The sequence below is a fragment of the Schistocerca nitens genome, chromosome 9, assembly GCF_023898315.1.
Source record: "Schistocerca nitens isolate TAMUIC-IGC-003100 chromosome 9, iqSchNite1.1, whole genome shotgun sequence".
Taxonomy (NCBI): domain Eukaryota; kingdom Metazoa; phylum Arthropoda; class Insecta; order Orthoptera; family Acrididae; genus Schistocerca; species Schistocerca nitens.
In genome coordinates, this window is record NC_064622.1 from 326,485,167 (window position 1) to 326,557,255 (window position 72,089).

The 72,089-nt window shown below is 39.5% G+C and overlaps 1 protein-coding gene across 1 annotated transcript; it reads left to right on the forward strand.

Annotated features, from left to right (window-relative positions):
- The first annotated feature begins 10,238 nt into the window (after nt 1-10,238).
- LOC126204217 (methylcytosine dioxygenase TET2) lies at nt 10,239-36,656 on the forward strand. The gene is made up of 12 exons (XM_049938615.1): nt 10,239-10,405; nt 11,803-11,907; nt 12,059-12,301; nt 13,703-13,887; nt 15,904-18,619; nt 19,750-19,925; nt 20,893-21,246; nt 23,450-23,677; nt 25,729-25,883; nt 27,678-27,927; nt 30,601-30,829; nt 31,724-36,656. The coding sequence occupies exons 1-12, from the start codon at nt 10,315-10,317 to the stop codon at nt 32,848-32,850; spliced, it is 5,859 nt and encodes a 1,952-aa protein (XP_049794572.1). The 5' UTR covers nt 10,239-10,314; the 3' UTR covers nt 32,851-36,656.
- The last annotated feature ends 35,433 nt before the right edge of the window (nt 36,657-72,089 follow it).

Sequence of the window (72,089 nt, forward strand, 5' to 3'; positions counted from 1 at the left end):
TCTTTTTTCTGTTCAAATCAGTGTTCCATGAAATGAATGACAACATTTACTTCAGATAACGCCAGTCAGAGACCCAGAAACCGACTGGCGATGCAATTGTTCCTAGGAGACCTATTATCAGAAAATTGATGCGAAATACAGAAAGGCCTACAAATAATCAGTGGATACTACTGCGACTATCAGCTGACGCTTAACATTAGCAAAATATAATTTCGTGTTCGTAAGAAGGCGAAAAACAGTTCTTTAGTTTAAACATCTCCAATCAATCTCTATAATCACAGAAGTATATTTCTAGTATTGTTTAAGAGATAACAGTGATAGAAAATTCTTCGTTCTCGCGGATCCTCACAAATGCAGAATAACAGACGAACTTCGCCGCTTGTTTTCTTCGATTTCACAAGAGTTCTAAATATTCAATAGCAGTCGCTACAGGACAGATATGGAAATTTTTACCAAGGAAAATCGCCAAACAACCCTACATTTGGAAAAATTATTTTATAAAACAAAGAATTTAGGCATTGCAAATAGACATATCGGCAAAACGCTCTTCCTGCGCATCAGTTCACGGGCGGAGGTAGAGGCTGACACTGGTAGACTATGACCCGTGCTGTGAGTTGTGGTGGTGGTGGTGGAGGAGGAGGAGGAGGAGGAGGAGAGGGTTGTATGGAAGCACGACGGCAAGGTCTTCAGCGCCCCATAGTAACAGATTGAGACGGGTGTCAAGTTAAGACTCAGAACAGTAAGATAAAACACAACGTAAAACACGGGTAACAAGCTTGGAAAAATATGTGCCTACCCACACCGAAGCGTGGGACGAATCATGCCGCCAGCAGCAAAACATGGACAACACAGGAAGAATGTGGCTTTCTTCACCATTATATTCGTTTTACAAGCAGACAATTCATCTTTTCTCGTAAACAGTGCGAAGATAAATTTCAAATGGTTCAAATGGCTCTGAGCACTATGGGACTTAACATCTGAGGTCATCAGTTCCCTAGAACTTAGAACTACTTAAACCTAACTAACGTAAGGACATCACACACATCCATGCCGGAGGCAGGATTCGAACCTGCGACCGTAGTGGTCGCGCGGTTCCAGACTGAAGCGCCTAGAACCGCTCGGCCACTCTGGCCGGCGGTAGAGGGAGCTAAAACAATATAGCAGATGGAAGTGGCTGGCAGACCGCAAGGAAAGAAGGGAGGAGCCAGCCACTTTGCAATTCACTAAAACCTCCAGCCTAAAAGTGTAGGCCAGAGTCCAGACACATAACAAAACTTTAAAACCCTAGATACACACGTCTCATAATTAGCTAAAACACAGGGCAGATCCTCATCAACTTGTGCTTCTGCCCTTGCATCACAGTATAAAATGCAGTCTGTTAAAATGTGGCGGACAGAGATGTGCACACCACAAACATCACAAAACGGGGGATCCTCCCGCCGTAATAGAAAGCTATGTGTGAGAGGACAGTGCCCAATCCGAAGACGCGTGAGGGTCACTTCTTCCCGGCCAATAAACTGCGGTTAGTGATGTCAACAACTCGTCCGTGACGTTCCTCCTGCCGGTTGTGGACTACAAAGCTGTCTTTCTTATTTACACATTTGTAGATAAAGATGGACGGGGCACTATTTATAAGATTCAGTGCCTTAAGTCTCTCTTTCCTTGTGCGCAGGTTCATACTGGACGTAACTATAGGAGATGCGTCCGATGCTCTTTACGCAAATGTAAATCTCGAACTTTGAAGGGGTAAACAAACAGTGCACTCATCAAGCGTGTCTGAGTTAAGATTTCATAAATGATTCGAATATCGAAACAAGATTATAAAGAAAGGTAAATCGTAAAGGAGATAATATATCGATGTGAGGTTGATAGTCGTGTTTAGTCTTATAGGTTTGACAGCAAATATTATTTTTTGCGAAGAAATTCGTTTTAAACACAGCAAATATGGTACCTATTTTTCAGTCTGGGAACGCAAACTACGGTGGTATCAATGAATTCCTATTTTCCAGAGCTCTGTAATACTGCGACGAAAAGTACTTTGTTACTTTAAAAATATAATTACTTGAAAGTCTCGTTACTTAATAAAGTTTATGAAATGTCATTCATGCTCACAAAGAGAAAGAGAGAGAGAGAGAGAGAGAGAGAGATAATTCGATGTTCGGACTTCCTGACAGCCATACAACACTTCCTCGTGTACCAACCAAGCGTTGGGAAAACTGTTCTTTTAAACACGTTTCGAACTTGCAAGCTGGAATGCAGTTTGTACCATCATCCTGGAAATTAGTGTGCTCATATTCTTTCGAAATGTCTGCGAAAGAAATGAGCTGCACTGCGTCTATATAGCATTGTTTAAGAGTTTTATCGCTGAAGAAAGAAGGAAAAAAAAAGGTTCCTCCTACAACGTTTGTGTGACTTCGTCCATAGCACGCTTTGATTTGTTCGTAATTTTAGTTGGGCCGATCTCCAAACGGGAAAACTGCTCAGTCCCGCAACATTGACCTGAAATTCTGCGTCACACACGTTTCCCCGACCATAATTTGCGTTTCATGGCGTATTTTAATTCTGTTTCCCTTCTAATCACAACCTAAGCCGGCCGGAGTGGCCGTGCGGTTCTGGGCGCTACAGTCTGGAGCCGAGCGACCGCTACGGTCGCAGGTTCGAATCCTGCCTCGGGCATGGATGTGTGTGATGTCCTTAGGTTAGTTAGGTTTAATTAGTTCTAAGTTCTAGGCGACTGATGACCTAAGAAGTTAAGTCGCATAGTGCTCAGAGCCATTTGAACCATTTCACAACCTAATGAACAGTTAATTTCGAAATACGAAGCTACGAACTTCAAATCCTTAGACCTCCAAAGCAAATGGCGGCGACCTGGGGAGAGGTCTCATCTTCCAATGTTCTGGAAAGCCACAGCTGTATTACTCCTGGTCTTATGGTGTGAGGAGCCTTCGGCTATGAGTTCAGGTTCCGGCTGTTAGTGACTTAGGGAACCCTGACGGTACAACTGTACGGTGCGTCATGGACCTCCTGCGTCCTCACGTGTTACCTCTCATGCGAGTGTCGTAGTGCCATTTTTCAACGGGAGGGGGGGGGGGGGGGGGTTCCGCTGGGGGCCGAACGGCACAATAACCCTGGGTTCGGTGTGGGGCGGCGGCGGTGGGGTGAGTGGACTGCTGTAGCCTGTTGTGAACCACTGAGGGTTACGGCGGCGACGAAGCCTCTCCGTCGCTTCTTGGTCCCCAGTTCCGTACAATACAATCCCAAGAGCAGTAACGCCCACTTTACTCTTTGCCCTCAAGCTCGCATTCAGTACTGCTCGGGTTCGTTTTTACGTCAGTGTCAGTTAACAGCTATACAGTGTGGATAGGTTTACTAATGGAGAGCTGGCCGATATGCACCTTGCATATTGGTTTACTGAATGCTTTGGAAGAGCGACATAACTACACTATGCTGAACTGTTCCCTCAGCGACGACAACTATGTCACAGTATTTTTACATCTAAGAGTTGTTGCATTACCGTATGTTTCACAATTGGTGACTGCATATCAAATCTTTTTCACTGTAGGGATTTTCCAAAAAGCAAGGTAATTACGGTAACAAATCAAATGAATCATAAGTACATTATTATTGTGCAACGAGCCACTAGAGGCCACAGTTAATTTAAACTCAGAAAATATCCCTGGAAAACGTCTGACGCTATGCATACGTTGACCTGGGCGCATACCAGTTACTATATGATGAAAAATATTTCGTACTTTGTCTTCGTATCTCCGGATGACTCTCTCTAGAATTCGAGATTTCCATTGATGGGGTAGACTATTCGTTAACAGGGGTCAAAAGAAATTATGAAATCGACGTTCATGTCTTGGTAGCACAAATTTTCTAACCCCCAGATATCTACTGAAAGTCAGGCAGTTATCTTCTCCGAGATAGCTTCATCTTTAGTGGAGAATGTTAAGTTCTCGCTATTACTGTCGAATTCGCTCAATATTCCATTCAGTGCTGTGTCAGCCTTCGGTAACAAAATGGTTCAAATGGCTCTGAGCACTATGGGACTTAACTTCTAAGGTCATCAGTCCCCTAGAACTTAGAACTACTTATACCTAACTAACTTAAGGACATCACACACGTCCATGCCCGAGGCAGGATTCGAACCTGCGACCGTAGCGGTCGCGCAGTTCCAGACTGTACCGCCTAGAACCGCTCGGCCGCCCCGGCCGGCCCTTCGGTAACAACGGGAACAGGCCGCTGTGTGTATCCACATAAGACATTCGCAACTTAGATACCGAGAACCACTGTTTCATCGTTTTAAACTGATGAATGTAAGCGCAAAAGCACTGTAGACTGTGATTTAGTCAGCGACGTATGTTTAATACGTTACTTCTTTTGGTACAGCACTGTGCTCATGAATTCAACGGAAAACTGGGGTCCAGTAACACTGCTACGAAGATTCCACGGTTACAGATTATGGGAAGAATCTTGAAGATCTGGTCCGTGGAGAAGAATATGCGTTAAGGAATTTTGAGAATTAACTTACGCTTGAGGCCTTCCCGAAGGGCCGGCCGTGGTGGCCAAGCGGTTAAAGGCGCTACAGTCTGGAACCGCGCGGCCGCTACGGTCGCAGGTTCGAATCCTGCCTCGGGCATGGATGTGTGTGATGTCCTTAGGTTAGTTAGGTTTAAGTAATTCTAAGTTCTAGGGGACTGATGACCTTAGAAGTTAAGTCCCATAGTGCTCAGAGCCTTCCAGAAGAGAATAGTTGGTGCGTCTCGTACGTATTTGGATGCGAATAACAAAAGCGAAAGTAAGGCGCATACTTTTTCGTATAAGAGCTACAAAATATATTTTCGTTCCTCAATATTCATTAAATTCGACAAGAAAGAAACTTGGGCACTCGTTTGAGTCTGGAACGGTCGAGAACAATCACATTTGTGTACGCTTGCAGATGTTAAGTAATACATACTCGCGTCCTCCCTCGAAGATATACACTTCCCAACATTTCAGTTATTGCACTGTGTCGTGATATTCAAATCTGAATACCTCGACAACCATTAGAAGTCCATGTTGGTTTGCTTATAGTTGATATAAGTCAGTATCCTTTCTATTTGCTTGCGCTGGAGAGTGACGCTGGAAAATCTTATCACTTGAAAAGTATATCGCAAAGAAGCAAACCAGCGATATCTTAGAAACCAGCTGCCGATAAAGATCTGAGCTTCAGCTGTATCACCCAAGGCTTCAAATACAGAACGCTGTACGGGCGTAAACACGCTTCGAAGTTCCATGAAAACATTACACATTGATTCAGGAAGGTTAGATGTTTGTAGTTACTCATAGTTTGGTTCATCTCACGTATATTCACTACCATTCGACTTTTGATGCTGGATACGGTTCTAGTTTCTATTATGAAGATTGTCTCCCAGGTAAATTTTCAATCTATTCCATGCAAGTGGAAATACAGAAAGATGACATTTACGAAAAGACAATTTTTGTAACGCAGGTTTTTCTTTATTGTATTAATTCTTAAGTAACACTCTATTTCTGCACAGTACCTGGAATCTGTTTTCTGACTCCGTAAATTTAAAACCAGTGCTCTTTGTAGCTGAGGATCGTAACCGAAAACAAAACTGTATTAACCAGAATCGTCTGTCGAAACATTTGAACGAAGTTGAGGTATTCTGACGAACCCAGTCCATGGAGTAAACAGGACCAAAATTCATAAGTCGCGGAGTACTGCAACTACCATAATTCAGTTAGCGCGAAAATGGAAGTGTACGAGAAGATTTTATGCCTCTTTGTCCGATACGAAATGCTTTATTTGTACAGTAAAGAGAGGAACTATGACCTCATACAGGTCAGCTTCCGAAAGTCGGCAACTGAGGAGATATGGGCTGTTTTTTTCCTCACGCTGTAATTCACCTGCGTCTCTGAAATATGCACGGAAGTTACAGCTCCTGCGAACAGTTCGCGAGGGTGGCCGGCTGGTGCGGCAGTTAAAGACGGGAGCCATCGTATATCTTGGCTGGCTTGGCAAATGGCAGCTGAGCGATGGTTCGCCCTGCGTGCAGCTGTCGGCTCGCTAGATTGCTTTCAAATGAAAAATGAGCCGTCTCCAGGTGCCGGCGATGTCTTGGTCGATACGTCCGAATTTTAAAGTAGCGACAGAGATAACGGCTTTTTCCTGTTTGGTCGCAGTACTATTCTTACACTTTGAGAGGAAAGTGTTAGGGGAACGGGGTTGTGAACAGTGATGAACCCAAGTATAGTGGTATACAGGCTGTTTCTAATTTTTGTGGCAAACTGGACGAGTCAGTTGTGTACAGCGTAAACACAAACTCCAGCGACGATAATTCGTAGGTCGTTCAGAAATATTTTCCGATTATTTTGGCATAAGGGGCCCGTGGTCTTCGATTGCTCGGTACAGAGTAATTGCATTTCGTCTGATTTCTTCCCCCTCTCCCCATTTATTTTGTATCTGCATTGCATTGAAAATACCCGAGCGACAGTGCAAATGTCGACAGCGTGTGCCGTGCTGCGTTTTGTTTGGAAACAACCGTCTTTCATTCACTCACGGTACTTGCTGTTGACAACAAGAGCCTAATGAACACCGTGAGCCATTGGTAGATTCTGTGACGTGTAGCGTCATACGTCTGTGTTTTGTAAGTGGCACCTGGAAAGATTTAGTTTGTCTATTTCAGTTATAGACCTTGGCCTTGTGTTCTATTTATAATAAGTCTTTAGTTCTCGTGGGTGGCGGATTAGATCATGTTGTTTATTAGACCTCCATAATTTGGTTGAGAGTTGGCGAAAACGACGACTGTGTCATTATTACTCTTTTAAAAAATACACATTATGCAGTAAACGCCGTCGGTGAGTCTGTGAATGATTAGAGTTGAGGTGGAATAGCCACCAGAGTCCTTTAGTGTTGCTGTGTTCAGTGCTACTATCAGGCCTAATAGTGTATAAAAGGGGCATGAACAGCGTCAGATGGTGAGGGATCACTCCGAAGAACACAAAAATGGTTCAAATGGCTCTGAGCACTATGGGACTTAACTTCTGAGTCCCCTAGAACTTAGAACTACTTAAACCTAACTAACCTAAGGACATCACACACATCCATGCCCGAGGCAGGATTCGATCCTGCGACCGTAGCGGTCGCGCTGTTCCAGGCTATAGCGCCTAGAACCGCTCGGCCACCCCGGCCGGCGAAGAACACAGAGATGCCGCGTACTCGTATGAATCACTATTATCAGCACCTGACACAGTTTGAATGGCGCATCGTGATTCTCCATTTGTTCAGCTGGTCGAATCGTTCAGTGTACAGGCTTGTGGGGCATTCAGATGTGACAGTTGCCCGATGTTGGACTGCATGGGAAAGTGAGAACAGGAATTACTCGTCGCCAAGGTTCCGGTCGATCGCGTCTCACAACCGCAATCGGCGAATCGCTGTATCGTGCGCCGACCACACCGTAACCCTTTCACATCTGCTCTTGTCACCCGAAAACATTCTGTGTCACCTTACACCATCGGCCAGAGACTAGCAACTGCCAGTCTACGGAATAGTGTTCCACGTGTAGGCTGCCGTTAACACAAGAACACAACTGCCTGCGGTGGGATGCTGCCGTGACAGACGTGGACTGCTGATGAAAGTAGTTGAATTGTCATCGTCAATGAATTGCGGTTCTGCATTACTCGAAATGACCATTGCTGGCGAGTATGGCGGCGACATGGGGAAGGTCACTTTCCTCCAATGCTTTGGAGAGGCACAGCGACGCGTTATTGTTGATGTCACGGTGGGGGGGATCCATCGGGTATGATTTCCGGTCCCGGCTGGTAGTGTCAGCACAACGGCATGTCACGGACATCCTGTGTCCTCACGTGTTACCTCTCGTGCGACAGTATTGTGGTGCCATTTTTCAACAGGACACTGCTCAGCCACACGTAGTACATGTTCCTGTGAACTGTCTCCTCGATTTTGAGGTACTCCTGTACCCAGCGAGATACCTTGATCGACAGAACATACGGGTGACCTTAAACTTTCATTTTGTGTCCTCCTCCCCTTCTGGATACTTCAATTCTTTTCTCAGACAGTAAATTTTTCTAATGTTTAACTGTTTTTGGTAAAGTTATCGACTGACCATTTCTTGAGGATCATATCTCTGCCACATGTACGATTATATATAGTTTATCGCTTTATTAAGTAATCCCGAGAATAGTAATGCCCACTTTACCCTTTGCCCACTACTGCTTAGGTTTGTTTTTACATCAGCATTAGTTGCATGTTGTTAAACACACAGTAAGGATAAGTTTACTAATGACAAGGTGGCCAACAGGCACTTTGTATACGGATTCACCGAATCCTTTGGAAGAATAGCACAACTACACTATGGTGATCTGTTCCCTCAATGACAGCAACCACATTACAGCATTTTTGCAGCTAAGGGTTGTTGCATTACTCTGTGTTTTATGTTTCACTATTGGTGATTGCATATTACATCCTTTTTCAATGTTATGAAGGCATAAATCAAGGTAATTATGGTAACAAACCAAATGAGTCACAAGTACAATATTACTTTGTAATGAGCCCCTAGAGCGCACAGTTCCCTTAAACTCAGAAATCTCTGGAAAACCTCTGACATTATGCATATGTTGCCTGGGCACATACCAGTTACTGTTTATGGTGAATAATATTTTGAAACTTGTCTTCTTACCTCCAGTTACTTCTCTCCAAGATTGGAGATTTCCATTGATGGGGTGGCCTATACGTTAATGCAGCTCAAAAGAAATTAGGAAATCAAGGTTTAAGGCTTGGTAGCCCAAATTTTCCAACTCCCATATATTAATTGAAAGGTCAGCCTTGCTCATTGGTTTTCTTTTAGATCTTTTCATTATTGTGTTAGTGGAGAATATGCCAGTTCTCAATTTACATATATTCTCAATATTTGCACAATAAGCATTTCACACCATTGCCCAGGGGCTGCTCTTGTTGAGCAAAATGAGGAGCACATCAGCTCTACCCATGGTACTTTACAGTGATTGCACTCTGATACGCTCCCATAAGAATGCTTAGTGTGAGAGCTACTGGGGATGATAATGAAAGAGAAAATACTGTATTGTAATATTTGTTGTTTACAGGCATCAGGCAAACAACAATATGCAGCTGTTGTAGTTAAGGCACTAGACTTACATCAGGAAGGTTGGAGTTCTAGTTCCTCTTTGGCTATCCATATTTAGCTTCTCCATTGTCACTCTAAAGTACTTAAGGTAAATACTATGATGTTCTCTCATTATTGTTCAGTCTGAACCCCATCTCTAGTGGGCTCATTTTCAGTGGGATGTTAAACCCCAGTTTTTATTTCTATTCTTTCTTCAAAAGGTGGAATTTTCTTGGTGTAAAAGTTATGATAATCACAACTTGCAGATCATTTTCTTTGTCAGTATTATGGTGTGCTTGTATTGATAGACTGATCAGTAGTACAAGTAGACAAAGTAATATTCTCCTCATTTTAGTGGTGCACACGAGTTAAGTTGCAATTTAACGGCTTCTCATTCCGTGGTTATGTATTGGAGAACATAGAAGCTGATAGTCTAAAATTGTCACACATTTTTACAAGCAATTTTGTGTGTAAAAATATGATTAAAAATTTGATTAATTGCTGGAGGGGTTATTGCCTGGAAATTTTCTTGGGCTGTCATCTGCATATACAGGTTCTGTAAGGAGTTGTTAGCACTAGTCAGAGCCATGCAGTCACTAGTTCTCTGTGTTCTCTTAAAAGAATGGGCACAAATCTTCTGCGCTGTAATTATAGCTACTATTGCCAAAATACAAATAACTATGTAAAGCTGTATACAAATGTTGCAAAGTGTATATATGATGTGTAAATACAGATTGTTTTTGTTGCCTTCTGTGATGTGGTGTCTTCTGTTTTGACCAATACAATTTTTATATTAAGAGATCCATCAAAGAAAGAAAGATTAGCAAAAGCACCATCTTCGCCTTCATTTTTTCTCTAAGTGAAGGTCTCCTTTTACGAAAATTCTTGCTCGTGCTACTGATTTGTTGTGGGTTACAAACTGTTTCGTGAGTTTTGTTTCAGTTAGTGTCATATAATTAATTAATATTTCCATGGTAATCACTTTAAGCTTTTCGACCATTTTCCTCACACTGAATGCCTGTAATGATTGACTGCCTGGATAAAGTGTAATATTTGTTACCAGCAGGCACCCACCGTGATGCCATTCTACGGGAACTCGGCCACCCCAGTAGGTGTGCCTGGACAGCAGCAGCAACAGCAGCAGCAACAGCAGCCAGCCACTGGCATGATTGAGGCAGCATTTGCACCACCCCTGAGGGAACGCTACACTAACTCCGTCTGGCACCCAGCAGCTGCTGGCGATCCAAATGGTGTTGGTAAGTTGTTATTTATGAGGCAACATTTGATTAAACTCCAATTGTATTTGTGAGGAAAGATTTTAAAACATCTTACACATGCTCTAATGCAAAGTAATTAAGTAAGTGCAGAGTAATAGAGTTGCAAGATTTGAAGAACTTCCAGTTAGCTTTAAGGTTTGGATAGTGATTTTCCTCTCAGCAACAGCAGAGCAAAGTGATTATAATACCCTGTATATATGTCCAAAATGATGTATTATTATGAAGTTAATTATCCAAATGTGAAAGCTAGTAGTTGTGTTGAGGACAGAAAGTCAGCTGTACTATATTAAAAGTTCTATATAAATATATTATGAATCTATCAATTGCCTCAACCTTTGTTTAAAAACTGAAATTTCATGAAAAATGAAGAATTGCTACCATTCACCTATCTATATTATGAAAGTAGCAAATTAATACGAAGATTTCATACAAGTACTTTGCTTAATAGCTTTGGAAAAGCTAGTAATGGAAAACTGGCAATGCTGGATGTCAGATTACCAAAGTCCAAACAAATTACTTTACTCTAGATATATATTCTCATATAAAGGATTATTTTAAATGGAATAAAAGACACACCACTGTTGTGTTTGATTATGTTGTTCACTTCATATGTTGTTAAAATACTGGAAAGTAGATCAGTGTAGTATAAATTAAAAGAGGCCAGTACCATGTATAAATCTATGTAATGCTTATACTTTGTTACAATGTTAATAACAAAAGGAGGGTCAGCATTGGTTGTTGAAGCAGAGATACCTATTTCTGTTGCAAATCAATTTCAACTGCTGTGTGACCATCATTAGTGTTGTAGATAAAACAAGAGGAAAATCATCAGACTGCACTATAACATACTACATCTGCCCAACTATATAAGTAAAAACATACAGAAGAGCTCATTGTCATCAACTTGCCTTGTATTAAAGCCCTGCGTACTCATAAATCCAGGCACTAAAACTGCAGTATCTGCACATATAAATGAAGAATACTTGTCAGACGAAAGGTACAAATGGTATTGGGCTAGGTGTTTAAAGGAACCTACACAGCTATGCTCACTGCCTACACCGGACACAGCAGCATCTTTTTTAATGATCATTATTACAAAATCTTTTATTAATGGAAATAGAAGATGTAACAAAATATAGTATCTAATCCATGCACACATCAAAAGATTTAAATGTAAAAATCTCTAGGATTACATCATAAAACTGAAGTGGTCACACCTTCTGGCATGTGTTCAGGAACACTGCGCTAAAAGTATGTGGTGTAGCACTTTATTACAATTTTTGCAGATTATACTAAAAATAAGCTTAGTAATAAGGGAGAAGAAAATTGTAAGAAGGATGTACAAAGGATGTTCAACAACTGTTGTTTGTTTCCAGCTGCATGGACACCGCAAGGGCAGTTCATTCAACAGTTACCTCCACAATTGGATGATCTGAGATATCACCACCATACACAATACACTGCCTACCATCAACCGACAGGTAAGGATGATCGTGAGCAAAAGCATTTACACAAATCTCAAATCTGCTAGTCTACAGAAGTTACTTACTATTTATGAATATTTGTATGATTTTATATAAAACTTGTTACGTTGCACACATGCAAACTTGAAGAGTTTTATTAACATTTCAGTAAGTTACCAACCCCAGCCACAGCAGTCGCAGACGGCAGTGTTTGATCAGCAACCCCCGACCGCAGCTGTGTTCCAACCACAACCACAACAACAGCAGGCACCACAACAGCAGCCCCAGCAGGCACCGCAGCAACAGTACGGCAGCAGGCCCCCCTCGTCACCGGCACAGGCTCAGGCGCCTCGTGGCTCCTACTCGCAGCCTCACACCCCGCAGCCTTCACCGCAACAGGCAAACCATTCAGGTGAGGCATACGTGCTATTTCTGACACAGCAGCTGTGGAAAATACTGATACTCTGTTCATCTCTTTAATTGTAATTTATTAAGGGAGAGTTTCTCTGAGAAGTACTAAATCATTATCTACAACATTGTGTAGTCATCAAAAATAGACATTCTGAAGTAGATAGTACACTGAAGGCAATTACAGCTCATTAAAATACAGAAAAGCCACAACAATTGAAAACTGTTTAAGTAATTGATAAAATTGTTACTACAGTTCCAATGTCCATAGAAACTCTGCAGTTATGCAGTCCACATTGTCTACGATCTAGGTGCTTGCAAAGCTCCAGTAGTGTAGTATTCTAAATATTTATGGCTCCACCATGTCCTTGTATGCTTCCATGGAATGTAGAACTATCAAATACTGTCAGTTCATTGTGTATGTTGTTATTACAAATCACTGTGTGGACTAGTGCAACAGCATACAGCATCCATGTAGACATATATCATCACATATCTGTCATAGAAAAATTGGTAACCAAGGCACAATAAGTAATTTACAGCCCATAGTGCACAGTTCTGCTGCTGCTTTCTAGTAGAAAACATTTGAGTCCCTTGTATGCATCACACTCTTCCAATTAATGATAAGTACAACTTAAAGACCTGATATAAAAATTATGTAATCCAAACTAAAGCTTATCTTACAATAACTTACCATCGTGTCTTTTTCCATTCCTTTCACTTTTTTGAATATTTTTAATCATCTTGTGGTGTTGCAGTTCTTCTTGTTATGTCCGTGCTTGCTACAAAATGGGAAGAGGAATTCCGCCTTATGCAAGACACCTTTTTTTCTACTTTGTTTCAGCCAGAAATGTTTCAGCACACTTTGTGCTATTTTCAGGGGGTTATTTTTTTATTTTCTAACTGTAAAATTGTTGTTACATATTAACATTTAGCATAAGGCAGAATTCCTCTTTCCATTGAATATTTTTTTCCCTCTTTCTCGCACTTCAGTTTATTTTAGAGCTCCTGTTTACCCTATCCCATTTTACCATTAGTCGATGACATATGAGTAGTTTTTTTTTATGAAACATAACCTCTTCCAGTTGTTCCATTGCCCCCTCTCACTCTGTAGCAATTTGTCCATTCTCTCTCTGGGTCACCATTCTCAGGTTGTATTCCTATTGTCCTTATTTTTGTTTTCTGCAGTATAATATGCCCAGTTACTTTACCTTTACAGAATTTACAAAAGATTTAACATAAATATGAAAAATTTCAAAGTGTTGCCTAGATAACATTAATATGTATTTTCTATGTGACATATTTTTCATTGATACCACCTTTTAATCTCTGTCACTTAAATATGATGTAAAATGTTAGATCTGGTGCAGAGATCCAGTCTGAAACCAGTTTTTTCACTTGACAGGTGCTACAGGCATTCCAGCCAATGGTCCTGTAAATGGTCACGGGGGGGCAGTCAGTGGAGGGTCCAGTGCCAGTGTGCACAGAAATGGAACTGTCAATGGTGGAAACCAGTACATAGATGCCTCACCAGGTAGTCAGTTCTCGGAACAACGAGAATACGTTAATGGAAATTACAACCCATCACAGGTAATTCATGCTGTAACATTGTGTAACACTGTATTAAAGGCTGAATAAAAATAATGGAATGATGAAGGATAACCAAACATTTTGTAGTGTCAGGACACTGAAGCAACTGCTAGAGTATGGTAGTTTCTCTTCAGAGTTCACAGACACATTGCAGACTGAAGGAGCTTGAGTTGGACCACAGTACTGAGAAAATGTAAATATGTGTGTGTGTGTGTGTGTGTGTGTGTGTGTGTGTGTGTGTGTGTGTAGGCACACATGGAATGGGAGTTTGTAAGTTGAATTACTATGTTCTAGTGCTTAATTAAAAGTGAAACTGATACACAGTACCTCACTTTCAGAACTAATAGTTTCTTTCTTGAGTAGGTGAGGATATGTTGGGAAAGATTAAAAAGAAAGGGTGTGACACTCAGACCCTGTGATGATACAGCCCCACCAGTAGTGAGGATGATGATCAGGTCAGAGATGGTAAACTGGTGCACAGAATGCCAACTGTAGTCCACATATAATAAGTACAGAGTAACACACACACACACACACACACACACACACACAATAAAAAGGATAATGAACAAGGTGAGGGGGGGGACATGTTAACAGAGATTAAGACCAGGAGGATGATGTTGGGTTTCTTCAGGGACATGGTATGAGTCAAAGGATACATTATTAAACAATTATTGTTAAACTGTTATAAGTTTTTGTGCTTACTTAAGCAACATTTTGAATACTAAAATTAATAGGAATAATGGTACTTTGTGAAACAAGGTACTTTCTCTGTTATTTAATAAGTCCTGTAAATCTCCTGTATTATTCAACTTACTATTAGATGATGAATGTTTCCCCAAAGGGCAGCATATAGATGGACAGCCATCTAATTGTTGGCAACTCTGATCAATGCATCCAGAGTGAAAATCAACTGGACACATTTTCTTCATATCCTATTACACATTACAGAATGTGCATGTAAGTACTTCTGTGATAGGGATGCAACCAGCCAGGTTCTGATTCCTGCTCAGTTTTCTGTACGAATTATCTGACTGCTGCTCTACACAAAACTACTCTTCACTTCCCAGTTACACAGCCCTGAACTGGCAGAAAATGGCATATTTCAGACAAATAATGTGGTATTTCTGTTGATGATTTTTAGTTGACAAAATATTGTTTTGTGTGACTGGCTGAAAAGGCCTAGATCATTAAAAAGCTTTCTGATTGCAATGATAAGTCTGAGACAGTATCAATGACATAACAATTAATTTTAAAATGGTTATGTGGTTTTATCCCAGAAAATCTGTTCTCAGGAATCATTTGTAGAAATATGATTGCTGCTCTCACAGAACAGTGCCTTCTAAATAAAGTTCTTAATGGTGAGCTAAATCTAAAATGTTATTTTAAATTGCAGGCAACTGCAGTCAAACTTCCGCATTTTGTAAGAAATAATCTGCCCTGGCTGTAGAATACTTTTTATTAAAAGTCACAACTGGTTTCATGCCACTAGGAGACGCATCCTCGGGTGATAAAGATACAGCAATGACCTGTTAAAAAAAATCTTTATCACCTCAGGATGCGTCTTCTAGTGGCATGAAACTGGTCATGACTTTTATTACAAAGTATTCTACAGCCAGTGCAGAGTGTTTCTTGCAAAAATAAATCTAAAATCTGATCTATGTGGAAGCCTACATGAACAGATTGAAAAGGTTCACAAATATTTAATTGTTTTTCACTAAATAAAGAGCTCCCTGCTTGATTTCAATGCCCATTTTTCTTAAGGTTGCATTGTAGAGTGATGTTTTGAAGTGATTTTTGTACCTTTTCAGTTACTGTTCATGTCTTTCAGAAAGAGAGATGCAGTGCCAACAGTCTTAAATGGTTTTATGATGCAGTGTAGTGCATTTCGAAAGCTTTATTTGAAAATAATAATCTTACAAAACATAGTGCTTAAGACATTATGAACAAAGTATGTTTCTTAGAAATTATAAACATGGTATGTTTACAAAATAAACAACAAATTCATTGTTCTAGGATGTGACAATGGCACCACCTCCGTCGACAACCCCCACTAGCAGGAGCAGTTCTGTCCACATGGATCCCAGTGGCACAGACAGTTTGGTCAACAGTGGCACAAATAAAGCAAATGCTTACAGTAATCAGGCACAGAATGCTACCGGTCACCCAAACGCCTTGCCTGGATACCTACTCCACCCCCAAATGCAACACCAACATCAACAGCAGAGTTCACAGAACTCTAGCTCCAGTAGGTATCCAGGCCAGGAAAACATCATGGGGGACTTATGGGAGGGCAGCCGCCAGCAGCAAGGGTGGCAGTCGCAGGAAGGAAATGAGCCAGAGCCTGGAGGGGAACCTCCGTTTCGAGAAAGGTCCAATTTGAATAGCAGACTAAAGACCATGATCCTTAACAAACAGCAGCAGCAGCAACAGCAACAACAAGTTAACCAACAGCAGTACAGCCAGCAAGCACAAACACAGCTCAATGGAGCCTTTTCCACAGATCGCCCACATGAAAGTTCTGACGGTAATTTTTTAGTGCGAGGCCACCATCCTCAGAACCATCCGTCCACAGTGACGTCTGAGGGTGGTGGCTTCCCGTGGGATTGGGTAGGGGGAAATGGTCCTGAAGTGGATGCTGGTGCTCTCTCGGCAATGGAGAACTTTATCAAATATGCCACTGGTGGAGATGAAAGGGAACAAAGGAAAAGTGGAAATAGCCTTAGCCCTGCCAACTGGCACTCACCATCTGCTCAGGCAGCAGCTGAAAAAATGGAGCAACATAGGTCTGAATCTTTTGAAGAGAGTTCTTCCAAAGGTCAGGGTGCATCAGTATTTAAAACACTGCAAGGAGAAACGGTGCCATTTAAACGCACAGTGAATGCCGAAGTGGCATTTGATCGACAACAGAACAATCCTGTTTCAGCATTTAAGTGCCAACAAAATAATGAAGCAGCATTCCAACTGCAACAGCACACTAATGACACTGTTTTTAAAATGCAACAGACCAACAACTCGGCATTTGAGTGTCAGCAGCGTAATAGTGAAACATCGTTCATGTGCCAGCAGAACAGTGAAACGACACTACATCAGCGTCACCAGCAAAATACTCAGTCAGGATTAGGAGATCAACAGAAGGACACAGAGATGAGTTTTAAATGCCAGCAACAAGAAACAGATACAGGCTTCAAAACTCAGCAAAATATTGAGACAGCATTCCAGGTGCAACCAAACATTGACGTGGGATATAAGTGTCAGAAACAGAATAGCAAATCACCATTTAAAAGTCAACAACAGAGTGGTGATTCGGCATTCAAATGTCAACAGAAGCCAGAAGCAGTATTTACTCTTCCGCAGCAAACTAATGAGCCCACATTTCAATGTCAGCAGCAAGATGTCAACCCTGCATTCAAACAACAGTCAAATAGTGATACTATTTTCAATTGTTCTCAGACCACAGAGGCCTCTTTTAAATCTCAAAGTAATTTGGATCCACAACTAAAATCTCTTCAAAGCACTGAATCCACATCTAACAGTCATCATCCTCAAGATGAAAACTTTGATTGCCATCAGAATAACCAGTCATTATTCAAGTATCAACAGAACCATGATACCACAGCAAAAAATCAGCAAAAGAATGATCCAAATTTTAAATGCCAGCAGAAAACTGAGTCAAATTTTCAGGGACAACAGCTTGGTGAATCAACATTTAACTTTCCTTTCAACACGGACCCAAGCTTTAAACCTGAAAATGGCCAAAAACAGCAAACAGCAGAATCACCATTTAAATGTCCCCAGAGAAATGAAAAAGCCTGTAATTATCAACAAGATAGCTGCACAACTTTCAAGACCCAACAGCAGTCCAATAATAGCAACACAAATTTCAAATGTGTACCTGGTATTGATGTTGCCTTCAACTGTCAACAGGGTGTGGAATCAGCATTTAAGTGTCAGCCAGAAAGCAAGACATCATATGAGGAACAGCAGAAGGTTATGGAGACAACATTCAAGCCTCTTCAGCCTGCAGATGGATCGTATGATCAATGTCGGCAGGCTCCAGCAGGATTTAAATGCCAGGCGACCAATGTCCATGCTTATCATCATCAGCAACAAGGAGGAGAAAGAAATCAATCAGGTCAAACAGTGCCTTTTCACCAACAATCAAATGAAGGAATCTTTCCATGTCAACAAGACACAGGTATATCATTGCATAGTCAGAAAACTGTCACTGGAATGGGGGAAGCACCTCCAAGTGATAGGCATTTTCAGACTGTAACTAGATATGAAAGTGGTGAATTTATGGACAATAAATCATTTCATCAACAAATGGGTATAGGAGTATTTCAGCAAAAGCCAGAACAGCAAGACAATAACACATATGGACAATCAGTGAAGACAGAGGCGAGGCCACAGACACCACCAATGTCTCCTTCTCATTCCAAAGGTACTTATCCTTTCAAAGGAGATGGAGGCCCTACCCCTTTGGAGAATATGTCAGGTTCGTGGTGTTGTCGACGTGGTGGAACTGATACGCCAGCACCAGAACACCTTCGTGATGGCTGCTGCCAAGGTCTTCAGACAGCAGACGAGCTAGACACTGGCCAGAACTGGGGTGATGGACCTCCCACACCAACATCTGGAGCAGCAAGAGAATTGCAAGAACATGTTGAAAGGCTGAAAAACAATGCTCGTACTGAAGTTCCTGACTGCTCATGTTTTACAGCTGACAAAAGTAAGTATCTCATTTCACCACTGAAGGAAATCAATCTTTGTTACATTTTTCTTAAGAGAAATAAAGCTGTTTATTTCACATGAAAAAACACTGGTTTTAATGTTAGTTCTAATTGGATGGATATAAATTTCACATATAAGTGACAATCTTTTGCATAGTGTGTACTAGATTTCCTGAAACTTCAATTTAATGTAATAAAAAACAAAAGAGAAAAATACTTGTACCAGTTCTAAAACTCAGATGAATTACTATACTATTTTATTACACATTCTATCTTAATGATTAACAAATAAACTCATTCACAACTTTTTTTGTCGTGAGACCATGGTTTCCCATTCCACTAGTTGATCTGAGGTGAGCATATGTAATGTGGTATCTTATTAACATTAATAAATAGAACTGAAAATATCAATAGGCTACTCACTGGTTTTCTTACTGGATATAGCAAACAGAAATGCCTAAAATAAGATGTAGTACGGAGAGTTTTCAGTACTGGGGAAGCCCTGTTCACTACCTTGGGAAAATATATGCAAAGGAAAAAGATGAGAGATGACAGATGTACGTCATTCACTATCTAGAGCAAATAGAAGTACACTCACTGTGAAGAAGATACAGGAAACTTTGCAGTCATAATACATGCACCACGTATCTGTATAAACTGGTTCAGTTTAGAAAAGATATTGTCGTGGTGGAAATGTGAACATCAAGTAATTATGATCAGTGGTATGCATTTAAAGCAGGGTAAATTTGTGGAATTATGGCACCAGACACCAACAGAATTCCAGACGAAATGTATGTAGAATGCTTGTGTAGGAAGGCCTTAAGCAGAGCAATTTATTTGTCACCTACTGTGTAAAGAATCGGATTTTTGAGTACTGGGAAAACTCTACAAGAGCTGGAATTTAAAAGCTTTGCATAATTCAGTTTCTGTTGTTTTCTAGTTGCAAAACCAAACAGGTAACTTGACAGTTGTCTGAAAATTTATGATTAAATAATATGAAGAGTTAAATCTATATTCAGAGTTAATATGATACATCATTTAACTTCTGTTTATTTCGAAGTGTTAGTCCCATGTATTTAAGAATTAACATCCATTAACATAAACTGACCAACTTTTCTTTTCTGTTAAGGCCCACCGGAACCAGGCTCTTACTACACTCACTTGGGAGCAGGTCCAAATCTTCCTGACCTACGCAAAGATGTAGAGTCAAGGACAGGTTTCCAAGGGAAAGCCATCCGTTTTGAGAAAGTTGTTTACACTGGCAAAGAAGGCAAAACTCAGCAGGGGTGTCCACTGGCCAAATGGGTGAGTTGAGAAAATTACTGTTTGTGTTGTGTTGTGTGTGTGTGTGTGTGTGTGTGTGTGTGTGTGTGTGTGTGTCTTGTGCACAAGAATGATCATGACAGCTATGTTTCAATTATAAGCTACATGAGCACTGCTGTAAATAATTGCTATATGTGAATGAATTCAGATAAAATTGCCTTTAGACATCCGCTACATATATTATTAGCTATGCCTGATCTCTACATTATTATTTAGGCCTGATCTCTCTTGACTTCAGAAACTTTCATCTCCTAACCACTTCTGGATTTGCAAAGGTCCATTAAAACTGAGCAGTATAAAAAGCTCCTTGAAATTATCCCTAGCTTTCCGCATGCATTTAAAATTATCACAATTCTTAAAATATCATAGTTGCTCATACCAGTAGAGTACATTCCATGTGCGATTAAACAGTAGTATTTGTATATTCTCTAATGAAATGTCTTCCTTTTTACTGTTATAAGTCTTTCTTGACGCAAAAAGTGCAAAAATATATTGTTTTAACACACACACACACACACACACACACACACACACACAGGGGGACAGGGGTTATATACCACTGACTTTGAGACAGAAGAGCAGTCTGTTTTGACATTTTGGCTTAAATAGCACTCTGTGCTTTTTAGTTTAAGGCCATTCTTTTTGTTTGTTAATCAAGTATCTTCTTTCCTTTGGGCCAATTTTTAGAAGTAATATTTGTCAGTTAAAATCTGTGCATATGGTGGGTACCAATGGTAACCTGTCCTGCCATAAAATTTGAGTTTTCATGCTTCTCAAGTGGAACATACATCCATTGTTGGTTATGAACCTTATGTTATGTTTTATACATTTCACTAAGGTACACTTTACAAAGAGTTTCACACAGGATAAATGGTGTGCTTGAGATTTTAAAATATGACTTATCAGGAATGTTCTCTCTGATGTGAAATCTTCGTAATTTGTGTTACAGATAATACGTCGTTCTTCAGTAGATGAAAAAATATTGTGTATTGTAAAACACCGCCAGGGTCACAAGTGTTCTACAGCATGGATAGTAGTGGTAATGGTTGCGTGGGAAGGTGTGCCAGCTGTTGAGGCTGATCGTGCCTATGGTCTCTTAACGCACAAGTTGAATCGCTTTGGCCTGCCGACGACTCGCCGCTGTGCCACAAATGAACCTCGTACTTGTGCCTGTCAGGGATTGGATCCTGACACATGTGGTGCTTCTTTTTCTTTTGGATGTTCATGGTCTATGTACTACAATGGGTGCAAGTATGCCCGTAGTAAGACAGTGCGCAAATTCAGGCTATCAGTCCGTTCAGAGGTGAGTGTCAAAATTGAAACAAAGTACTAATTTTGTCAGGTAACTAAATGTGTTTCAATGTAAGTAAGCAAACAACATTTACTTAGGCTGCAGGAAAACAGATATATCAGACCATGTTTTAGGATAATGGCTGTAGTAATCTTGATCAAAGACAATATACAATCAAAGCAAATGAACTGAAACCAAATATATATTTTTCCTTTCAGTTAGTGTGTGTTTTGAATGAAAAGGAAAACCTGAATCACAAATGTGTTAATTTCACAAAAAGACAGGCCAGTGCAACGGGTACTAGCAAATGTGAAATAATAGCATGTCACGTCACAGATGGGGGCAAGTTATTGAACTACAAGCAATTGGGCTGATGATTGTAAAACAACCTTTGCAGTTTTTAACAGAGACATAACATAACAATTTATTGGGCGAGTATCCGCAGCCAAACTTAAGCATGTTGAATGAAAACTGCTGCAGCTGTTGTAAATCCTTTATTAAAGGCTCAAGCAGTTTCATAATTTAAATTACATCATTAGGTGCAAATATTGGAGTGATCAAGGAACTCTTACAGTCTGATCCCAACCCCTTCTTCAAAATTTTGGAAATTTTGCAAAAAGCAAAAGTCATGAATTAAAATGCAGCAATGAAACTGGAACCTCAGCTGAAGCCACAGAGGGGGATGGAATGCTATGATTGCCATACAAGAACACTGTCAGTGTTCCCTCCTTCAGCTGGGGGTCCAGTTTCATTACCAAGTTTTAATCCAATACTATCACTTTTTGTGAAATTTCCCAAGTTTTGAAGAAAGTTTTGTGTTCAGAATGTAAAAGTGGGTTGACCACTATAATATTTGCACCTGATGATGTAATTTAAAGTACAAAACTGGTTATACCTTTAATAAATGATTTACAACAGCTGCAGCAGTTCTTATGCAACATTTAGAGAGGTAATATTAATGCCTTCTCAGCCACTATACAGGATGGTCAAAAACAGTCTGAAAAGCTTGTAAGGATGTTACAAGGCAGAGTGTGCTAAGAAATAATATGTTGTGGTGTTCTAAAGTTATTTATCAGTAAAATTAGTCAATCAGGTTGTTGAAATTGCAAATTCAAGCACTTGTAGGCACTAAAATACTGTAATACACTTCATCTGTAGACAGAAGTGATAAATTTAAGCTAGGTCAGCAATAGCTATGTTCATTCAGGTCTTTGGAAACCAAATAAATAACACATCTGGCAACACTCGCTCTGGCAGGCTTCTCGAATTTGCCTCCATGGTGATCTGATTGGCTAATTTCAATGCTAAATAACTCAGACATGGTGCAACCTATCAAATTGTTTCTTAACAATTATTTTTCAGCACAGATTCCCATGCAACACCCTTACAAGCTTTACAGACTGTTTCTGACCATGCTATTAGTCACATAAATTTGGATTATTAACTTTTTATTGAGTTGCCATAATGTTTAATTTTGGAGGTAGAATTCAGTTCAAGAACTCTCAAAATTTGTGATGTACTGGCAAGTAGTTTAAAAAAGTATTGCATTGGGTTGCCATGTATTAGATTTATATGTCACCTTTGAGCTTAAATGTGATTAAACATTTTCTGATATATAGACATGCATTGCACATTAATTTTCCTTAAAGTTGTAAAGGTACTGAGTGTTTGAGTACAGAGTGACTTCATTACACTTGAAAGTGTATATCTGTAAATCATTTCATCAGATTTTGAAAATGCTTGCTGAACAAGCTCAGTTACATATTTCAATTACTGTTTTTGTGTCTATATTCCACTCAGCATCTCCACAATATGGTGTGTGGTTATCACTATTCACCCTATTGTATTTATTCCACTCAGAATTTTTCTCTATCACAGAAAGAAAAGTATGACATCTTCACAATGAGAGCTCCTAAAAAGTCTCTAGCTCACACAGCCGATGCTCTTTGCTGTCAAATACTTAAAAAAAATCTCTAATTCATTTCTTATGGGTGTTTCACTGCTTCTTTAAACTGACAAAGTGATTTTACATCAGTCACATTATGAACTATACACTGGCAATGTTTTTCGGCTATCCAGCACAAATCTGAGTGCTAAACTTAGATGGTATTAAAATATGAAAGATGTTCTCCATTTTGGGGGATGGTTCACTTGTTTCTTTCAGTTTTGTCAACACACAAGCAGCAGATTGTACAGTCAGGAAATTTTTTTGCAGGAGCAAGAGGTGGAGGAGCGAATGCATGTTCTAGCAACTCTCCTGTCACCACTGTATCAGACACTTGCCCCAGCTGCATTTCGGAACCAGACTCAGTTTGAGCGAGAAGCTTCTGAATGCCGATTAGGATTCAAGCCTGGAAGGCCATTTTCTGGAGTCACAGCCTGTCTTGACTTCTGTGCCCATTCTCATCGAGATCTGCACAACATGAATAATGGATGCACTGTGGTAAGTATAGTATTAGCAAATTTAATAAAGTATCTAAATATTGTATAGTTCCATATAATACTATTTTCAGTACACAATATTAATACAAAACATGTTTTAGCATGATAGAATGTACTTCTCAGATGTTTTACAACTATGAGAAGATTAGTGGTTGAACCCATCAGCAACACTGTAAATGGAGATATTTATGAAGTGTGACGCATCAGGTGATGTGGTTTCTAAACATACTTATACTCTGCCTTCAGCATATGCCACTGTATACTGAAATTATCAGTCCAATTGAAAGTTTCCCACACTTGGCAGAGTTCCTGGGCCTAAGCTAATCACAGTGCCCATGGTGTCTGATGAGCTGAGATACACCTATGAGGTGGCTTCTACTGCACACCACAGTGAGGTGTTGATGTCATATGGCTGCTCACCGATGACTGTCTGGCACTGAACTGCTGCACTGTTGCTCATCTGTCTGCAGTAACCAATGGTGAACCCACTGGCTGACACATTGTTGCCCATGGTACTTGAGTTCAGTGTACTCTGAATCGAGGTACTCACAGTACACCTATGATACAGGGACATGTGAAAAGTGCAGTTCCTAAAGTCTTGCCTCTACCATCTTACAAAATCAAAAAGTTCTGTTGAGAGCAATTGCATGTTTGGTACAAAAATATTTGCTAATTTTTATAGCCCTATTAATCCTTTGACAAATGTCTCTTTCACAGCCTTTTCATTGTTGTCAATGTGACAAATACATCAGCTTCTTAGCACTGATACAAAAGAGAGAAAAAGAAAAGCGGAAAGTAAAATGAAGTCTAAATTGTGTTAGACATGGAGAAAATAGGAGCTAAAATATAAATATATACACACATAAACACAGAATGAGGAACCAGCTAAAATTAAGACAGAATGGATAGAGAATAAAAAGGCATTGATTCCCAAACACCTGGCAAAAATATGCTTGAAATAATATATATCTAAGATAGACATCCTGATCATACACCTGTAAGAGGATAAATGTAATAGTTGGATTCCAAAATAATTACATCAAGACTGTGATTCGTCGATAAGAATTTCAGGAAGCAAGTGTGTGAAAGCAAGTCAATTTGAAGGTGCAGAAATGGATTTTGACAGTGCCATTCATATATGTAGAGACAATTGCAATTCTCAAATTGTTGCTTCCGTTCATACCTTCAAAATTATATAGCTCAAACCCACTTAAAATAACCATTACTATACATACACAGCTCATACTATTTTTGTTTAGAATTATGAGTACATTAACATTTGTATGAAAACACCACAAAAGAATATGTTTTGCATGCTGTAATCAGAGATTCTTGGGACCAATGGCCTTTGTAGTCTGGTCCCTTAAATCCCCACAAACCAACCAGAGATTCTTAACATTATAACAGAAAATCAACGTAAGAGTCACACATTCCTGGGGAATCTCTCTCTATGCAGTATGGTTGCAAATCCAAAAAGCCTCTGTAGTGAATGACAGAAGATTGCAATGAACAAATTGCTACCTTAGATATATTCAGTGGATGACAAGTTGTGCAACATGTAGCTCAACAAAGGAGTGCTGACTGCCATTATTTTAAGACAACTTGTATGATCCTCATCACTTATTGCTGTTACACTGTCCTACACATTTTTAGAGCTAATGATGATGTCTCAGGTATTCACTGGGCAATCTCAAGTTAGGTAGTTAGAAGAAAGTAATGATGCATTGTTTGTAACAAGATTGTTTCATTGCCAGGTGAAGGCATTTTCTTGCCTTGTTATTTTTTGAGCACTTGTGCATTGTCTCAGTGCTGCAGCAAATGCTATGTGGGCCATATTCATCCACGTGCATCTTGCCCTTTCCATGGTTTGCAGCACTTCTATTCCCACAAATCAGAACATCCTTTTTTCGGGAAATGCGGTTTTTAAACAAAGACTATAGATGAAAGCAGGCGCTGCTGATACAGTAGTTCCACATGAAAAAGTCCTGTCTCAAAGCACTATTATGTGTAAATGTATTTGTACGCACAACAGGAAACTTTGTTATTTTTCAGGTTGTGAGTCTAACAAAGCATCGAAACCTGTCAAAGCCAGATGATGAGCAGCTGCACGTACTTCCACTGTACATCATGGATGAAACGGACGAGTTTGGAAGCAAGGAAGCACAGGAGGCCAAGGTCAAGAGCGGGGCCATCGAGGCTCTCACAAAGTAACTACTTGCTGTCATCACTAATTAACAGCTCAGTTGCTTATCACTTCCTTAATGCACTGAGCTAAAAGCTTCAGTTTCACCCTTTTGTATTAGTGCAATTATACTATAAATGACAGGTGACTTTATTGTGATTAAAAGGGAATCACTAACGAAATTGTGTATAAAACACAAGTTATCATTAAGAGATTTCAGAACAGTTCTGCTACAGTAGAATCAACATGAAAGATCTTCCTCTATTCCACTACAAAATTTAAATCTTGATTGCATAATCACTATGAACACTCTTTGAGTTATGTGGTAATCATACATGTAAAGGCAGATGTAGTGAAAATGGAAAGTGCCACTTAAAATCAGGAGGTAAGAGGGACAGCAACCATTCCACATTTGAAAAGTTTCAACAAATTTATGAATTACTGTTGCCTCACAAGTAGGAAAATAATACTGGCAGAAAACTAAATTACAGTCTTTTCTTATGCTTATTCTTGCATAGCCCGAAGAAATGTTTTATTTAAAGAATTTGTATGTGAGACACAACTCACTATGATGATCATGGAAAGAAACAGGCATTCATTGCTCTATCAGTCATCATAATTTGGGGCATTGAATCTGTCAGTTTTCAGTCATTTAACTAACTTCTCCTTGGAAAAGAAGCAGCAGGAGCTGTTTCAGCATTCATTAAATTAACGTGGAGGAAATTTTGATATCTTCAGAAGAATGTCCTGGATAAATTTCAATTTTTTTTTGTCAGCTGAAATTTATCACAGAACCATTATGAAACTCCTTGCTAAGCTACTGTTGAGTTTCAGTGTGTCTTTCTTCAAACAGGTTGCAAAAAAACCTGCACTGCAAAATACTTTATTATTATATTTCCATAAATTTTTCTGTCAACCATCTTGCTCTACCTGCTTTGTTTCTTTTCTATCTATTGCGAGTATGTAGTTTCTCAATTTATGGTCTTCCTGGACCATTGTCTCTAACCTTGATCATTCAATCTCTGTCTGGGAAAAATATGAGAATACTATGTAACTTTTCAGGCAGTACTTCTGAACTATTGGTGTTATGTATAATCTTTTGTTAAAAAAAGCTGTACATGAAGTTTAACCATGAACCTTTTCAGCACAGCAGCAAGCTTTTCAATATACTTATTAAATAATGCTACGAGGACATATCACTGTTAATTATCCACAGAAAACACTGAACAGTGGACAAACCTGTAAGAAACATTAATTATCTGCCAGTTGTTCTAAGAGGAATTAACTTTGTCTTCCAATGCTGTGGACTTCCAAAGATTGCTCATAATGGGTGACATTCAGATTTAGGAGTACATAATTTCCCCTTCGTTTCTATGATTGAACAATTTTATCACTATGCTTGTTGCCTATTATAACTATAGCATACTGTACTATGTAGTACTTTCCTCTGTTATTTTTGGATGGACACTTATTTTGTCTATTTTGTGTGGAATGACAATCATTTTACTATTATTTGCTTGAAATTCTGTACAATTTTGTGCACCTATTGGGCTTGGGAACACTTGACACATCCACTGAGGAGACCATACATTTTTTTAATGCTTTCAAGAATGATTGTCTATGCCAAGGACTCCTGCTTTGATCTGCTGTAAACTACATTTACCAACACCACATGTTTATGGGTGAAGGAATGGATAATTGCAATATATGACAGATGAGATTTTAAGCATCTTAGAGGAGATACTTGGATATTTTTTGGATTATGGATAATTTAGTACATCATCTCAAATTTGAGTGCCAAATTTTCTGCCTGCTATAGATACCCATGCGAAGTCAGAGTTCGCTCAGTTCCACTTCAGCCTTGTCGACGACACGGCAAGAAGCGCAAAGAAGACGAGCCAGATGCTGTCATAAAGCCTCCCAAAGAAACAAATACATCATCAGCAAATACCACCAACAGTGTTACGGCAGCAGCAGCAACTGCAGCAGCTGCTGCAAGAGCTGGTCTGGGAGCCGATGTAATGACAAGTATGCTAGAAGGGATGGAGGCGCAGCTGCAGAGTTCACAAGTAAGTTTTAATTCACACTGCAATTCTCAATCAGTTAATAATGTGTTCTGTGGATCATTGCAAATAACTTATAGAAGCTTTTTTTTTTTTTACCCAGTTGATAATGTGAGTTTCTAAGTTATGAAACCATAAATTCCACTTAAAGGAGTTTTTCCATGGTAGCCTAGTGAGGCTGTCTTTTTTGTACTGCAGACTAGAGTGGTGTCAACTTACATCTTGCTGCCAGTATAAGTGAGGTCGTGCATAGGCTTTATAAGCTTAATTTATTTGTGCCAGTCTCCCTCTCCACCAAAGCATGCAGTTGACTAACAGTGGAAGTTTTATATCAGTCAGCTCTCATTTAACAGGAAGACACTAAAAATGACCAGTTTTGTTGTTAAACATCATATTGTGGCAAGTGGGAAGAAACAGCTTAGTGTTGCCATCTGCTATTCAGAAGTGTAAGACGAAAACACCAGTGGGACAATGTCAGGATGGAATCCAATAAAGATCCAAGTACAGCAGCTGTCTTCTACAAGACAAACAATAACGAAACTAGATCAGAGTAAGGGAACAAGTAGTGTACATTAACCTCTTTCAGAAATACATCAGTTGTTAGAGTGTGTGCAGAATAATGTGTCCAGTAGACGCACAATCAGTGAGTCATGCAAGGGGAAAGCGGTAGTGTTGGGCGTTGCAGGCAGGCTCTTCAGGGAAAATGCTGTACACTGGGGGGGGGGGGGGGGGGGGGGGGAGTGCCATTCTAAATTGACACCTATGCTCACATTTTTTGCACATATTACGTTGATCCCCTCCATGCCCTCACTTACAAGGTGACCATTCAAAAAGATCTACTGTTACCTCTGCTTTGATTAGTATCTAGGAAGAATTCAGCTGAAAATACAACAAAAACAATGATTTATTTTTGCCTAGCTTTTTGACTGTTTGTAACTTCCAGAGAAGCATCACGAGTAACAAATTTTGAGTGAACCTTCTATTTCTATTGTTGCCATGTTAAAATCTGCTGCTTTTGCCAAAACACAAGGGAGTTTACACAATGTCACCTCACTAACATGATGTGCAGATACAACTGTGAGACAATTCTGAAACTGCGGTTTATTAAGTGAGTAACTGAGGAAAGGTAAGGTCAATAGCATATGAAAAAGCAAATCCCTAGTAAATGTGTAATGTCTTCACCTTGCTGTTCCAAAACCCACAGCATTTCTCATTTCATCAGCTATTGATCATCCTCAAAAACTGCATTGTTTCATCAAAAAAGTCTGTAGTTAGTGGAATAACTTGGTGGATGAGGAAGTTGTGCATAATAATCATATGACAAAATATTCTTGTTTTGCGTGTTATTACTTATGAAACTCTTATTTAAATATCTCAAACCATTTATGAAATTTAAGGAATATTATTTCATTCTGGTTTTATTGCTGACTTGCGTGATCACAAGTGAGTGTGCTACATCAGATCAGTTTATCGAGACTGGTGACATATAGAGATATTTAGCCAAGGCTAAAGAAAAATTCAATATCTTAGCTAAAATTCATACGCAGGAACATATTATGTAATATGCACCAAATGCAAAATCATAGTGACCCCTATTTTTCATTTCAAATATTTTTGAATTTCACACAGTGTCTTACTTAAATGCAAATATCACAATAACCTCATCATTAAGCTAATATAGAAAGCTACAAGTAACACAAAAATGATTTTTTTCCATGTAGTTTCTGCAAAATCATTTAAGAAATATCGTAGGGTGTGCACCTTGATTCCATTATCGCGGACTGGCTGAAAGGGAGCAAACAATGTCGGCCCCACTTCCTAACAAACAGATGAACTCGCCCAGCACTTTGGATGATAACTGGTCACTGCCCGTTGGCCACCGTATCTGCATGGACTTTTATTACATTTTTTTAAAATGACAAAGTTTCTCTCTTGATATAGCATATGTATGTTGTTTTGTAGAGGTGAGTACAGACCACTAAATGAAGTGGAGGTGCAATAAGGTAGATTAATTAGTAGATTGTCCACCCCTGGTAGCTGAGTGGTCAGCGCGATGGAATGTCATATTTAATGGCCTGGGTTCAATTCCTGGCTGGGTCGGAGATTTTCTCCGCTTAGGGACTGGGTGTTGTGTTGGCCTTATCATCATCATCCTGTCATCCCCATCAACACGCAAGTCGCCGAAGTGGTGTCAACTTGAAAGACTTGCGCCACGTGAAGAGTCTACCCGATGGGAGGCCGTAGCCACATGGCATTTCCATTAGTAGATTAATTACAGTGCACACAGAGACGTTTAAACAGTCATTCTTCATGTGCTCCATATTTGCATGGAATGGAAACAAGCTCTAATAACTGCAGTGTGAAGTACCTTATACCATGCCCTTCACAGTGGGTTGCAGAGCATGGATGCAGATGTTGATGCAAGCTGGAATTTTATTTGGAAATTTTATTGTGAAAGCTATACCAGAGGAAGATTTTTAACTTACAAAACTTGGCAAGAAGAATGGTGTCTTTTATGTATGATAAGAAAAGAGTTAATAAACAAAGGCTATTTTACAACCAAAACCAAATTATTAAATGTTTTGTTATGTTTTTTCCCACTTCAGACAGTTCATCCTTCAAGTAATGAGATGTATGTTTCTTGCTTTACTCTTCAGTATAGCATATGTGCATCTGCAGGTCTCATCCACTGTACTGGACACTCCAATGCCCGTATACCAGGGTTGGGGCTACGAAGCACGGACTACCGCAGCCGATATGTACCACCCTCGACATCGCCCGTGGGGCTGGGGAACACCCGAATTCGAGCCGGACAGCACGAGCAGCCTCGCAGGAAACCCCTTTGTTGGGAGCCCGCAGCCCAGTACCAGCCCATTTGTACAGCAGTCACCACAGCAGCAGTGGCAGGGTGAGTTTGATATACTCCGCTGTTGAGACATCCTGTGGTTTCAAAGCTTATTAAATAAATTTTCAGTCTTCTCCCTTTTAGGTTCCATCTACTATATTTACTCGTGTAACTGATAATATTTAAATGCTCTAACATTTTCCTCTTTCCCATCACTAGTAATGTTATTTCTTTTAGAACATTGATCATTAACAAAAGTATTTCAATCAGTCACTAATTTTGAACCAATATGTGCTTCCGTACAAGTTTTTCTCAAAGCAGATATTTCCCTTCCATCTAACCAAATGTACTGTACTCTACATTTGAATTCTGTGTTCCTGGGGTTGCTTTATTTTAAATGTGACATGTAATCTAAACTTTGTCACTTCAACCATGTTCTGCCGTCCACTAGGCTGTTTCTACCTCCTTCTATTTTCCATACCTTTTCAAATAACAATACGTTATTCCTGAGCTTCCCGTAGTGTTGGATTATTTTCCAATATTTTGTAAACATTTATTAATGACAGCCACTTTTCTACATTGTGTGGAATTCTATGTTCAAAGGAAAATTTTCTAAATCTCTACACACCGTATGTCTACCTACATCATTCCTTTCGTGAAAGGAATAAATACCTCAGTCAAATGTATGTCTTCTTAAGGGCTCTGTAGATATATATCAATTTCTTTGACAGTTACCATATTACTCAGTTTGTATCACACTGCTCAGTTACGTTATATACAAATAAATAACTGTGATGATGAAAGTAACTTTCACGCTACAAGCATTTACAGAAACTGTACAGCATTGAAGAATGACTGTAGTGTTCTATACCCTCAGAAGTAAGTTATAATTGTAGAGACAAAATCAAAGATTTTTTATTATAGTTCCTTACAGGTCAGATCCTTTATCTGTTTTAGGTAGCAGTCCATACCCCCAGCGTTCTGCTTCAGTGACTGCGACGGCTGCAACAGCTCCTCGTGCGTCACCTAGCAAGTCGCCTTCACCGGGTTCTCCATGGACACAACAGCCAACGTGGGACAGTTCTAGTACTGCAACCACTGCAACCACCCCCACATCTCCAACCCAGGCATCACCGTTTCGTGTACCGAAAGCGAGACCTCCTTCACGAACAACAGCATCAGTGGCTACTACAGAATCCATGTCCACCTACAGCAAAAGCTTTTTGAAACCATTTACACCACCTAGTGAAAAGGGGACAAGCTCAGAAGGAGTTAGTGGACTAACAGATGCCTGGCAACGTCAACAAGCAGCTGCAGCAGCAGCGGCGGCAGCAGCAGCCCAGGCACCAGTCAAACAGGAAAGTCCTGCATGGGGGGACTTCCGGTATGGAGGCGCTGGTTATGGACATCAACCATTCTATGGCTATCCTCCAACCTATCCTACACCAGATGGATACGGGTATCCGTATGCTGATCCACTAAAGCAAGAAGCTGCTGCTGCTTGTTACCACGCATCTGCTGCATACCACCACCAGTTCCGATGGGATCTGTATGGGCATGCTCATCCCTTCTTCCCACCGCCAGTGCCAGAACCACCTCGTGCAGAGCCAATAGGTGAAGTAACAGGTTACTGTGATAATGAAGAATGTTTCAAGGATTCACAAATGGGAGGCGTGGCCATAGCTTTAGGTCATGGCTCTGTATTATTCGAGTGTGCCAAGCACGAGCTGCACGCGACAACCGCCCTGCGGAGACCAGACAGACTACGACCCACACGCATATCTTTAGTTTTCTACCAACATCGAAACTTAAACCGTGCCAAACACGGATGGGACGAATGGGAAGAAAAGATGCGCCTTAGGAAACTCGGTGTTACAACATCGGCTTCAACTCCCTCATCGCCGTCCTCTGCACAGACATCCACACGCCCATCGACACTGCCTCCTACTGACCGTCCTCCCACCTACACGGCACAGTTCCTTATGCGAACACCGACTTATACGACCACGACCTGGACAACCTTGTTTCCAATGCACCCTTGCATGGTAACAGGTCCTTACCAGGAAGGTGGTGCGGTTGGATAGCCCCACGCAAACAGCTGCAGATAAGAAGGCAGCTGCTGCAGCTTAACAACTGTGGAACTGTGATTCACTGCTGCTTTTGACATCCAGGTGCTTCTGTATACTAAGGCTGTATCACTTTAGTACTTGTTTTGTTTCTCATTCCTTAGGCAAGAAGACAATGTGTGTTTTCCTCTGGTGAGTCAATAGACACTATGTAGTGTGTGCATTTAGTGTGTGTATTACACGCTTGCTGAGTGCTCATATATAAGCTGTATCACATAGGTGGAAGTAAGTGTGGTGAGGACACAGTGCAAAACATCTTCAGTGTTACTTTGAGACTGCTGCTGCCACTTTGCATCTTGCAAACCTTTATTTTGAATATGTTGCAACTGATGCATCAAATGATGCAATGTATGCTATAAAGTCCTCAGAAGAGTGTTCAAATACTGGGTTAATGTGCTTTATAGTACACTGATTAATTGTACTAGCTATATAGGGAGAACTGTATCATACTTCTTGATGCTAACTTATTTTGTATTAAATTGTCATACAGATGTGCTAAAATGATACAGTTTTTTCTATCAATCCACAGTAACACAGTACAGTTCTGGTAAAACAACTTGGTTACTTTTTCTTTTGTTTGTCAATAATTCATCAAGATTTTCACCACTGTGGAAGCATTTAAACTAAAAGCTTGAAGTGGTAACATAACTATCTCGTTTCCTAGTCCTCACGTATTAAGTTTCATTCTTGTTTTGCCAGTTGTATATTAATGCTTCCTAGTCCGAAATCTCAGAAGCCAATAGTTGTTTATTTTTATTACTTATTTCCTCTACCTCCACTAGTCAACATAAATTGACTGACACATCCTGAAATTTATCTGCAGCTGTAATAATTTCATTTATTGTGTGGGTACAACTTCTTGAACTGATCTAACAAAAAAATTTTAAAAATGAGAATATAATTTATATTTAGTCTAAGTCATAACCTTGATCTGTGATTGTAAGAAGATGCCTAATACTAAGTTTTGATGGATTTCATCTCAAATCTTAGACAAACAGACATCACAGTTAATTTTCATAATTCTAGCACACCTGAAAGTACTCTCACAAAGTATACGTTGTTTTCGTTCCATTTGACTCTGAACGTTGCAGCTGAATCTATGCAGTTGCTGTCTAGATTCTAAGTGTCTGCATGCAGTCGTTCTTACCATTACGTAGCTAGTCCAGTTTCCCAGGTATTTTACTGAACTATTTTATTCTAATGTAGATAATATACTAATTTAAGCTGCCTTGTGGCAATGCACTGATCTCACATCATGTATTACTAACTTGCTGTGGTAGAATAGTGCTGCAGTCTGTAATTTTAAGAGTGGGAGATTCACTGAATTAAGTTCCATGAACTGATTTTTAAAAAGCTCAAAACTAGTGTATTATTTATTTAGACAGAATGTGTTTCAGCCCACCACTGATGTGATCAGAATGCAAATGTAAAAGCTGCCATTTTGAAGCTAAATACATTTGTCCTTTCATGTTGTCACAAAAAGAAACTGACTGAATCATTGTCCTTTGCAGGACTGCTTACATGTTATAAAACAATGGAGGAGTTGACTGTTTGAGAATTTCTTTAAATTTTAATGGCTTTTAACTTATTTAATGGAAAGGGTGCGAAAGCAGGTGAAATATTTTTGCTTTCGGAGTGAGCCTTCTTTCGTTCCCTCCTCAATTCCCAATTTCCACCTCATTCTAGCATATAGGAAATCCATGAAAAACTCTGTCTCTCCTGCATTTCTAAAATAAATCACTCAAAATCCCAAAAGATTGCTCTATTTTTGGAAGTGAGTCATGATTACTGTGTTGAAGTAAATTAAGAGATGAAAAAGACTAGTATTTTGACAATATGATATTTCATTTATAATTTAATTTATACTAAGTGATCTATTTGTACATATATGTTTGTGATTTTATACATATTTTTGTTCATTTAATGTAATTAATACAAGCCTATTGGTTTGTAACTATTTATTGTTCATGTGATCAACTTCATAAGAATACAGAAAATGTGGTCATATTGCCAGATGAAATTTTTGTTAAATGGTATCATTTTGTTTTGTTATTGTAGCAATTTAATGCTCAAGCTCATTTGGTCTCTAAAAGAGAGAACTCATTGTATGGGTCAGCATAATTTTTCTTTAAACTCATAATGGCAGTTATGCATCTCATTGCTAGAAAGCAGTATTTATTAATATGTTTTAGTGTGTTGCCAAGTATGAAATTGTTTTGCTCATGTTGTGTTCAATATGTGTTCAGATTTTCTGAGAGATGTGTAAAGTTAGAAAACTGTGGGCCAGAATACTCTGAGATACCAATTTATTACCTACAAATTGTCATCTTAGACTACCATTCACATGCTAATGATATGTCTTCAAGACATATATTCATTCAGAAAATTTCACACATAAATTAAAATTAGCAAGTGAAAGGCAAAATATCAAATGGTGCAGCATTTCTTTGAAAGAAAAAAATCCTAGTCACAATATAATGTGGACATCATTTGTTTATTATGGTAGTTTAAAAAGACTATTTGTATCAGTTTTAGTTTGAAAGTACATAAATGTCTCATTGTGGTTTTATTTTGAGTGTAATTTAAATTTTTATTTATTATGAAGATAGCTCAGTGATGATTTCCACAATCATAATAAATTTTCTTTCAGAAGCTCATGAATAAAGTACAATTTTAATATATATTTTAAAATAAATCCCCTATTCACATATGCTAAGCCCCTTTTGTAATAAAAGTTAAAAAGTTAAAAATGTAGTGTTTTAGGTGTAGTGACACAGTACTTTAGTACATGTCGCTGCTTTGAAGTGCCAAGGTTATTGTGACAGTAGATGCCAACTTTTACTTCATGTACAAATCCGGCCCCTTAATGATGCCTTCAAATTTTAGTTTTCTAGCAAGCTCCATGTTTCCCAATCAAGTACCCATAAACAACATTTTTGTAATAAAATTAAAACATTAAAATTAACAAAAACAGAAGTGTGCCCTGTATAGATTAGACTACTGTGTACATCCTTCCAAAAGAACAATGTTTTATATGCATATATATAAAAAGTAATAAAATATTCAAATTAATTTTTAAATATCATCTGATGTTGTCCATGAAGTTGGATTTAATAAAAAAAGACTAGTTTTACAAGATGACATAATTTTGTGAAAAGAGTTTATAAAAAATATGGTAGTCTGTTAGTGTTTGTGTGTTCATAAATTTTTGTGTGAGAAAGCAGATACTATAAAACACATTAGAAAAACTTTTGCAATGAAACAGAAAAATTCAAAAATATATTATCAGTACAATATCATTTTTCACATGAGAATGGATAAATAATGAGTATATATATTTATATACTTTGTATATATATTTTTGACACTTTGTGTAAAAGGATGTAACTGAAATCCCATTTTGAATTAAAAATGAACAAATGTTGAAGTTTTAGGGAAAACATTGTGTAAGACTATAGAAGTATGAGTCTGTGGTAATTTTCTGTCACATGATTCAGGAAGTACACTTTCTTTTCTTGATGCAGGAAAATTTTTCATAATTGTACACAAAAGTTTAGGCAGTTCCCAAACATGCACAAATGTGTTCTACAACATCCCTTCAAGCTTTGTTTTAAAGTGTCTAGAATAAAACAGCCCTGTAGAATTGTAATCTTATAAAATAAGTAATGATAAGTAATGTAGTTGTGAGTGAACGTAATTAATAAGTGTAATTGTTTTCTTTTTTATTGTGAATATAGCCACACTTTGTGAATATTTCTGAAAAATTGTTATTTCATTTATCCTTGATGAAACAGCGCACCAAAGTGTTGTTCAGACTCTCCTGTCAACTGACTGTAGTATACTTAAAATACTGCCATGCCCTTATTTCTTATTTCCTACATCCCATTATGAATTGGTTTCATTGTTTTAAGAATGGTGTCTCCTCTATAGTTCATAAATCTTTACACTGACAAAACATACAACTCAATACTATGATCTAGTCAAAAAAATAACAGTCATAGAAGCAAGGTTCGAGATGTCACTCCTTTTTACAGGATGTATGTGCCCTGTGACAATTGGGAAATATGAAAAAAAACTGGTAATTTTTCCTTGTTCTTGTTTTCAATTCATTTTTTTGTAATTCTCACTGGTAAAAACTAATACACTAACAAAGAATTTTACTGTATCCTACTACTGCAGAATAATACTGCAGGAATAAAATATGAATAAGAGAAAAAGAAACAAAACTGAAGTTGCAAAGGAAATGCACCATTTACAGCAACAAAACACAGTATACCCACAAGTGTCTGCCAACAAAATGTGTGAAAGGCTTTAGTAAAAAGACTATGCAATACTTTGTAACAACAAACTTCTTCCAATGAGTGTGACATCACAATCGTTTGCATTAGGTTTGTTTGAGCAGTTGCCACCAGGCTCATGCGCAAGCACAGTTGAGTTACGTATGAGCAGTACTTATGCTTCTGGCTACTTAAAGTGTGGCTGTTGCTGAATTTCAAGTGCACATTTTCATCATCTGGAACATACAGTTTTTTCCATAGTAAAGAACAAAACATGAGAGACTACAGAACTGATACTCCAAGAAAATTTGCATCCCGAAAAGCACACTGAAAAGCTTAATATCACATTGCGAACAACTTCTTAGTGAATCTGGACATACAAATGTGCACTTTAAGCCGAATTATGCTTTTTTGTACTGTTTACGAAATTATGATGGTCTTGGAGTATCCTCCAATATCCTGTTTCATTTATGACATAATGTAAGAGCTCTTAATGCTATATACATGGTGTTTCAAAAATGACCGGTATATTTGAAACGGCAATAAAAACTAAACGAGCAGCGATAGAAATACACCGTTTGTTGCAATATGCTTGGGACAACAGTACATTTTCAGGCAGACAAACTTTCGAAATTACAGTAGTTACAATTTTCAGCAACAGATGGCGCTGCGGTCTGGGAAACTCTATAGTACGATATTTTCCACATATCCACCATGCGTAGCAATAATATGGCGTAGTCTCTGAATGAAAATACCCGAAACCTTTGACAACGTGTCTGGCGGAATGGCTTCACATGCAGATGAGATGTACTGCTTCAGCTGTTCAATTGTTTCTGGATTCTGGCGGTACACCTGGTCTTTCAAGTGTCCCTACAGAAAGAAGTCACAGGGGTTCATGTCTGGTGAATAGGGAGGCCAATCCACGCCGCCTCCTGTATGTTTCAGATAGCCCAAAGCAATCACACGATCATCGAAATATTCATTCAGGAAATTAAAGACGTCGGCCGTGCGATGTGGCCGGGCACCATCTTGCATAAACCACGAGGTGTTCGCAGTGTCGTCTAAGGCAGTTTGTACCGCCACAAATTCACGAAGAATGTCCAGATAGTGTGATGTAGTAATCGTTTCGGATCTGAAAAATGGGCCAATGATTCCTTTGGAAGAAATGGCGGCCCAGACCAGTACTTTTTGAGGATGCAGGGACGATGGGACTGCAACATGGGGCTTTTCGGTTCCCCATATGCGCCAGTTCTGTTTATTGACGAAGCCGTCCAGGTAAAAATAAGCTTCGTCAGTAAACCAAATGCTGCCCACATGCATATCGCCGTCATCAATCCTGTGCACTATATCGTTAGCGAATGTCTCTCGTGCAGCAATGGTAGCGGCGCTGAGGGGTTGCCGCGTTTGAATTTTGTATGGATAGAGGTGTAAACTCTGGCGCATGAGACGATACGTGGACGTTGGCGTCATTTGGACCGCAGCTGCAACACGGCGAACGGAAACCCGAGGCCGCTGTTGGATCACCTGCTGCACTAGCTGCGCGTTGCCCTCTGTGGTTGCCGTACGCGGTCGCCCTACCTTTCCAGCATGTTCATCCGTCACGTTCCCAGTCCGTTGAAATTTTTCAAACAGATCCTTTATTGTATCGCTTTTCGGTCCTTTGGTTACATTAAACCTCCGTTGAAAACTTCGTCTTGTTGCAACAACACTGTGTTCTAGGCGGTGGAATTCCAACACCAGAAAAATCCTCTGTTCTAAGGAATAAACCATGTTGTCTACAGCACACTTGCATGTTGTGAACAGCACACGCTTACAGCAGAAAGACGACGTACAGAATGGCGCACCCACAGACTGCATTGTCTTCTATATCTTTCACATCACTTGCAGCGCCATCTGTTGTTGAAAATTGTAACTACTGTAATTTCGAAAGTTTGTCAACCTGAAAATGTACTGTTGTCCCAACCATATTGCAACAAACGGTGTATTTCTATCGCTGCTCGTTTAGTTTTTATTGCCATTTCAAATATACCGGTCATTTTTGAAACGCCCTGTATATACAAACGTAGGGGCTTCTTCCGTAATTGTAGCTCTGCAAGTACAGTAATGCCTATTTTCTGACACTCTTTAATAACAGCTGAAACAAATTCTAACAAAATGTGGGAAAATATTGGGAATGATGGTTTGAAAATATTACCTACAAAGTAAATTTCATGTTATGCAAGATAATGTCAATGTGTGAGAATGTGCTTTGAATTTCTGAGATCACGGAGTGTTTGATTCTCATTTACAGTTTAACACTTTGATCACCAGAGCCCAGAAGGCCAGACATTTAGGTCATTATTTAAGATTTTACTGGCACTTTAGTGTGATGTATCTTAAAGTACAACATGTGCAAAAAAGACCAATATTACACGTGAAAGTTTAGCTTTACTTGTAACTACACCATGTCTATTAATTTACAGGGTGATTCAAAAAGAATACCACAACTTTAGGAATTTAAAACTCTGCAACGACAAAGGCAGAGCTAAGCACTATCTGTCGGCGAATTAAGGGAGCTATAAAGTTTCATTTAGTTGTACATTTGTTCGCTTGAGGCGCTGTTGACTAGGCGTCAGCGTCAGTTGATGCTAAGATGGCGACCGCCCAACAGAAAGCTTTTTGTGTTATTGAGTACAGCAGAAGTGAATCGACGACAGTTGTTCAGCGTGCATTTCGAACGAAGTATGGTGTTAAACCTCCTGATAGGTGGTGTATTAAACGTTGGTATAAACAGTTTACAGAGAATGGGTGTTTGTGCAAAGGGAAAAGTTCTGGACGGCCGAGAACGAGTGACGAAAATGTAGCACGCATCCAGCAAGCATTTGTTCGCAGCCCAGGAAAATCGACTCGCAGAGCTAGCAGAGAGCTGCAAATTCCACAATCAACTGTATGGAGAGTCCTACGAAAAAGGTTAGTTATGAAACCTGAACGTCAACTACCCGAGGCGATGGTTCGGCCGCCAGGCAGCCCGTGACAGAGCACTTCATCACTGGCCTCCAAGAAGCCCTGATCTTACCCCCTGCGATTTTTTCTTATGGGGGTATGTTAAGGATATGGTGTTTCGGCCACCTCTCCCAGCCACCATTGATGATTTGAAACGAGAAATAACAGCAGCTATCCAAACTGTTACGCCTGATATGCTACAGAGAGTGTGGAACGAGTTGGAGTATCGGGTTGATATTGCTCCTGTGTCTGGAGGGGGCCATATTGAACATCTCTGAACTTGTTTTTGAGTGAAAAAAAAACCTTTTTAAATACTCTTTGTAATGATGTATAACAGAAGGTTATATTATGTTTCTTTCATTAAATACACATTTTTAAAGTTGTGGTATTCTTTTTGAATCACCCTGTAAACTACACTATGTGATCAAAAGTATCCTGACACCTGACTGAAAATGACTTACAAGTTCATGCCGCCCTCCGTTGGTAAAGCTGGAATTCAATATGATGTTGGCCCACCATTAACCTTGATGACACATTCCATTCTTGCAGGTGTACAGTCAATCAAGTGCTGGAAGGTTTCTTGGTGAGTGGCAGCCCATTATTCATCGAGTGCTGCACTGAGGAGAGGTATCGATGTTGGTCAGTGAGGCTTGGCACGAAGTCGGCGTTCCAAAGCATCACAAAGGTGTTCTGTGGGATTTAGGTCAGTACTCTGTGCCGGTCAGTCCATTACAGAGATGTTATTGTTGTGTAACCACTCCGCCACAGGCTGTGCATTATGAACAGGTGCTCAATCATGTGGAAAGATGCGATCGTCATCCCCAAATTGCTCTTCAGCAGTGGGAAGCAAGAAGGTGCTTTAAACATCAGTGTAGGCCTGTGCTGTGATAGCGCCATGCAAAAAACAAGGGGTGCAATCTCCCTCCATGAAAAACACTACCACACCGTAACACCACTTACTCCAAATTTTACTGTTGGCACTATACACGCTGGCAGATGTCATTCACCGGGCATTCGCCATACCGACACCCTTCCATTGGATCACCACATTGTGTACTGTGATTCGTCACTCCACGCAACACTTTTCCACTATTCAATTGTCCAATGTTTATGCGCCTTACACCAAGCGAGATGTCATTTGGCATTTACTGGTGTGATGTATGGCTATGGGCAGCTGCTTGACCAAGGAATCCAAGTTTTCTCACTTCCCCCCTAGCTGTCATAGTACTTGCAGTGGATCCTGATGCAGTTTGGAATTCCTGTGTGGTGGTCTGGATAGATGTCTGTCGGCGGTCTCTGCTAGTCAACAGACGAGGTTGGCCTGTATGTTTTTGTGCTGTAAGTGCCCCTTCACATTTCCATTACACTATTACATCGGAAACGGTGGACCTAGGGATGGTTGAGTGTGGAAATCTTGTGTACAGATGTATGACATAAGTGACATCCTATCAACTGACCACGTTTGAAGTCCGGGAGTTCCGTGGACTACCCCATTCTGCTCTCTCATGATGTGTAATGACTACTGAGGTCACTGATATGGAGTGCCTGGCAGTAAGCGGCAGCACAATCCACCTAATATGAATATGTTTTTGGGGGTGTCCCAGTACTTTTGAGAACATAGTGTGTTAACCTTTCCTATTTGTGTGTTCTCCCTACTTAACAGTGACATCGCTATTGGCTGACTACATCACATGTCCTATGCTCTGAATATCTGCTATCATTGACTGACAAGATCAGGTGACACAAGCTATGACTGGCTTACGATAGCACATCGCAATCTTGATTTCAGCACTTCGGAAATTAATGTGTTGTGTTTGGTGGAATTGAAATATATACTTTCATAATATGAAAATATGCAGCGTATCATACTACAAAAATATGCAGTGTACATGTTGCTGCACATCAAAGACCCTACCAAAATGTGTTCCCCATGCCTGGAGTTTGTTTGTCGGGAAGCTCTAGAGAGGTGTATAAAACCTTGATCATTCAAATAATTTATAAGTTTTACTGTTCTGAGGGAAAGTCTACTGTCACTTAACACAGAAAAAGTGTATTTTCACCTGGGCAAAAGTGTATTTTTATCCAGGAAATTCAGAAATCTTTTTTCCTTGTGTGTGTATACACCCTGTTTTAGCATCTGCTGTTCTGAAGCGAGCGTGTCCTCCCCTAGAATGTTAAATGTACGAACAGATATATAGTTCCTCAACAATAATGACATGTAAAATTTTGGTTCTATATTGGAATGCTTACTTTAAGGGGTTCCTGTTGCCACCCCTTCACCCCATACCCTCTGGGATGGAATATATGTAACTCAACCATCTGTACATAATGTTATTTATGTGATAGTGAGCGAAAGTTTTCCATCCAGACTGGCTGGCTGACTGAGCCTAATCGTTAATGTGGCTGGTGGATTCAATCCAGGGGTGGCACACCTCTGGCCTGGAAGTGAATCATTAACCCTCGAGCAGTCACATTGGTTGAGTGAGTCAACTAGAGTTCGTTTTTTTGCTCTGAATTCAAAATACGCATTGTTGCAGTGCTGGCGGTTCCACCTATCTTCAAGTTGGACCTCTGTCAGTCACTTGTATTGTTGCTGCGTTTGTAGCACTTGCACATTGACAACAATTACAGCTTATTTTAGTCCGTGTTCTGTTTGGTGTATAGAGTTAACCATGCGACCTGTGATGTAAGTATTTTTTTAATAGTAATTGTGAATACTGACTTTATTTTGGATTAAAATCTTTCACTAGCAAATATGTTTTACTTTTATTTATACTTTTAGGGCCTTTTTCGAAAAAGGGTTATCAGAGGAGGGGATTGAAAGGCCTCTAAATGAAGATTCGGACAACAGCAAGTCTTCTGAATTTGACTGGTCTGACGGGGAAGAAGAACAAATGGTAGTTAGTGATCACAACAGTGATTCAGAAATAGATATAGTTCCTTCAGAGGAAAGAGGACATACCGTATTTAGTCGAATCTAAGCCACACTCGATGAATCTAAGCCGCACCTGAAAAATGGAACTCGAAATCAAGGAAAAAAAAATTTCCCGAATCTAAGCCGCACCTGAAATTTGAGACTCGAAATTCAAGGGGAGAGAAAAGTTTTAGGCCGCACCTCCAAATCGAAATAAAGTTGGTCCTTTGTAATATGAAACACAATTTAGGTCGAATGAATGACTATACAGCTACAGTAGTTTGGTTTGAGTCGTAAGCTTAGCAGTTAAGCTTTACCAGGTAGCCATTGCTATGCATGAGGCGCTCCGTCCATGTTTATACGGGTACCCTTCCTTTTTCACGTGCTTCGTCTGGTTTGAATTGATTGATTTTTTTCTTTGATCCGGTAAGTGCCGTTCTCTTTGTTATAGGTGTTTACGTCACTCTAAGCTGAAAATGCATTACTGTACTGTGTCATGCATTGTTTGTCGCATTCTGATAATGAGTGTATACGGCGTGTCGCCGCTCGCGGCATGGCTTGCTTTTGTGCACGCTACCGTCGCTTACTATTTAAAAAAAAAAAGGAGAGAGGAATTGTCTCATTATCGAAACAATGGCAATAGGCTGCTATTTGTTGTTACTTACACTGCTGCTTTCTTTGATAATGATCAACAAGAACCACATAATAGACTGTCTATGACAGAAGATGTTCTGAACGAGAGTAAGCGAAAATTTTTCTCCGTTTGAAAATCTTTGCAGACGCCTCTTTAGTACATTAAATTCTGCACAGAAATTAGAGTCATCTTAGATTTAAAAATCTAGTCAATTGCCGAGCTTCATTTCTGACTGTATCACTATTAAGTATAAGAATAGTACGAATATAAACATGACATGATATGTATTTTCTTCCGCGTTTGCTGTTGTCTCACTCTAGTTTTAGTTTATTAGGCAGACAGGATTTAAATGAGATAGCAGCAAACACGAAAGAATATATGGTAAAATGTTTATATTCGTATTATACTTATGGTGAAGAGGATAGTGCATGTAATTCACAATTCATAAAAGTTCCTATTAGCAACCATCTCTTCTCACAGGTAGGAAAAAATTCAGAATGTAGAGTTGGCCATATTGACAAACATCCCAAACACTCTTGCTAGTCGGATTTTTGTAGTACATTGAAATGCTGCGACAACGAAGATGAACAATACGGAATTTGTATTTACTTCGTTGGATAATGTATGGAAATGCAATGGTCGAAACTCGAGGCGGAGAAAAAAAGCTCGTCTTATACTTTTTTTTTAAATTTATTTACTGACACAGAGGTTTTGGCGCCAGTATTTATCTTTGCACCTGCAAAGCATGCCTGTGTAGCGCTACATATATTCGACAGCAGAAGTTAGTTGTGGCGGCACCTATCAACATTTTTCAGAACTTCCGCTTACTTTGCACTCGATTCTAAGCCACGGGCAGTTTTTTGGATTACAAAAACCGGAAAAAAAGTGCGGCTTAGATTCGAGTAAATACGGTACACATATTGAAGAGGAAATGCAACTTCATGAAGATGAAGAATATGGTGACAATAATTTTTATTTTATGTGTGGGTATTTTATTTGTAAAGATGGCAAAACTAAGTGGCCTAAGGAAAGTGTAAGAGCCAAAACAGCAAAAATGCCATAAAAAAAATGTAATAAAAATTCTACCCGGTCCAAAGAGGTCTGCTAAGGGTATTACACAAGAAGTGAAAGCATTCAGTAAGAGTACAGATATGATTGATTCATTTGTGGAATACACCAATTTGCATATTAGAAACGTAGTATCACAGAACATCTATTCTAGAGAGAGAGTTATGAAGGAAACTTCTAGGTAAGAGATATATGCTCGCATTGGAATCCTTATATTGATTGGCTTGAAGGGTGGAAATAAAACAAATGTTGAAGAACTTTGGAGTAAAGGTGGCACTGGTATGAAGATCCTTAGAGTTTGCATGTCATACAGATGGTTCTTATTTCTCCTCAGAAGAGTGAGATTTGACGACAAACTGACAAGAACACAAAGACGTGAGAGAGACAAATTAGCAGCAATCAGGTCATATTTAGGTAAATTTGTCACCAATTGTAAGGAAAGCTATAGTCTGGGAGAGTTTGTAACCATAGATGAGACGCTGGCACCTTTTAGAGGGAGATGTTCATTTGTTCAGTACATACCGAACAAACGAGCAAAGCACGGCTTGAAATTAGTTGCTATTTGCAATGCCAAAACATTCTGTACAGCATCTGTTGAGCTGTACTGTGGAACACAACCAGATGGCCCTTACAAGGTGTCAAATAAATGGTACGATATTGTGTATCGTCTGGCAGAAAGTCTGCTGAGATCAAATCAGAATATTACTTTTGATAATTGGTATACCAGTCATCCACTGGCAGTCTCACTTTTGCAAAGAAATGTCACATGCATTGGAACTCTGAAGAAAAATAAAACAGAAATCCCTCCGGAATTCCTACCTCTGAAATCCAGGAACATTGGGCCTTCACAGTTTGGATACCAGAAAGGTATCACACTGGTGTCATAGGTGCCAAAAAGAAACAAATGTGTTGTTCTGCTTAGCACCATGCACAGTGAAGGCACAGGTGATGAGAATACTAATAAACCACACATTATCAAGGAGTACAACATGATAAAAGGAGGGGGCTGACACAGTCGACCAAATGTGCAGTAAATATTCTGTTGCATGAGTAACAAGGAGGTGGACAATGGCTGTATGGTTCGCTTTACTAAACAACGCAGGTATAAATGCCCAAATTCTGTTTCACTGCAACGCATAAACCCCAAAACAACCAAGGAGGCTATTTTTGAAACAGTTGTCCCAACAACTTATGAAAGTTACAAGTTTAGTTACAAGATCCCACATTTCGATGCTTCCAAATGATCTCAAAATTTTTTGGTGCCGTATAAACAACCAGAAGAACCTCCTAACAAAAAGAAGAGTCACTGCATTATGTGTGGCGGAAAAAAACGATGTTGTCACCACAATTCATTGCAGTCAGGAAAGATATTTGTATGCAAGAAGCATTCCGCAGTTGTGTGTAAAAAGTGTGCTTGTAGCATTGTGGATGAGGTAGAGGAACAGGATGAGTAAACTTTGTTTTTACATAGAAACAATGTAGTCATGTTCAATAAAGAGAGTATTATCCAATAAATGATGTATGAGTAACATGTACTGAGAAATAAATGCAGGTCAAATGTGATTTAACTTCATCCTGTGTGTTACGAATGTGTTGTTAAATGAAAAACTAGGATACTTTAATTAGATTGTGTAACTTTATCTATAGAAATAATAAAGGCCAAATATTAAAATTTGTATTTCTATTAATTAAAAAAAGAAAATAAACTTATTATTTTTAGTAGCAAGCATATTATGGTAGAACTTTTCACATCTATGAAAAAAATGGCTTGTTGATAGAGTCAACCATGCGACCACTGGTGTTACAAAAACTGATGCGGCCACTCGAGGGTTAATACACATGGCTGTCTGGGTGGCTTACAAGAGGTAATCACTTGATTAGTTAGTATTTGATGGAGTTGATAAATTCTACACTCACAGAATCTGTGAGTACACTTTTACACTTTTCTTCAGGATACAAAAAGCAGTGTAATGACAATTATGGTATTCTTACTCTGCAACTTGCTGATTTCTGTAAGTTGTTTGTTATAATCGGTTGGATCTATAACTTTCTTCTTCATCTGGCCTTAATTACTGCCATCATGAATACATTTTCAAAACTAATAATCTGATGTGACTCTTGGATATCATAAGGTGTGTTATAACAACGAAAACAATTATTGAAAAAATTATTTTATGGGGTAGATAAAAAATCTACTCACTAAGCGGTGGCAGGACACACACATAAAAGACAGTTGTAATTGGCAAGCTTTTGGAGCCTGTGGCTCCTTCTTCAGGCAGAAGGGTTGAAAAGGAAGGAAGAGGGGTGAAGCAAAAGGACAGGAGATGTCTAGGAAAAGGGGTAGATTTTGGAAGTCACCGAGAGCCATGGGTCTGGGCAGACTTACCATAAGGGATGAGAAGGAAAGACTGATTGAATCAGAGGCGAAGGAAGAATGGTGAAGAAAAAGGACTGGAGAGGCCCTTTTCCTAGGCCTCTCCATTGTCAGATGTTGAGTGCTTACTGTGAAGACCAATGGAGATGCTGCGTAGTTGTGTGAGACACAAATTACCAGCACCTGACTCAGTTTGAAATGCGCCTCAGAGTCTCCATTTACTCTGCTGGTCAAATCATGTAATATACAGGTTTATGGGGCATTCAGAGGGGCAATGACCTGATGCTGGACTGCATGGGAATGTGAAGGTAGGCATACTCATTACCAAAGTTCTAGTCGATCACGTCTGACAACCACAAGGGGGGATCACTATGTTATGCACCAACTACATATAAGGCATTCGCACCTGTATCTCTCATCCAAGAACAAATAGGGGATTCCCTGAAACATTCTGTGTCGTCTTGCACCATTGGTCAGAGACTAGCAGCTGCCAGTCTATGGAATGCTGCCCCATGTGTAGGCTGCTGTTAACATCACAACACAAATGGCTGCGATGGAGTGGTGCTGTGGCAGATAGGCATGGACTGCTGATGGACGGCATCACGTTGTCTTCATCAGTGAATCCCGGTTCCGCACTACCTGTGTGCATTAGTGCTGTTAGTGTTTAGTGTCGTTATCAGGCCTGTTAGTGTATATAATGAGCATGAACAGTATTAGATGTTGACTGATCATTGCCAGAGACACACGGATGCTACATGTACATATGCATTATAAGCAACTGACAGTTTGAACGGAGCCTCATTGTAGGTCTCCATTTGGCTTACTAGTCAGATTCAGATTTGTGGGGCATGCAGATGTGACAGTGGCTTGATGCTGGATTGCATGGGAATATGAGGATAGGCATACTCATCAACAAGATTTTAGGTGACTGTGTTTGACTGCAGAAGGGAGGATCATCATAATCTGCACCAAGCAGATCATAACCTCTTCATGTGCACAAGTAATGGATTCCGGGCAACATTTTGTGTTACTTCATACTACTGGTTGGAGAGTAGCAGCAGCTGGACTAGGAATTTACTGTCCCATGCATAGACTGTTATTATGACCATAACACAAAACACAGCTGTCTTCAGAGCAGTGCCATGATTGGGAAGCATGGATTGTGCTATTTTGGATGACCGTCATCAGAGACTACAGTGACAATCTGTGGAGAGGTCCTATTCTTCTAATGTTTTGGAGAGGCAGTACTTTCTGCATGATACTGAGGTACTCCTGTGGCCACAAAATCTCCAAATCTATCCCTGATAGAATATGTGTAGGACCAGGTCAGCCATCAACTACGTCCCAGTGTCAGTATCCAGGATATCAAGGATGAGTTAAAACAATTGTGGCCCAGCTTGCCTCGAGAGGCTACAATGGCATTATGACACACTTCCCAACTGAATTAGTGCATGCGTCCAGGCCAGAGGTAATGCAAGGTCATACCAATAAGTGGGCCCATATTATCTAGTTCTTTGTAAATGTGACTCAATTTTGTAATCACTAAAATAACATCAAATACCATCTCAATCTATGAAGTTTAATTTCACATCCTCCTACCCTTATCAGTCCTTCATTTTTTTGTCAGACAATATATTTCCTATTAGAAACTTTTGTTCAAATTGTACTTGCAGACTTTACCCTGCATTTCATTCATGGATATTTCCAGATAATTATGTGATCCCAATTCTTAAGCACACAAAGTAAAAATAAGTAATATTTGGTTATGATGTTTGGAGTCAATATGACACTACACTTCTGTGGGCTATAAATAAAATGTTATCCCATTTAACCGGCTGTCCAGTCATAACAATTGGGTATATGACATACCTTCACAGGCTGAATCTTGGGAGATTCCTTTTCTTTATTATTTTTTCCTTATGAAGGAGCAACATTCACTTGTAAATAATCTGTCAGTATGAATGAATTATCCTATGACTTTTTCTCTGAGTGGCACACACACACACACACACACACACACACACACACACACACCATCAAATATTATCTGACTGATAGTGTCCTAATGCAGACTAACACTTAAGACAGCCATAAGATACATGGAAGATATTGTTGCAGGTGGTAGGTGCGAAACCTAGCAATACTGACAAAGATGCCAGATCAGCAATTATTTTTTAAATTATAAATAGCCTGATTTGTACTGGCTTCTGGCAGTGCATAATGCACAGATTCATAATTAATATTAATTTTAGTAACATACACTGATTCAGGAGGCCTAATTATTTTAGTTGGAAAAATTTAAGTAGCTTCTAATGTAAGTAGAAGAGTTGCTGTTAAATTTAGGGAGGTATCAAGAACAGTGTCCCACAGGAGTCTTGGGTCCCTTACTGTTCTTAATATATATTAACAACTTGCCACTCTACATTCATGAAGATGCAAAGCTAGTTCTTTTTGCTGTGATACAAGTATAGTAATCACACCCAACAAGCAAGAGTCAGCTGAGGAAACTGCAAATAATGCCTTTCAGAAAATTATTAAGTGGTTCTCTGCAAATGTACTCTCACTAAATTTTGAGAAAGCACAGTTTATACAATTCTGTACAATAAATGGCATAACACCAATGATAAATATAGACTATGAACAGAAGTCTGTTGCTAAGGTAGAATACTCAAAATTTCTGGGTGTGTGCATTGATGAGAAATTGAATAGGTTCAGCTACTCATTCTATTAGGGTTATTGCAAATTTTGGTGATAAACATATCAGTAAATTAGCCTGCTATGCCTGTTTTCATTCACTACTTGCATATGGAATCACATTTTGGGGCAATTTGTCATTAAGAGAGAAAGTATTCATTGCACGGAGGTGTGTAATCAGAATAATAGCTGGAGCCCACCCAAGATCACCTTGCAGACATTTATTTAAGAAACTCGGGACCTTTGCAATATATATATTCACTTATGAAATTCGTCATTATAACCCATCCCAATTCAAAAATAAAAGCGAAGTGCATAGCTACAACACTAGAAGAAAGGATGATCTTCACTATTTTGGATTAAGTCTCACTTTGGCACAGAAAGGGGTGAATTTACGCTGTCACAAATATCTTTAGTCATTTGCCAAATAGTATTGAAAGACTGATAGATAGCCAACCAACATTTAAAAGCAAATTAAAAGAATTTCTGAATGACAACTTCTTCTACTCAACAGATGAATTCTTAGATATGAGGTAGTAACTGAAAAAAAATTATTTTGTGTAAAGGAAACTTATTTTAAAGTGACACATTCCACATCATTATGAAATGTCATAGTCATGATCTATGGAACAAGGATTAATGTATGTATGTATGTGTTACAATGAACTATTAATGTCAAGAGGCTGTCACAGAAATAACTTTGCAAATTAATTTCTCATATTGCTTCAGATAACATAAATTAACTCCTCATTAGTAAAGTTGCTGATGGCAGAGCATTTCCAACTGAGATAGAAAATGCTGGTTAACTTCAATAATATAAGGATGGTGTGCACACTGAATCACTTGTTGCATAATGACTGCAAGAGGGGTGATTCTACATAAAGCAGTTAGCTTTCTCTCTGAAAAAAAATAAAAATTTATTACTTAGTTGTAATAATACGTTAGGGCATCAAGATCTGCTACTGAGCAGTTATCTGATTGAAAATGACAAAATGCCCATGCCGTAGTTCTAACTGTGGCTAATTGTAAAAACAAAAGTAAAATAAACTTCCCGATGGCTATTTTGCCACTACCCTTGAAAAATGAGTTCCATTTTTGCCTTGGCTCTAACTAATCTATTTTCCAACTATGATACAAATATTGATCAGCTCAGCAAGAAACTGATAATACCCTGGCTAGAAAAATGTTTCCTGGTCTCTAAGATCAGAAATAATTAAAGAAATGACACTTGTGACCTCTGGCCAATTCAAATCAAATATATCTACTTCTCAAGTACAGCTGACTGATGTGTGCTGCATTGAAACATGGAACAGAAAATAGTATTTAGTATTGTGTCTCCTAGCTGCCATGGGTCTGTATTTCTTGGTGTTTGTATGGCTGTGTGTGTGACTTTGGATACTTCTGCTACTGAAAGAACAAGAGCTCAAAAGCTAGTGTAAATACAGTTTTCTGTTGCATGTTTTTATGTGCCACACATCAGTCAGCTACAGATAAATGGTTGCTTTTCCTTCATTTTATGTGTTATTCCACCCAGAAATTTCTATTGTTATATGTCTGCTTCTCAGTGATTCTAAATGGGAATTGGCACAAACTGTAGACATGCTTTTATATACTATTACAGCAATACAATTTGTCTTCTGCTTACAAAGGCACCCCATGGCACGACACACATTTTTAATTGTTTTCATTATTCTCTGGAAGCAGGTGCAGTTTTTGTTTGCAGTTTCACCTTTACTGGTATTACATGCTCCCTGTGTGTTCACTTTTCAATGTCTCTAACACAAAATAATACAGAGTGCCCCAGTAGGAATGGTTAATATTCAGGGATATGACAAGAGACCATTGAAAGCAAAAAAGGCTAGTAAATACGGGCTCTAAGATCCATATCTTAAGAGCTATGAGCACTCTTCACCACAGTGAAACACACCTCTTCTACTGAGCAAGTGTCCACAGATCTTAAGGAACACATTTTAGAACCCATTTTTGTTTTGGTCCATACTATTTCCTCTCAAATTATGAACAGCAAAAAGCCTGCAGTAGAAGCGACTGTTTCACAGTATTGATTATGAAATGCTCATAACTCTTAAGATACACGTTTTGTAGCCCATGTTTAATACACTTTTCACTTTGAATGTGCATTCCTGTCTTATTGCCGAATACTTTTTGTTCCTCCTGGGACACCTTGTATGATACTTATTATGTGTGAAATAATTAAGCATGCATTTCCATGTGTTACTCTGGTCAACATATCTCTTGGGCTGAAATACTTGTTTTTAATAAATTAACTGTCAAAATCCACAAATTCACACACACACACACACACACACACACACACACATAAACACACACACACACACCTGACGCTGTCCCACAAGTCACATCACCATCAAAAACCTAGGTAGGAGCAAGACCTGTCTCATAAATTCATCACTTCCTATTTTAGGCTTATCTGACATTTGCTATATTGTGAGATGTGCTATCTGAGAAACACCCACATCAGATACCAAATTCCCTGCAGCCACTTCATAGCATTTTAAGCAGGTTTGACCATATTCAAACCATCCAACCAGAAAAGAGGCCATCACCAAACTGGGGTTAAGGTCAAGCAGAGTCACCCAATGTCATCAATATCCCACCACCAACATTTATAAAATGTGCCGGACGGAATTACATGTGCAACATATCTTAATTCTTATAGCACACTTGATGTCAATTTCCCACTACTTTGCCTTTCCTCTGTGTCCCCCCCCCCTTTCCCTCCCCCCATACCCCTGCTATTTCCCCACACAAGCCTTATTTTTCTACATCACTCTATCTTACTATTTGCAACATTTTATAATCTTTCCTCATACTCCAGAACTTCCATCTCATTCTAGTATCTTTTTTCTCGCTGTTTCTCATAGCAAATGTCTACACCAACCCATGTGTGGGTGCCTAATACCTTTCTTGCATGCACCTACAAGTTCAACACAGACATGATCTTTTTTAAACCACTATAATATTGTTTGTCACTTTGTTCAGTCCACACCCCTTCCCTTAACCCACTATCCATTCCAGCCAAGATAGTTATTTACAACAGTGAGGCTGCAGTATCAGAGAGGATGTCAGTGGCATTCTGTATGCATGTGTAGTAGCATAATTTGACCTAGAGAATGCTTCCAATACTCTAAAGAAAAAGAGGATGTTCAAAACTCAGAGAAGAAACAGAAAAAAATACAAAGCTAAAGGAATAATCAATAAAGTCTACAGAAAAAAAAAACCAAATAAAATTAGCAAAAGTGAGAAATCAAGAGCAACAAATTTATGCTAAGAATTTTTATGGCATGGTTTCATATTATCCCTAGTTTTGTTCAACTGGTTCATAGAGAGAGACTGAAGGGAGGGATGAAATTTAAAGTAAAAGCAGACAGTAGTCTGCCTAAAAGAAAGGGCTCCAAAAGTGATATTGGGAGAAATGTGGGGACTAGTTAGTGCAGAGTTTGGTTTGTGTTTAAACAAGGCATGTATAAAAAAGAGAAAAAACAGAAGATCCATGATTTGTCGAACATCAATGCTACAAGTAGTACTGAAGCTAACAGAAAGGAAATACACCATGAGATGAACAGGAATGACACTTTTATTCGAAGACATTTATTACCCTGAAGTCACCATGATTAATGACAGTCCCCTGGATATTTCAATATGAGGAACATGGTTCTTAATGCATTGTGTGATCACTAGGGGCACCAGTGACTGTTCTGCATTGTGCTCTCATGCTCATTACAAGATTGGCGATAGAGTTTTTGTGGTAGGACATTCCATTCCTCTACCTAAGCAGTTGACAACTGCTAAATGGTCATTGATGCATGCAGACATGCTGCAATATACCTCCCCAACAAACCCTACATATGCTCAGCAGTATTGAAGTCAGGGGAATATCCTCTCATTCCAAGAGGTCCTTCATGCGTTCTGTTCAATGTGGTCGCACACTGTCATCCATAAAATGAAGTTGGGGTTGAACACATCCGTGAAAAGACATGGGGAAAAAGTTCAGTGTGATAATAACACTGACTGGTGAGTACACTGTGTTCAAAGATTTCAAAGTCAGTATGCCCATGGAACATTTTGCCTCCACACATCGCAACACCTGGACCAGCAAAAAATCATGTTCTGCAGTGTTCCTGGGTGCATTATGTATTCCTGCCTCTCGCCACAAGAGGGTATGTCAGAATCACTACCCAGGTCAAATTCACTCTCATCTAAGAAGACCCATGACATACTCCTTTTTGGTCTAGTCCCCATACTGTTGCCACCATGACAAATGGTGCCACCGATGTGTGGGTACGAATGCAGCACAAAGCACTGATCCCTGGGCAGAGAGACCATCATCTTGCAGTCCCTGTGCCCCTGTGGAGTGTGAGATTGCATGCCTTGCAGTCCTGTTAAATGTGGTTGCAATTGCACCTGCTGTTTGACCAATGCACAATGTAGCAGTTACCTGCTGCTGTAGTTGGCAGTGGTCAACCACTCCCTCTCCTTCAAGCAAGAGTGCGTGTGGTTTGGAGCACTTCTCATGTATGTGAAACAATGCTGTGAGCAATATCAAATTCCTGAACTACACTTGTCACACTTCATCCTTACATTTTCCTGATAGTTCTCCGCCATATTAAGTTACACAGATGTAATGAAGAACACCACCACAGTGCATCATAACTGTCTTTTCCTATTCCTTTATCTTGCAGGACCAGCCCCATTTGGCACTACAGTAGTGCTGACCTCATGCCATGTGATATCCAACTTTCTGTGCACGACTGGGAGACCTCTAACAACATGCTGCTGTACTTTCATTCATTTCCAATGAGTAGTTAACATGTTATGTTACTTTATCTAGTTTATCCTTAAGTTTTAAGGATAAACTAGATAAAGTAACATAACATGTTAACTACTTATTGGAAATGAATGAAGTTTTGGATAGCAGTTTGTGCATATATATGAGGGACATTCAATAATTAAAAGAGTCAAATTGATTCAGCAGTGAAACAGTTTGTAGGAGAAATTTTGTAATTTCAGGACTTTAGACTGGTATCACTGGAATGAACTGAGATCAGTGATGGATAAAAATTATTTTGTTTGTAATCTCAATATTGCTTTTAACAATGGTATGACTGCTTGAAGTTTCCATGTTAGTTGAACAGTGTTCAGTGATCCATTTTTTGCTTTCTGAAGGTAAAAAACTGAATAAAGTTGTACAAACTATAGTAATCAAAAACAGTCAAACCTTAGTGACTGACAAGCAACATCCTGGCCAGCCAGTTGAAGTATCAGCTCCTTTGCTTAAAACCCATGTTGACAACATTATTAAAGGAGGCTGGGGTGCTACAGTTGAACATATAGCAAAAACAGCTGCAGTAAGTGTTGGCACAGTTCATAGCGTTATCAGTAACAAATGCAAGTACAGCAAAGAAAAGTGCAAGGTGAGTCCCCAAAGAGTTAATGCAAGAACACTAGGAAACAAGACCCAAAGTCTGTACAGACTTGAAAGAACACCATGAAAGGGAAGATGACCCTTTTCTAGAAAAGAGCTTAATGTATGATTAAACTTGGGTTCACGATTTTGAACCAGAGTACAAAAGATAGAGCCTAGAATTGAAGCACACCAGCCCATCTGTCCGAAAAATATTTAGAATGCAAGCATCAGTGGGGAAGACACGTTGACAGTCATTTGAGAGTATTTGGAAGATCAGCACACAATAAACAGTGCCTATTACTCAGACATGCTAATGAATGAGATGAAGCCAGCAATGAGAGAAAAGTGTCATGGATCTCAAAGAAAAGGCATGATACTCCTACATGACAATGCTTGCCCTCACAGTGCCCAGCTGACCAATAACCCAAGAGACCATTATTCTCCCTACAGTCGGCATTTGGCTCCCTCAGATTTTCTTTTCTTTGGACCACTCAAGGATGCATTACGGGGAAAAAAGGTGAGTAACAATGAGTGGGTTGAAGAATTTATGAGAAAGTGGCTCAAACAACCAAGAAAAAGTTTTCTTTGCAGCAGGGGAAAAAAATTAAAAAAAAAAATTGCCTAGTTCATCATTGGAACAAACGTATTAATAGCAGTGGGAATTATACTGAGGAGCAGTAAAAGGCTCATTTTTGTAAAAATACATAGTTTTTTTCATCGATTTTCTCTTTGACTATTAAATGTCTCGTGGCAGCTTGGTGAGCAGATTTCTATCTATCTGATTACAATATACCATTACAAATTTATTTTCGCTGTTATATGTAACCAGTATCAGGTGCACGCCCATCATCAGCATCATCTTATGTGCTCGCACTGGGTTCTTAGCAATGCCAAGGACATTTGGCAATAACTGTCACATAATTGTATGATAGTATGAATCAACATATTAATTTTAATGGAAGGTAAATACCGACATCAGCCGCAATATCACACTGAAAGCGACAAGTGAAAATTTGTGCCAGCCTGGGACTTGAACACAGATTTCCTACCTCACACGAGCAGCCATCTTAACTGCTTTGTCTACCTAAGCACTTTTCCCATCTAGCCCAAATTCCCAACTTGTTGTACACTACTTCCGTAACACCCCTCATCAACCATTCTCATTGCTCACAGCATTTTGCTTGATTCCTGCAAGAGCTCGTCCTTAGGGTGCATCCACACCGAAGATATCATGAAATGCCATCGAGGCATATATTATTATTATTATTATTTCTTTACTTTCTCAGACGTTAAGTCTGGTTAAGAATGGAAAGTGACGCGGACCTTGCTCAAGCGTCACTTCCTATTAACTGTACGGTATGTGTTATATTGCATTTAGGAACTTTCGGGTAATTGAACATGTATCAATAATTACGGATTTCTGTAGTTGTATATATATGTTTGGATGTAGCTGTATTGCGTTGATGTACTGGTGGATATTGTGTGGTATGACTCCTGTAGTTGATAGTATAATTGGTATGATGTCAACTTTATCCTGATGCCACATGTCTTTGACTTCCTCAGCCAGTTGGATGTATTTTTCAATTTTTTCTCCTGTTTTCTTTTGTATATTTGTTGTATTGGGTATGGATATTTCGATTAGTTGTGTTAATTTCTTCTTTTTATTGGTGAGTATGATGTCAGGTTTGTTATGTGGCGTTGTTTTATCTGTTATAATGGTTCTGTTCCAGTATAATTTGTATTCATCATTCTCCAGTACATTTTGTGGTGCATACTTGTATGTAGGAACTTGTTGTTTTAAAAGTTTATGTTGTAAGGCAAGCTGTTGATGTATTATTTTTGCGACATTGTCATGTCTTCTGGGGTATTCTGTATTTGCTAGTATTGTATGTCCGCTTGTGATGTGATCTACTGTTTTTATTTGTTGTTTACAAAGTCTGCATTTATCTGTTGTGGTATTGGGATCTTTAATAATATGCTTGCTGTAATACCTGGTGTTTATTGTTTGATCCTGTATTGCAATCATGAATCCTTCTGTCTCACTGTATATATTGCCTTTTCTTAGCCATGTGTTGGATGCGTCTTGATCGAAGTGTGGTTGTGTTAGATGATAAGGGTGCTTGCCATGAAGTGTTTTCTTTTTCCAATTTACTTTCTTCGTATCTGTTGATGTTATGTGATCTAAAGGGTTGTAGAAGTGGTTATGAAATTGCAGTGGTGTAGCCGATGTATTTACATGAGTGATTGCCTTGTGTATTTTGCTAGTTTCTGCTCGTTCTAGAAAGAATTTTCTTAAATTGTCTACCTGTCCATAATGTAGGTTTTTTATGTCGATAAATCCCCTTCCTCCTTCCTTTCTGCTTAATGTGAATCTTTCTGTTGCTGAATGTATGTGATGTATTCTATATTTGTGGCATTGTGATCGTGTAAGTGTATTGAGTGCTTCTAGGTCTGTGTTACTCCATTTCACTACTCCAAATGAGTAGGTCAATATTGGTATGGCATAAGTATTTATAGCTTTTGTCTTGTTTCTTGCTGTCAATTCTGTTTTCAGTATTTTTGTTAGTCTTTGTCTATATTTTTCTATTAGTTCTTCTTTAATGTTTGTATTATCTATTCCTATTTTTTGTCTGTATCCTAGATATTTATAGGCATCCGTGTTTTCCATCGCTTCTATGCAGTCACTGTGGTTATCCAATATGTAATCTTCTTGTTTAGTGTGTTTTCCCTTGACTATGCTATTTTTCTTACATTTGTCTGTTCCAAAAGCCATACTTATATCATTGCTGAATACTTCTGTTATCTTTAGTAATTGGTTGAGTTGTTGATTTGTTGCTGCCAGTAGTTTTAGATCATCCATGTATAGCAAATGTGTGATTTTGTGTGGGTATGTTCCAGTAATATTGTATCCATAATTTGTATTATTTAGCATGTTGGATAGTGGGTTCAGAGCAAGGCAGAACCAGAAAGGACTTAATGAGTCTCCTTGGTATATTCCACACTTAATCTGTATTGGCTGTGATGTGATATTATTTGAATTTGTTTGGATATTAAGTGTGGTTTTCCAATTTTTCATTACTATGTTTAGGAACTGTATCAATTTAGGATCTACTTTGTATATTTCCAATATTTGTAGTAACCATGAGTGGGGTACACTATTAAAAGCTTTTTGGTAATCAATGTATGCGTAGTGTAGCGACCTTTGTTTAGTTTTAGCTTGATATGTCACCTCTGCATCTATTATCAGTTGCTCTTTACATCCTCGTGCTCCTTTGCAACAGCCTTTTTGTTCTTCATTTATAATTTTGTTCTGTGTTGTATGTGTCATTAATTTCTGTTTAATGACTGAAGTTAATATTTTGTATATTGTTGGTAGGCATGTTATGGGGCGATATTTAGCTGGGTTCACTGTGTCTGCTTGATCTTTAGGTTTCAGATAAGTTATTCCATGTGTAAGTGTATCAGGGAATGTGTATGGGTCTGCAATGTAACTGTTAAATAATTTAGTTAGATGTGAATGTGTTGAGGTGAACTTCTTTAACCAGAAATTTGCTATTTTATCATTTCCAGGAGCTTTCCAATTGTGAGTAGAATTAATTGCTTGGGTGACTTCATGTTGCAAAATTATCACTTCAGGCATTTGTGGTATCATCTTGTATGTGTCTGTTTCTGCTTGTATCCACCGTGCATGCCTGTTATGTTGTACCGGGTTTGACCATATGTTGCTCCGGAAGTGTTCCATGTCTGTTATGTTTGGTGGATTGTTTATTTTAATGTGTGTGTTATCTATTGTCTGGTAAAATTTCTTTTGGTTTGTGTTGAATGTTTGGTTTTGTTTCCTTCTATTTTCACTTTTTTTGTATCTTCTGAGTCGTTTGGCTAATGCTTGTAATTTCTGCTTCTTTTCGTCTAATTGCCCTGTCGCTTCTTGTTGTGAGATTTTACCTAACCTTTTTCGTTTTTTTCCCGAGATTTCATTTCTTATAAATTGTGTTAGCTGTCCGATGTCTTTCCTCAGTTTTCTATTTTGATCTGTAGCCTGTGTTGCCATGCTGGTTTTGTGGGTTTCTTCTGTGTGTTGGTTGGTTCTGATCTCTGCCGAGTGTGTATATTTAGTGTAGTGAGTGCTCCTATATAAACCAGTAGTTGTAACTCTTCCATAGTTGTGTTTTCATTTATTTTGTTGTGTATGATTGTGTTGATAGTTTTTATTGTTGTTTCGACTTGTGGGTTATTTGGTGGTCTATGCAAGAATGGTCTAATGTCTGTATTTGTGTCTTTGTATTCTATATATGTTAGCTGAAATTTTTCTTCTATATCTAACATCTGTGTCACTTTGTGTTCTATTTGTGCTTGTTCTGGTGGCTGTCTTAAGATTTCGTTTTCCTCTGATTGTATAATTGGTGCGTGTTGTTCTTTGTTTGTTTGCTCTGGGATGTTTGAGTCCATTACTGTATTTTCTTCTTCTTATGATTGCACATTATTTTGTTCCAGTATTTGTTGTACTTGTTGTTTGATGTTTTCTAATTCTGACTGGGGTATCCTGTTATTTTTGATTATTACACGGATCTGATCAGGTAGTCGTTGTTCTGTTAAAAATTTTAATTCTGGGTATCTGGTAATAAATGTTGTGTATACTTGTGATCTGTATCCAGTTGTGTTGGTTCCTAGGTTTGTTGCTTGGTAATAACAGAACATGAGGTGTCGATTAACTTCATCTGACCATCTCATCCTCTGTCTTTGTTTTCCTTCTAGGGTGGTTGCAGGAAGCATATCCTGCAAAACACCTCTATTTGGATTTAAATCATTTTCCAGTTGGCTAGCAGTGTCGTTACCATTGTGGGCGGGCATAGGGTTCAAGTGTCGTCCCCGACCATGACGGCGCTTGTCCGAGGCTTCTTTAGTTCTGTCCTGAACCAACTAATCACACTAAAAGGGGGGTTAGCCCTATTAGTGGTTTGTTCTTTTCGTCGCCTTTTACGACTGGCAGAACATTATTATTATTATTATTATTATTATTATTATTATCACTATTACTATTATTATATGTGTGGTGTCACTGTGACAGCATCCTAGGTCCAACCTCTTGCAGGAATTGTGCTAAATGCTGCGAGCAATGAGGCTGGAGAAAAGGGATTGCTGTGGCAGTAGTGGGATACAAGTTGGGAATTTGAGTTGGATGGGAAGCAAGTGCAGATAGCCAAAGTGGTTAAGGTGACCATTCACACAAAGTGGAGAAACTGGGCAGGCCTGGATCTAGGGGGCGGAGGGGGGGGGGGATAGGGGGTGCGAACCAGGATATCTGGCATGGGCGACAATTTCAGGGGGTGCCAAATTCGTATTCTTAAAGAAAAAAACCTCGTTTCACAAAGCGCCTAGCATCCAGTGCACGTTGGTCTATCGATTATTCTAATGATTTTGAAATGCATCCCTATTGGTTGGTGAACATTTTTGGACACATTCTAAGTTGATATCTGGACAAATCATAAGTTGATTTTTGAATGCATGCATAGTGTGTGTGATGTCTCTGCCTAGGGGACCCCATCGCATTTAGAAATAAAAATCTTTCCCGCAAACAGAAGGGGACGGGACTATGTGAGCTGAGCTGAATAAACCAGCACGGGTGTGCAAACGATAAGCATTATTATAATTATTAGCAAAATCCATAGATTCACACTACCAGAATGGAAATAAACAATTAACAGGAATAACAGGTGAGTCAGATTACATATTATCTTCTCGGTGTATCCAAGAAAATGAAATTTTGACAGAAAATTTTTGCCAGATCACTGCACTACTAAGGACCAGTTGTACAGACCTTGGCTAGCAACTGCTTCAGTTCTATTCTCAGAATAGTGTAGAAGAAGCCTAACCAGAGAATAAATGCAGGGTAACTAAACTGGTGATTCTGGCAGGGTTAGTGAAGTTAAGTGGAGGGTAAGTTTTGACAATGGCGGGAACAGTAATGAAGCAGTGATGACAAGATTGCTTATTAGAAAGAGGAAGAAGAAGAAATGGGGATCTCACACAAATTATATAGAAGCAAATGATGCTTTCAAATTTATATAAAAATTTCAACTTCTACTATTTTTTTATATCATGCTGGAGAAGCTGGAGTGTATGAATGAAATGTGAAACTATCTCCTAACATAAAACTTTTTGCTTGTAGTAGGCCTAATAGGCATTAGGTATTGGTACTTTGTGAATTATATTCTGTCTTGTTACTTGTGTAAATGAGGTAGATAAAAATGACCATTTGTGCCAAAACAGTCTCACTTATTTGGTGTGTTTTACTACTGATGCAGTATTAGAAAGTCCTATTTCGTTTTATCTAGTATACAGTGGCAAAACAGACATAATCACTGTGAGAAACCACACTAGTCTTGTATACTGTTCGTATTAACAGTTTTTTCAGTATTAGACAGTGAAATTTTGATTTTTCATGTAACAAAACGTTTGACAAACTTTGATGAGGTAATAGATTCTTTGCAGAAAGGAAAGCATGCCTTGTAAAACTGTAGCAAGATTAGAGAGAAAAAATGCTGGGACAAAATGACTGAACAAATATGTACTGCCTTGCTTGTCCCTTGTATTTACTGCTTTTATGTTTATATTTAATTTTATGTCACACAAAAGAGAAAGGTATTAGCTAATAAGCAATAAAGAGTGCAAATTTTCTGAACAGTTCTTATTCTCCCAGTCACAAATATCAAACCAACATAGTGGCAGCAGGAGAGGCACCACAGGAAATTTTAATTTCCGCGCTGTCCTGAATATAGATTTCATGGCTTCCATTACAAAATATACATGTCTGAATTCGACAGAGGGAAATACAGTAATGTGAGATAGAAGAATGCTATGTTAATGGTTGTGGCACTGCACTTTGGGGCACTTAAAACCTATAAGATGTCTTATTTTTCCTCGAACATATATGTTTTATGTAGCAAACTCTTCAGAAAGAACATATTTTAGAAAAATTGCTTCTTTAAAAAATTTTGCTGTCCTACCTCAAATGCTCAAGAGGGAGGGAGCAGTATCAAGTGTTTGCCCCACTTATAGCTCTGGGGATGAATCTGGGTTTGAGTCCTACTGTGGCACAAATTTTAATTTGCCACCATTGAATTGTTTAAGTGCCCTTTTGCAGCTAACACAGTATTTCTTTTTCATCATGTATATACATTGGTGCAGAACCAGGAATGTGCATATAATAATAATAATAACAACAATAATAATAATTTTAGGTATTATGTACCTGTCATTGTACAGAGTACATCATCATTGGCAATGTGTATAATGTATAATTCTACCTCAAGATGTCCAAAGCAAGGGAGACAATGTAAGCCAACTGGTATAGGCAATAGCTTTGTGAAACAAAAGATTGCTTTTGCTCTCAAGAATTACCCATATACTCATAATTCAGGAAAATGTTTCCAAGAGCAAAAGTCTAGAGTGGAAGTAGAACATGGATCATGTGAAACTGGAAATCACTGATCACTTTTGTAATGGTCTTAAGTCCAAAGGATTGTTTGATGCAGTGAGTTTATCCTATGTAAGCCTTTTCATCTCTGCATAACTACTGTAAACTATGCCCATTTCAACCTACTTACTGTATTCAAGCCTTGTTCTCCCTCTACAACTTTTAGCTCCCCTCCCTCCAAACACACTTTCTCTCATTACCAAACATAATTCTTGATGTTTTATAATGTGTATAAACAACCAATCCCATCTTTTAGTCAAGTTATGCCACAAATTTCTTTTTTTACCATTTCAATTCAATATTTTCTCACTAGTTATTCGATCTACCCATAAACAGATGATAGAAAGAAAACTGAAATACTGAATTTGATATTCTGTAATTGTTTCACTACAGAGGATTCTAATACAGTTTCTTCTTTAAATCTTTTCTTGTAAGTTGATTGACAGATATTGAGATAACTGATCACAGAATAAAAAGGAAATAAATAAATTGAAACTGCGCAAATGAGACATGATACCAGCACCTCATGAGAAAATGATATATTCTATACAGACTGTCTGGGAGCACATGCCGCCCCTCTAGTGGCAGTCTATTGCAAGCTGCTGAAGAATGGAGCTGTTCCAAGTGATAGAAAAGGCATAGGTTAATCCCATTTCCACAAAGGGTCTTTGAACAAATGCACGTACTGGTAATTGTAGGCTATATTGCTGGTGTCAGTTTGCTGTAGAATTATAAAACTTGTTTTATTCTTGTGTATTATGACTTTTATAGAAAACAAAAACCTCATTTATGGGAATCAATATGGATTCTGCAAATAACAGTAGTGTGAAACTCAGTTGCTGTACTCATCCATCAAAGTCTGAGATAACAACACCCTGGTTGACACTATGTATGTCAATTTCTGGAAGGCATTCGAAACAGTCCACACTGTTACTTAGGGAGCAAAATACAAGTTTAAGGAATACAGAATCTGCTTCATGACTGAATTTAGGATTTTCTAGCAACAGAACTTGACATATCATTCTTGATGAGGTAAAATTTTGAGATATAAAAGCGATTTCAGAAGTAGCACTAACAAGTGATACAAGGCCATTACTGTTCATGATCAATATTAATAACCTAGTGAACATTGTTGAATGCTCTATGGAGGTTTCTGCAGAAGATATTTTAAATAGGAAAGTGACAGCATCAGAAAACTGTAGTACAATGCAAGAAGATATGATACTGATTGAGGGATGATGCAGTGACTGGCAGTTTATCTTCAAAATCAACTGTGAACATACATAGACTGAAAACCCATGATAGTTCAATTACATTACTGGAGGCAAATCACTGGAATATATGTCTGGTATGACCTACAATGGAATGACCACATAAAACTGGTTATATAAAAGAAAAGATATCAAGATGAGACTTATTGGAAGAATCATAAGGTAATATACTTCATCCACCAAAGAAGTATGTAATAAAATCCTTGTTCAACTGTGTCTTGCATATTGCTTGTCATTGTGGGAATCTTTCAAGGTAGAACTGATAGAGAAGATCCAAAGAAAAGTGCTCACTTTGTTTAGGAGAAGAGAGATACTCATCAAATTCCAATGACAGATGGTGTTGTGCATTACAATCTCCAGAGTGAAAATTAAAAGGAGAATCAAGTTACACATTAATTCTTTGCACATGCATTTCACAAAATAGCTGTGACAGGAAAATGAGAGAAATTCCAGCTAATGTGGTGTCTGTTTAGCCTCATACAAGCCTATCTATCATCTCTACAACAGACTCCAAACCTCCCCCTCATCCCCTCACAGCTTACAGACCTACTAAATTTACCACACCCTAAGAAAGTCCCTCCACCACCCTACAGAGTTCAGAACCTAAGCAGACATGAAACACATCATGAACCTTTCCTCCAAAAGACTTAGTCCCACAGAAGTAGCAGTCCTTTCCAAATGCCTTACCTTTTAACTTATGTAATAGCGTTTAAGTTGTTGAATTTTATTTTTTACATGAACAGTTTCAATTTTCTAAGAGATCATCATTGGACTTAAATTTCTTGATGATAGCAGGAATCGCTGATGTGGAGCAGGTTCATCAATGCTGGCACAGAGACCACTGTGTTTTCCATGACAGCACAAACAGACCTGCTCAATGACAGCAATTCCTGGCATTATAAAAGAATGTAGATCTGATGATGATCTCTTGGAAGATGAAAACTGGTCATCTAAAAAATAAAAATTAACAAATTAGATGCAATCATGACCTTGTTTATTAGAAAAGTTAAAATAGTAATAGAGCCCTGTTTTTCTTAGAACATTGTTCCAAATCCTTACCTTTTGCACCACTCCCAAATTCAATCATGCTGGACTTAGACCTTCTCTCCTTCTCCTGGTCCTTATATTGGAAACACTTTTTCACTGCAAACTATATCAATCAGACTCAACCCAAAACCAATGTTGAACCCTGCGTGACACAAGTCACGCCTCCATCCAACTGTGATCCATCCCCACTGCCCCAAATCACACCCTGTCAACATTACAGAATACACTCCTGGAAATGGAAAAAAGAACACATTGACACCGGTGTGTCAGACCCACCATACTTGCTCCGGACACTGCGAGAGGGCTGTACAAGCAATGATCACACGCACGGCACAGCGGACACACCAGGAACCGCGGTGTTGGCCGTCGAATGGCGCTAGCTGCGCAGCATTTGTGCACCGCCGCCGTCAGTGTCAGCCAGTTTGCCGTGGCATACGGAGCTCCATCGCAGTCTTTAACACTGGTAGCATGCCGCGACAGCGTGGACGTGAACCGTATGTGCAGTTGACGGACTTTGAGCGAGGGCGTATAGTGGGCATGCGGGACGCCAGGTGGACGTACCGCCGAATTGCTCAACACGTGGGGCGTGAGGTCTCCACAGTACATCGATGTTGTCGCCAGTGGTCGGCGGAAGGTGCACGTGCCCGTCGACCTGGGACCGGACCGCAGCGACGCACGGATGCACGCCAAGACCGTAGGATCCTACGCAGTGCCGTAGGGGACCGCACCGCCACTTCCCAGCAAATTAGGGACACTGTTGCTCCTGGGGTATCGGCGAGGACCATTCGCAACCGTCTCCATGAAGCTGGGCTACGGTCCCGCACACCGTTAGGCCGTCTTCCGCTCACGCCCCAACATCGTGCAGCCCGTCTCCAGTGGTGTCGCGACAGGTGTGAATGGAGGGACGAATGGAGACGTGTCGTCTTCAGCGATGAGAGTCGCTTCTGCCTTGGTGCCAATGATGGTCGTATGCGTGTTTGGCGCCGTGCAGGTGAGCGCCACAATCAGGACTGCATACGACCGAGGCACACAGGGCCAACACCCGGCATCATGGTGTGGGGAGCGATCTCCTACACTGGCCGTACACCACTGGTGATCGTCGAGGGGACACTGAATAGTGCACGGTACATCCAAACCGTCATCGAACCCATCGTTCTACTATTCCTAGACCGGCAAGGGAACTTGCTGTTCCAACAGGACAATGCACGTCCGCATGTATCCCGTGCCACCCAACGTGCTCTAGAAGGTGTAAGTCAACTACCCTGGCCAGCAAGATCTCCGGATCTGTCCCCCATTGAGCATGTTTGGGACTGGATGAAGCGTCGTCTCACGCGGTCTGCACGTCCAGCACGAACGCTGGTCCAACTGAGGTGCCAGGTGGAAATGGCATGGCAAGCCGTTCCACAGGACTACATCCAGCATCTCTACGATCGTCTCCATGGGAGAATAGCAGCCTGCATTGCTGCGAAAGGTGGATATACACTGTACTAGTGCCGACATTGTGCATGCTCTGTTGCCTGTGTCTATGTGCCTGTGGTTCTGTCAGTGTGATCATGTGATGTATCTGACCCCAGGAATGTGTCAATAAAGTTTCCTCTTCCTGGGACAATGAATTCACGGTGTTCTTATTTCAATTTCCAGGAGTGTATGTTAACCACAGACCTTGCCTCACCATGATTTCTCAAATCCCTCAACATTGAAGCTAACATTGTATACTCAAAAAACAGCAATCCACCACCTAGAAACTGATCCTGACCTTATCCTACCTGCCAAGAAAGACTCCACCATTAAGGTTTTGAACAGCAGGGATACCTGGCAGAAGGACTCTGCAGCTGTCAAATTCATCCATCTACAAACTCAGCCAGTGGCCTAATTCCAGTAACCCTAAAGGACCTCCAGTACCTCCTCAAAATCCTTAGACCCAACACAGAACCTCTATCTTCCCTATCTCACTCTCCACCTCTACCACTCCCCACACTCCTACCGTCTACAAGCTTCCTAAAACCCAATCACCCAGGACATCCCATTGTGGCCAGTTACTGTGGACTCACTGACAGAATCTCTGCTATCATAGACCAAGACCTTCAGCCTAGTTCCCATAACCTACCCACCTACATAAAAGACACCAACCACTTCCTCCACTGACTCTCCTTAGTTCCTTTTCTTTACCACTCAGTGCCCTGTTCGTCACTATTGATGCCACCTACATTTACACTAACATTCATAATGGCCATGACCTTGCTGCTATTAACATTACCTTTCTCAAAGCCTACAACCTCCCCTCTTCTCACCATTACCAACTTTATCCTAACCAATAGTTACTTCACCTTTGAAGGCATCATGTACAAACAAATCTGCAGTAAGGCAACGGGCACCCATATGGCAACATGTTATGCCAATGTATTTATGGGTCATCTCGAGGAGTCCTTCCTAACCACCCAGAATTCCAAATGCCTCACTTGGTTCAGATTCGTTGACATCTTCGTGATCTGGATTGAGGGTGTCAAGGGCGACACCCTATCCACATTCCTACAGAACCTCAACACCTTCTCCCCCACTTGCTTCACCTGGTACTCCTCAACCTATAAAACAACCTTCCTCAATGGTGATCTTCATCTCAAAGATAGCTACATCAGTACGTCTGTCAGTATCAAACCTACCAACCACCAACAATCCTCCACTTCAACAGCTGCCATCCATTTCATACCAAGAAGTCCCTTGAATATATTAAAGCTAGCCATGGCACCACATCTGTAGTGACGAGTAGTCCATCTACAAATATACCAGTGGTCTCTCTGAGGCCTTTGCAGACTGAAATTACACTACCAGCCTTGTACTGAATCAAATATCCCATGCCTTATCTCTCCAGTCACACACCACTTCCGAAAGTCCCACATCTGACCACAAAGGAGAATTTGGCTCATGACTCAGTATCACCCAGGACTGGAGCAACTGAATCACATCTTGGCCATAATTTTGACTACCTCTCACTGTGCACTGAAATGAGGAACATCCTACCTACTATCCTTCCCACCATTCCTACAGTGGTATTCCACCACCCACCAAACCTATACAATATCCTCCTCCATCCCTACTCCACCCCTGCTACCAACTCTTTCCTCAAGGCTCATATCCCTGTAATAGACCTAGATGAAAGACTAGTCCCATACACCCTTCCACCAACACCAGTCTGGTCACAAGCATCACTTATCCCATCAAAGGCAGGGCTTCCAGTGAAAGCAGTTATGTGATCAACAAGTTAAGCTGCAACCACTGAGTTGCATTCTACATGAGCATGACAACCAACATGTTGCCTGCCCACATGAATTGCCACTGACGAGCTGTGGCCAAAAGACAGCAGGGCGACCCAATTGCTTAGCATGCTGCCGAACATGATGTTTTTCAGTTCAATGACAGCTTCACAGGCTGCACCATCAGCATTTTTTCTACTAACACCAGCTTTTCAGAACCATGTACTTGGGAACTCTTTCTGCAATATATCCTATGCTCCCAAACCCCTTGGTCTAACCTTTGTTCATCCCTATTCCTTCACCCACCTATCCTCTTCCCTGCTGCCACTCCATCAGTACACAGGCTTCTCTCTCACCAATGTACCCATAGTGTTTTTCCCCCCTCCTCTACTTCTTTCCTTTCCCCTTCTCCTCTGCCCAATCTGCCGAACCTACAAAATGCTCCTAGCTGCCCCACACTGTCCCCACTATGACCCTTTATGCTGAGATAAGCAGCACATTACCATCCCCCATTCCTACTCTGCTATCCCTCACTCTCCCTGCCCTACCCTGCTTCTTACACCCACAGAACCAGACTCCTTCTCCCAACAGGCACAGTGGCTCGCAGTCTGGCGTTGGTGTGTGTGTGTGTGTGTGTGTGTGTGTGTGTGTGTGTGTGTGTGTGTGTGTGTGTGTGTGTGTGAGTGAGTGTATGTTGTATTTGCAGGAATATGTGTGTGTGTACATGCTTTGTCTACTTTAGAAGAATGCCTTTTGGTTGAAAGGTCACATTTCACAATCTTTATGTTGTGCCAGCCTGTAACTCAACATTTCCTCTGCAACATGGTAAATAGCAATATATTCTTTTCATAATACTGTCATTCAGGTAGTTAAAAGAAACAAAAATTTAACTGTGATGGGAGACAGGTATCTGATGGGAGGAAAAATAGCAGAAATTGACATTGGGAAAAAGGAAGGAAAGTGAAAACTGCCTAGTGGAATTTTGCACTGAGCACATTTTAATAATTGCTAAACACTTGATTTAAGAATAATGAAAGAAGATTTTACATTGCAGAGGCCTGGAGGCATAGAAGGGTCAGATGGATTATGTAACAGTATGGCAAGAGAGTTTGAAACATTTTAAACTGCAAAATATTTCCAGGCACAGATGTAGACTCTGGCTTAGTTTATTCGTAATCTATGAACTTCAGATTAAATCTAAAGAAACTGCAAAAAGTTGAGAAATTAAGGAGATGGGATGTGGATAAATGGAAAGAACTAAACATTGTTGAGTGTTTCAAAGGGAGCATTATGTAATGATTGAAACAGAAGTGAAATTATGAAGGCAACAGACAATCAAATGTGCAAAAAGATAAGGCCCTGTGGAAATCCTTGGATAACACATGAATGCTGAATTAATTGACACAAGGATAAAATATACAAATGCAGAAAATAAAGCACACCTAGAAAACAGAAACAGAGATGTCTAAAAAATGAGATTGGCAGAAAGCACAAAATGACTAAGTAGATACGACAACAGGACAAATGCAATTCTGCAGAAGCATGCATGTTTAGGGGAAGAACAGATGCCACCTATAGGAAAGTTAAAGAGACCTTTACAGAAAAGACAGGCACCAATATGAACATCAACAGCTTGGAAGGCATGGGGGTACTGTGCAAAAAAGGAAAAGGTGGAAGGAATATATATAAGGTCTATAGAAGGAAAATGAACTTGAAGACATATTCTAAAAACAGATGAGTAAGTAGGTGAAGTCATGAGAATGATACTGTAAGAATAATTTGACAGAGCACTAAAAGAGTTAAGTTGAATCCAGGCCCCTGGAACAGATGTCATTCCCTCACAATTATAGAGATCCTTGGGAGACCCAGCCAGGACAAAACTCTTCCGTCTGATAAAGATATGTGAGTCAAGTGAACTAACCTCAGACTTTATGAAGAATGTAATAATTCCAATGTAAGAAAATGCTACTGCTGAGGTACAATTGTTACTGATGTATGAGTTTGATAAGTTATGGCTGAAAAATACTGGCATGAATTATTTACAGAAAAATGGAAAAACTGGCTGCTGCCAATGTGAGGCAATACTTACCACTAGAACTTACCTAAGAAGATAAGTTGGAGAAAGACAAACCTATGTTTATAGCACTAGCAGATTTAGAGAAGGTTTTTGACAATGTTGACTGTGTTATGCTCATTTGAAATTCTTAAGATAGCAGAGATAAAAAAAGAGGGAGAAAAAGGTTATTCAAAATTTATATGGTAACCAGACAGCAGTGTGAAAACGCATGAAATGGAGTGAGTCAGGGCTGTTGCCTATCCCCAATGTTGTTCAACTTGTACAGTGAGCAAACTATGAAGGAAGCAAGTTAAAATTTGGAAATGGAATTATAGTTCAGACAGAAGAAATAAAAACATTGAGATTTGCTGATGACAATTTAATTGTGTCAGAAGCCAGAGGACCTGGAGGACCAGATGAATGGATGGATAGCACCTTGAAAAGAGATTATACGATGAACATCAGCGAAAGTAAAATAAGGGTAACAGAATTTACTTGATTTAAGTAAGGCCTTGCTGAGGGAATTCGATTAAGAAATTAGTCACTAAGATAAGTTTTGGTACTTGGGCAACAAAATATCTGATGATGGTAGAAGTAGTGAGGTTACAAAGTGCAGACTGGTAATAGGTAGAAAAGCGTTTCTGAAAAGAAAAATTTGTTAACTATGAATGTTGTTGTTGTAGTGGTCTTCAGTCCTGAGACTGGTTTGATGCAACTCTAAATGGCTCTGAGCACTATGGGACTCAACTGCTGTGGTCATAAGTCCCCTAGAACTTAGAACTACTTAAACCTAACTAACCTAAGGACAGCACACAACACCCAGCCATCACGAGGCAGAGAAAATCCCTGACCCCGCCGGGAATCGAACCCGGGAACCCGGGCGTGGGAAGCGAGAACGCTACCGCATGACCACGAGATGCGGGCTGATGCAACTCTCCATGTTACTCTATCCTGTGCAAGCTTCTTCATCTCCCAGTACCTACTGCAGTCTACATCCTTCTGAATCTGCTTAGTGTATTCATCTCTTGCTCTCCCTTTACGATTCTTACCCTCCACGCTGTCCTCCAATACTAAATTGGTGATCCCTTGATGCCTCAGAACACGTCCTATCAACCAATCCCTTCTTCTAGTCAAGTTGTTCTACAAATTCCTCTTCTCCCCAATCCTATTCAATACCTCCTCATTAGTTATGTGATCTACCCGTCTAGTCTTCAGCATTCTTCTGTAGCACCACATTTCGGAAGCTTCTATTCTCTTCTTGTCCAAACTATTTATCATCCATGTTTCAGTTCCATTCATGGCTACACTCCATACAAATACTTTCAGAAACGATTTCCTGACACTTAAATCTATACTCAATGTTAATAAATTTCTCTTCTTCAAAAGTGCTTTCCTTGCCATTGCCAGTCTACATTTTATATCCTCTCTACTTCGACCATCATAAGTTATTTTGCTCCCCAAATAGCAAAACTCCTTTACTACTTTAAGTGTCTCATTTCCTAATCTAATTCCCTCAGCATCACCTGACTTAATTCAACTACATTCCATTATCCTCGTTTTGCTTTCGTTGATGTTCATCTTATATCCTCCTTTCAAGACACTGTCCATTTTGTTCAACTGCTCTTCCAAGTCCTTTGCTGTCTCTGACAGAATTACAATGTCATCAGCAAACCTCAAAGTTTTTATTTCTTCTCCATGGATTTTAA

Excerpts from the sequence above, each read along its gene's own strand:
- LOC126204217 (XM_049938615.1), top strand. The coding sequence starts at position 10,315 with ATGATTGAGGCAGCATTTGCACCACCCCTGAGGGAACGCTACACTAAC. Across the intron at positions 13,888-15,903 it reads GAAATTACAACCCATCACAG|GATGTGACAATGGCACCACC; the intron begins GTAATTCATGCT and ends TCATTGTTCTAG. Across the intron at positions 23,678-25,728 it reads TGAATAATGGATGCACTGTG|GTTGTGAGTCTAACAAAGCA; the intron begins GTAAGTATAGTA and ends GTTATTTTTCAG.